Source organism: Panthera uncia (assembly GCF_023721935.1).
Source record: "Panthera uncia isolate 11264 chromosome B3 unlocalized genomic scaffold, Puncia_PCG_1.0 HiC_scaffold_1, whole genome shotgun sequence".
Lineage (NCBI taxonomy): Eukaryota > Metazoa > Chordata > Mammalia > Carnivora > Felidae > Panthera > Panthera uncia.
This window is the reverse complement of record NW_026057582.1, coordinates 56,599,629-56,671,717: the sequence shown is the minus strand read 5'-3', so window position 1 is coordinate 56,671,717 and position 72,089 is coordinate 56,599,629.

Sequence of the window (72,089 nt, the reverse complement as noted above, 5' to 3'; positions counted from 1 at the left end):
TTTGGAATCTTATTTGTACTTGATAGACTGTTGTCATTAATGCCCAACTTTTTGGCTTATTGAGTCAGATAAGACACACTTCATGGGGCACCTGGGTGGCTCAGTCGGTTGAGCGTCTGACTTTGGCTCAGGTCATGATCTCACAGTTTGTGGGTTCAAGCCCCGCATCAGGCTCTGTGCTGACCGCTTGCTCAGAGCCTGGAGCCTGCTTCAGATTCTGTGTCTCCTTCTCTCTCTGCCCCTCCCCCGCTCATGCTTTGTCTCACTCTGTTTCTCAAAAATAAATAAATGTAAAAAAAAAAACAAAACACACTTCATGATAGGCTACTGAGATCCCTTTGTCACTTGGTGTTATGTGTCAGGTATTCAGTCCCTGTCAGGGCTTAAAAACAAGACAGGGTAATGTTTCACAAAAAGAATAGTTATCTTCAGTAGATTTCATGGTGTTGCAAGATCTTAGTCCTAGAATCAAATGTGTAGTGTAGAAAGGGAGACTTGGAGCTAAGAGATAACAATTTAAATAGCACAGATTGTCTGCGAGAATGAAAGGTAGCTTGAATCAGCAGCATAGAGATCCATGTAACCCTTGAAAAATACTTTATTTTCTAGTAAACAATTAATCATTGAACTAGGTTGAGTTAGAGAGTAACACAAAGTGTTTGTTTTTTTTTTAAAAAAATAGAGAGTATCATGAAGTATTTGCAATATAATAAATAATAGATTTGAGAGTGAGGAGGACAATACTAGAGACAGGAAATCTAGTTAAGATATTTTTGCATTAGGTCAAGCCAGAGATGGTAAAGAAATGAATATGTCAATTGGCAAAAGAACTTTACACATGTTAAGGATCTTGAGATGGGAAGATTATTCTGAGTCATACAAGTGGGCCTAGTGAAGTCAGAAGGGTTCTTATAAGAAGAAGCTAGGAGTGTCAGAGTTAGAGTAAGATATGAAAATGCACTGCTGCCTTGAGGATGAAAGAAGTGGCCATGAGCCAAGGAATGCAGGCTGCCTGAGAAGATGGAAAAGGTAAGGAAACAGATTTTCTACTACGACCTTTAGATGGAATACTACCTTGCTGACACCTTGATTCTACCTCAGTGAAACTGCTGACCTCTCGAATTAAATGATAATAAATGTATGTTGTTCTAAGCTAAAAAAAATATTATAAGTTAGCACATCAGCAATGGAAAACTACTATATTCTGGAAGGACCAATAGGGACTAGAATAGCAATTCTTCCAGTCACCAAAATGAATTTTAGGAAAAGCTACAAGGCAAGCAGGTGTTTATCATGTTTCAGTGAATGTAAAAGTGTGAGGAGTTTAATGAAGAATTTAAGTATCTGGGAAGTTTGAAATGAATTTGAAGGGAATTTCATGATGGTGAGGGTGAGCAGAAAGGAGAACATTCATGTTGACGTAAGAAAAGATAGTTCAATGGTTTCACTCATGAAATGAGCAAAGATAACAATACAATGTATAGCATTGTATTACATATTCAATCATGTCTTTAATTTTAGGATTTTATTTTTTTAACTTTTGCAATGTCCTTGCACAAAGTAATTCTCCGAAGCATAGAGTTATTGTGTCTTCGTCTAACCCTCATTGTGTTTTCTTATTTTTCTTTTTTTGGAGGAAATTTTTTAAAAATTAAATGCCAGCGCAGGATAAAAACTGGCCATATATAAAAACTTGCCAAAGTACACAAGGACAACTGTTTAAATACACACACACACACACACGTACCATCCATACCAAAGAACAGACCATCATGAGTGATCCAGAAGACTTTGTCTTAGCATATTTACCATTTCTCTAAAAGATAACCAGATTAATGATTTCCGTTACTGATTTTGTTTTTGTTTTTTTTGAAATTTATATGAATGAAATTGTCAGGTACTGTCTTGTAATTGGCTTCTTTTGCTCAATAGCTTATTTTTGAGTTTTCTTTCAGTTATTGAATGTAGTAGTAGTAATTTTTTTGTTCTTTGTTTTGCTTTGTTTAGTTTTTCCCCCAAGTTTGGGACTATTATGAATAATCCAGTTGTAAATATGTTTTGTGCATATCTTTTGTGCACAAAAATAGATATGTGTTTCTCTTGATATATGTACCTAGGAATAGACCTGTTGTGTAATAGGATATTGAAGTTGTCAGATATAGTAGATATTTCCAAATAGTTTTCCATAGTTTTATCAATTGACACACCCATTAGCAGAGTATGAGTGTTAGTTTCTCTGCATCCCCATTAGAAATAGTTTTGTGGTTGTTCGTAGCATTTTTGTTGGATTTGTAGTGGTATTGCTTCAAGGCTTTACTTTCCCTAATGACTTAATTTCTCATATATTTGTTGGCTTTTGGATACTATCTTCTTTGAAATACTTTTTCAGGACTTTTGCCTACTCTTAAAAATGTGGTTGCCTTAACTTTTGAAAATTTATTTTAGGACTTTGTGTTTAAATGTGTATTTATTTATTTTGATAGAGAGAGAGTGACAGTGGGAGAGGGGCAGAGAGAGGTAGAGGGAGAGAGAATCCTAAGCAGGCCTCATGCTCAGTGCAGAACTCATACAGGGCTTGATCCCATGAAATGTGAGATCATGACTTGAGCCAAAATCAAGAGTCTGACACTTAACCAACTGAACTGCCCAGGTGCCACTAGGACCTTTTTAATTGGTTGAAAAATTCACCTAAAATTTATTTTGTTTATATTGTAAAGAGCAAGATTTATTTTATTTCCTATGTGAATATTCAATTGACTCAACATAATTTATTGAAAATACCACTACTTGGGTCATAAATTAAATTTTGCCATAAATTAAATTTTCATATGTGTGGGTTTATATCTGGACGCTTATCTGTTCCATTTGTGTATTTGCCTATCTTCTTGCTCACATTACCCTGTCTGCATTATTTTAGCCTTATAGGAACTCCTAGGGGGCACCTGGGTGGCTCATTCGTTTGAGCATCCCACTTTGGCTCAGGTCAGGATCCCAGAGTTCTGGAGTTAGAGCCCCACATTGGACTGGCTCCCTGCAGTTAACACAGAGCCTGCTTGGATCCTCTGTCCTCTTCTCTTTGCCCCTCCCCAGCTTGTGCTCTCTGTCTCTGTTTCTCTCTCTCTCTCTCCCTCCCCCCCCCCCCAAAAAAAAAAAAAAAAAAGCTAATTCCTGGATAGTTTACATCAACTAAATTTGTACATCTTTATTAACACAGTCTTGGATCATGTTGGCTCTTCTTGGTCCACTGCAGTGCCATATACATTTTAGAATCAGCTTGTCAAAGTCACACACACATGTGTAACTCCTATGGTTTTGGTTGTGATTGACATTAATATACAGGTAAATTTAGATAGATTTGCTATATTTACAACTGAAATTTTTTCAGTATAATTTCCAATCATTCCTCTATGTTTTTTTAAATGAACTATATCCACAGTACCACATAGAGAAGGAGTGAAAATGTAGCATCAAAGCATTTCTACTCATGAAATTGTTTAGAATTTAAAATTGAGGGGGTGCTTGGGTGGCTTAGTTGGTTAAACTTCTGGCTTTGGCTCAGGTCATGATCTCATGATTCTTGAGTGTGAGCCCTGCATCCATTGGGCTTGCTGACAGCTCAGAGCCTGGAGCCTGCTTCAGATTCTGTGTCTCCCTCTCTCTCTGCCCCTCCCCCACTCAAACTCTCTCAAAAATAAACATGAATAAAATAAAATAAAATAAAATAAAATAAAATAGAACCTAATAATCTGTTAGTAGCCTGTAGGAACTTGATTCATATTTTAATTAGTAGGTTAAAAAACAAGTGCAGTACTGATGCTAAAACTTTAAAAATGTAAACATTTGCATAGTAATGATATTACACTATTTAAGTTGTTTATGATTTTGCCTTTTCTGTTCCTTCCTTCCCTTGTGTATATTTTCCTCTTACAATTTCTTCACTATAGATGACCATGTAATGAAAAGAATAATTCACTTTAAATCTGATAATCTGTGTTGTGGTCCTGGCTATACCTATAAATGACATACTTGGAACAATACTCTTATTATTCTCTATAAAATGTGTTGTTAGGAGCATAGACTATGGAATTAAATTGCTTGGGTCAAATCCAGTTCTACCAGTTCTAGCCAGGGAAATGTTAACAAGATATTTAGCTTTTCTGTTCCTTGGTTCTTTCATCTGTAAAATAGAGATGATTATGTGTGGGGATTAAATGAGTTAATACATATAAACTTGTTTGAAGAATACCAGTCATGTAGTAAGCATAAATAAGTGTTTTTAATTATTATACCTATCACTTTTTGTAGTGTTGTTTTTAAAGTGGGTTATTTTGTGAAAATATGTGAAAGTAATTTGAAAAAGCAAAAAGTGTCATACAAAAGTAAAACAGCAATCATTTTGTTGTATAGAAGCTAGTCTTATCAGTAGCCCAGATTATATATCTATATATTCATCTCTATCCACTATTAGAATAATTTTGAAAACTATCAATATTTTTACTACATACACATACGTATGTAGTATGTATTATGCATGTGATATTATCAAAGATTTGGAAATGTCTTCATAGACTTCATAGCTTGTTATCAGATAACAGATATTTTTTTTTCATTATTACTAAGACTATACTCTTAGCAAACTTCAAGCTTGAAGAGCTTTGGCACTTGGGTTATAGGCCAATGTGCTTGAGAAAGAGGAGAAATTGGATCAATTACTTATATCACTAACTTTGTCGCATAGACTTATAATAAGTTCAGTGGAGGATAAGAAACAATTTCAGCCATCTGATCAAATTTGAAAGTCATAAATTTTAAGTCAAATTGAAAGATATATTTGAGTGACAAGGAATGAAATTTACATCTTAAAAGCCCAATATTGAAACTCTAGATATAAAATCCAACGTTGGGTATCTTTAACCCCATTTTTAATAAAACCTTGAAGGATAGCAATTTCTAGGATGTCTAATATAAAATGTGAAACATTATCTACATTAACAAATGCTCTATACACAAAACTCAGATACACACACACACACACACACACACACAAGAAATTGTTCAGTGTTAAAATAAAATAAGCAAAAAAAACCCCCTATACTCACCGAATTTGTGAAAATATATTAATATTAATTTATACTCATTAGTAAATAAATCTCTTAAAGAAATTTTCTTTAAGAATGAGTACTAAAAACTGTTAGAATTTTGGTATAGTGATTACTTAATGAAAAATTCGTAAGAAGTTATTCTATATATAATAGAAATATTTCACCTTTAAAGTCTGGACTAATACTATTTTAACAGAAATATAATGAAAGGCAAATACAAAATTTAGAAACCCTTGAAACTGAAATAGAAACATATCCAATTAATATACATTTAATGCTTTATTTAAGCAACTATATTTAAGCTATTATTTCAACTAGTAACAGTGTAAAGATATTGATGGACAGATATTTCACATTCTTTTTTTTTTTTTTGTGCAGGTTTTTGAAATCCAATGTGTATTTTATATTTAAAACACAGCTGAATTTGGACTGGCCACATTTCACATGCTCAGTAGCTACATGTGACTAGTGATTACTGTGTTGGAAAGAATAGATCTATATGTTATGAGAAAAATATAGGTGAGGACTATACAAAATGGTGCATATAGTGTACAGATATAGTCATCTGATTATTGACTGAGGCAAGTTTTAGCCTTTAAACATCCCTGACAGGGAGAAAAAAAGTTTTCAAGATCTTTATTATCTTAGTTTTTGTGAAACATCTATGTGCTAGATTTTATGTTCATTACTCTTTAAATTTCCAGCATATTTTATAAATTGTCAATTTATCAGCCAATCTTTAAGAAAGCCTAAGTGAAAGTAGAGGGACCATTTAATAGTAAGAATTGAGGGCTTATCTTACCATTAGAAATGCAGGATATGGAAGTCAAAACACTACCTTTAGGAAATTTGATGTATAGGTCACTCGTGAAGGTCATCACCAATGATCCCAGTTACTCACATAAACTAATGAAACTTCTAACAACTGGGGTAATGCCACTTTTCATGACACAGGGGAAAGGGCCATAGCAAATTAAGCCTTTTACCTTAAAGACTGACCTAGAAGGTGATACGTGCCACTTTTTGCAGAGGACTTTGACCAATCCTAACTTGGCAGGAATGTGACATGCAATTCTAACAGGTACAGAAAGGAAGAGAAGTATATTTGTGAAAAGCTCTCAGAATTACCATAAGACATGATAGAAGCCATGTTAAATAAGATAATGACAGCTAATCTTAATGATTTGATGAAAGTTACATATCTCCAGATTGAAAAGATATACTTAAATCCTAAACGATTAATAAGTATTAATCCCATACCTAAATACACAGTGGTAAAATATATCAATGAGAAATATTAAAAGAAACTCGACAAAAGAGAGATTGTCTACAAATTGATACAATTTTTGATACAATATTGGAAGAAAATTTCTATAAAAACAATACCAGCAACTGCTAGTATATTTTAGGGAATTAAAAGGGAAAGGTTCTAACAAGCAATTATGAACACAGGTTATGGTAAACATACTGATAAATTGTAAGTTTGGTTAATTGGCTAGTGATTAGACATGATTACTTGGGTGTGACTAAGCTGGCTTCTCTACAGTGCTCTTTTTGCAATGTGTCAGTTTGGCTAGACAGAACTATATTTCCCTGAATTAGCTTCCATGTGTGTTTCTAGTTCGTCTGAGTGAGAAGAAACATTTTTTTCATGAGATTTGACAATCACTAGTGAAGTAAAAGACATTTAGTTTTTATGCTTGGAAGTTCAAGCAAGGTGTTTGTCATCTTTGCTTATGTGCTAGGTTACCTTACTGAGGTGAGGGAGCTTTGGGTCAGCAACTGATATACCTTTTTTAGCTTCTCTGCTTCCTGGATCAGGTGTGTATTTACCACTGTAAAGACAGGTTCCAACTTCTTCAGGACACCCAGGTTCCAACTTGTCCTTTCGGACACTCAGTTAACAAAGTTAGAGTTGGTAAGAAGAACATGAATTTCCAATATTTCCTTATGGATTCCAGACTGCTTGTGGTCCTGGTTCCCAGCTTATTCTCATGAGATTAAACTTGTCTGTACTCTCCCCTTCTTTACATCTGATTTCATATTCTTTGGATTTTAGTCTCCAGCATCAGACACAAAGACAACAGCTATGAAGAGACTATTTAACCTCTGCTATAATTGCATAATGTCACCTGCAATGCTTCACTCTCTTCATATAAAGGAATAGTTTATTTCTCTTATTGAACTCTGATTAATAAAAAATTTGGCATTGATAGTGTTTCTGAGAGAACATAATATTAATTATGTGTTTCTGAATTCCTTTTAGACTATCTAATATTGATCTGGTTAGATTTAATGGCATTAATGACTCTTCAAAGATAAAGAACACAATGGTAGCTTATGACATGAAGTGGCAAATTATTACCTGTAGATAATGCAAGTGTCTATCTCCAAAAGGAGATAGCTCCAAAAGGAGCTGGTAATGACTTCAGTAGTTTGCTAGCTTAGTATACTGAATTATCAACCCAAGAATTACCTGCAATAAATTTAAATGTCAGAAGGTATTTAGTAAGGTATCCAAAGGCTTAGGGGGGTTGGGATGCTACCATGGATTTATCATTCAAGAGCTGCTCTATTTATCCCCTCACCATGTGCTCTGGGAATTATAGAAGCTGAGAAGTTCCATGATGTGCCATCTGCAAACTGGAGACCCAGGAAAGCCCTTGAGAACCTGGAACTAAAGTCCCACTTTGAGGGCAGGAGAAGACTAATGTCCCAGTTTAAGCTGTTAGGCAGGGAGAATTCTTTCTTACCTTGTCTTTTAAATTTATGCTCCCAACAGATTTGATGGGTCCCATCCACATTGAGGGGAGAAGTCTACTTTATTCAGTCTAGTGATTCACATGTTAATCTCATCCAAAAACATCCTCACAGACACATCCAGAATATTTAACCAAATATTTGGGCACCCTGTGTCCCGGTCAAGTTGACATATAAAATCAACCATTCACATATTCAGTGCTTATAGTCTAATATCAGTCTCTTGAACTTACTTCAAATTTATTGCCCTTTACAAACTGGAGAGTTCCTTGGGTGTCTGGGTGGCTCAATCGGTTAAACGTCTGACTTCAGCTCAGGTCATGATCTCTCAATCTGTGGGTTCGAGTCCTGTGTTGGACTGTGTGCTGACAGGTCAAAGCCTGGAGCTTGCTTCTGATTCTGTGTCTCCCTCTCTCTCTGCCCATCCCTTGATTGCGCGCGCTCTCTCTCTCTCTCTCTCTCAAAATAAATATTAAAAAAAACCTGGAGAGTTCCTCAAAATTAGGGAGTCATTTTAACTCACAGTCCTCTTCATATTCCCAAAGATGTGAGCAAATTAAATAGAAGAAGCACTTGATTAAATGTACCTGAAGAAAACAGGAAAAATGAAAAGAGTACATATTATGTTTCAGGGATAGAACCAGACATTCTTACTTCTACCATATCACTCATTGACATTAACATTAACATTAATTTGTAGAAAAGAGTAGAGTTACTTACGCAAGAAGAAAATAATTTCTTATATTGGTAAAAACAAACACAGCCTCATAAATATATTATGACGTCAAAATGAATAGAAATCGAACATGACCATTATTAGAGATTTGAAAAGCAGCCTATGAGGGGCACCTGGGTGACTCAGTCAGTTAGACATCAGACTCTTAATCATTTCTGCTCAGGTCATGATCTCAGGATTCTGTTGAGAATGTGGTCAGTGCAGAACCTGCTTTGGATTCTCTCTGCACCTCCCCCATTCATGCTTTTTCTCTCCCTCAAAATAAATAAACATTAAAAGAAAAAAAAAGAAAAGAAAAGCAGCATGTGAAGTCCACAAAATGCTAGTTAGGGCAACCCCTTAACTTGCTATTTAGCATAACTGGAAACATTTTTGGGGGAGGGACAGGTTATATGTGTTTGTTTTTTCCTCCTAACTGTGGCTTTGGAGGAGCTACTTTATCAGCTACTTGTGTAGCTGTAATACTTTAGTTACTATTTCTGGGAGTTTGCTGAGGATTAAATAAGTTGAGAACAGTTATTTTGTTTAGCAAAATTAAAAGTGTGTTAATTGGTGGATGAAAATAATTGCTCTTGCATCTGGAGTGGGGAAGAACACCTCACAAACCACCAAAGCAAAATAACACTAGCTAAAACAAAACAGATTTAGAAAGCAGAAAAATAAGGTCTTGCAGAAGACAGTCTTTCTACTACCTAGTTTTCTTTACTTACAATAAATATGGAAAATAGCTTATATCTCTAGGTTATTAGCAAAAGTGAATTATGTAATTATACATAATTTTGGGGAAAAAAAAGTTAAATACTTCTCAGGCTGCTATTTTTTTATTTTGCCCACACACCAATACCTCTTTATTTTATTTTTTTTCCTGTTCATTGTATATTTCTAATCCTTAACTTGAAGGGGTTGGTGATTTTCTTATTTATAAAACTTACAAGCCTCCAGTTAAAGGATCTGGCTTCCAGAATAAGATCCCCCAATTCTGTGCACCTTCTCTTGAATGGTAGGAGTAATGTCCTAGGAACATACAATACCAGTGCCAGGAGCAATCGATAGTAACCCGAGCCTGGAGCAAACTGACACAAAGATAATCGGAATGCAATCAATAGTTTGCTATTTCTCTTCCATAGGTTTCTAATTTTTTTTCACCTTGTCATAGCCATGTACCAGTCATTGTTTCAAGCCAGGTCTGGATTGAACAGAATGGATAAAGTTCCGAAACTACCTTTATAGTCCAGACATTTAAAAATTGAAGAGTTAGGACTATAGTTGTCCCATCAGTGAAAATTTTAGTTCTGCCTCCATTTTTTGCCAAATGAAAACTAGGAAGAATTTTTTTTTCATTAAAAATCTCATTGCTTTAGATTTCCAATGAATAGTACTTCTTAACCTCCTCAGCTCAACCAACACTGGGAGAGTGTTCAACAATCCTGATGGTCTAGATTAATAAAAATCGGCACATTTCCTAGTAAATATTTTATACTATAAACATTTTTTAATATACTGCATTTTTTGGTGAAAGAAATCAGGGCACATGGTAGCTGTTCAGCATAGGATCTCATTTACAACCTCAAACCCTGCAAGTTAGGTGCCATTGCCATTTTACAGAGGCATAAACCGAAGTTCAGAGAACTTAAATAACACATAGAAAGTGTTAAACCAGGAATCAAATGCATATCTTAAATATCTCTAGTGGATAAATTTGTAGCTTTTTATTATCTTACAATCTTACAGTTAGTGGTTTTTATGCCATTTTTTTTTACAACACTGGCTTGATTTTATAAATATTCAAGTTGAAATGAAATAAGTCATCTATCTTTCATCACTATCACTCTTGCATTTTCTGCAATTCAGTACTTGTCTAATTGCATTCAAAACCGTTCAGAGACTTTTCTTTTCTTTCTTTCTAAGCCATTATTACTTAGATGGTCTCCCTTCATTAGGCTGAATAAGAGTGCAGATTTTCAATTCCTTGGAGAGACTCAAAGCTATCTGTCCCTGTTACCGTTTTATTATTCCCTCAGAGTCTCATTTTTTACATCCGGCAAATTTCAAAGGCCAAAAATGTTCACTTCAGACATGATTTCAGATTCTGAGATAAAAGTCATACCTGCAAGCTTAATATAAGAGAAAAGAGATGGAATCTGGAAGGGTTAAGGAAGTTTCAATGTGCCAACTCATTCATTTCGGGATCAACACTTTGTATTTAATTTTTGGTTTTCTTCCTTAGCAGAGCATCTAGTTTACAAAAATAGTTTCTATATACACAGTTCTTATTTGTTTTCTGGATTAGTTTCTAATACTTTTTCCATCCATTTCTATGAATCAAATCTCCTCTTAAGATTTCTTTCACAGTTCTTTTCTTTATGTCTAGACCTCCTCTTTTTTAGCCTTCTCTGACTTTTTCTTTCATTGTGCCTATCATCTTCTCTTTTCACTGCAGCTGTTAAGTTAAAAAAAAATCAGAAAGCTATTGATGTCGCTATCTTTCTCTTGTCACTTTCATCAGAAAAAATGGAGTTCCAATGTGCAGCATCCAGTTGCTTAGCAACAATATTTTCAGCATCTCTGTCAGCATGAAGAGTGCAAAGCTGTGTCTGCTAATGTGCCTGCATTACAAAAAAAGAGCATAGTTTGAGTGGAAATAGGAAGAAATAAGCCCTGAAAAATTCAACAATCTCAGGATATAATGAATGCAGAAAAAGGATGAGCATTTTGCAGTGGAAACTTTCTTTTTACCACATGACATATCACTTGCAGAAAAGTTCATTCTCTAAAGCAACATTTCAGGAGTTATGCTATCAAAAATGCCTACATGACTGTTCTGCATCAAGTTGCTACGCTGCCAGATTACTTTATTTTCCTATGCATATATTTACAATTCCAGGAACAACTAACTTCACTATGAATGATTTAGGCCCAAGCAAGAGTGAAAAAAATTTTAATTAATTATAACTTTTCAAAGTTTGTTACCATTATTTGTTTTAATGAACAAGGACTGATAGCCTTACTAAGTACGTGAATGCATTCCTATTGTTTTTGTGACTTTATTTTAATCACACAGTATTTTTTCTGCTCTAATACACATGTACTTTTTCATGTTTGACATATTTATAGTTGACTCATTTTAAAATAAAATATTTGATTGCTTTATGCTTATGTTGTCAATGAAATTCATTTTCAATACAATTAAATGTAAAGTTATCTTTTCAGTTAGAAGATAAAAAACTATTTAAATATACCTTATATTTTGCTAATTTTAATACCTTAAAAATACACTTATTGCATACTATTTTACAATTCTGTTTTTATCAATTCTTGACATTTATATACAAGTTTACAGAAAAGTAACTATAAATTAAATATTATTTGAATTTAATACATTTTTATATAATGTGTGATATTCTGTTATGGCAATAAATTGCAGAAGCTTTTATCTTGTGTTCCCATTTTTACTTTGGCCTTTATCTGCTTTGTAACCAGGAACATGTTTTTTAATCTGAGATTAAGGTTCTGCATCTTTATTGACAATATACTTCCTCATTTCAGTCCTACTAGAAAAATTAAAGTGAGATAATGAATGCAAAACACTAAGCATGTCTGACATACAAGAAATATTTTATAATTTAAAGCTATTATTGCTTAGAAATTTTCGTAAAATAGATTGCCTAACCATGTGTTTTTTTTTTTTTCCAGACACTTTCTGCCTTTTTTGTTTAATACATTTTTTTAACCACTAGTATGTGCTGAACATTGCAACATTCTTGACATTAAATGTTTAAACATATAGGATCCAAAGAAAGAAATGAGATATGAATAATTAAAAATCTTAATAATAACCAGGGATATTGAGTGGGTGGACATTAATATTTATTAATATTTTTGTTGAACGTATAAATAGTAGACTGTGGACAACATGACCATAAAGTTCTTTATTTCCATAATTGTTGTTTTAATTTTATTTCATAGAAAGAAGTCTTCCTTTACAAAGTAAAAATTCACTGTCTTTTCCTAGTGGTAAAAAATTCTCTCCAAAGATTACAAATGATAATATGGAAATATTTTAAATGGTGTAAGTTTATAAGAATGTAAAGAAGGGATGTAAAACCAGCAGCAGATACTGTCATTTAAAACACTTCATAAGCTGGAAGGCTGAGGAGCCTTTAGTTGAGAATAAAAAGTGAGTACTATCCATCATGAAGGAGTCAATTGAATACGTGCCCCACTGAAGTCACTTCTAACTTTGAGAAAATGAACATGCAGTGTAGAAAGTGGAACTGACTTGTAAGATTAAGAATAAAGAATCAGTTGGAAGTCAATATATAAAACATCAGACCCTTGTATTGCAGATAATTTAGAACACTTTTCAATCAGGCAAAAAATAAAAGTCTCTTACACAAAAACCTCAGTATCTTGACATTTAAGAGTTTCCAGTGTAGTGGCCATTTGATTTTGACCAATTGCCCAAGGTGAAGATCTCTGGACGAGCCCTCCAAAAACACATTTACAACCTTATTGATTCACTCAATTCTTAAGTATATGTAGGATAATATGGTATTTGAAGAAAGCTTGAAGTATGAAACATATAGTCCAAATTAAACAAAATAGAATCTTCAGAGAAACATAAAAAACAAACACACAAAAAAACCCCCTAAGATATTCTTAGAGATGTTAATGAAAAGAGTGTATCTATAAGGAGTAAAGAATATTAAAAATAATAATAAAACATAAACATATATGATAAAATTCTGGTAAAATGTGTAGTTTTAGTTGATGAAATATCTTCAAAAGAAGAACAGATAGAAAGAGAAATAAATATATACAATAAAAATAGGAAACAACCTATTTTATACAACCTAAAAGGTCCAACTTCTGACTTGTAGGATATATAGATAGAAATAGAAATATAAAATTTGTAAAAATGGTAAAAGCAATTCCTAGAACTGATGGATGAGAATATTAACATAATGAACTTAGTAAATGCCCAGTCCAAAATTTAAATAATATCTGTGTATTGACATATTATTATAAATTTTCACAACATCAATGATAAATATGTCAAATGTTTCAGAAAGTGAAAAACATTACCTGTAAAGGAATGACTTTCAGAAACTTTGCATACCATGGAGCAATGAATTCAATAAACTGAAGGAAATTTATTTCAGGTTAAGGATAATATACCCACCCAATTCATTGATGAAGTGTAAGGAAAAATGAATAATATTTTCAGACATGCAGAATCTCAGAAATTTCACATCCTACACTCTTTATTAGGGAACTTTCTTTTGCAAAACTTTTATTAGGAAACTTTTCTTTTGCAAAAGAAATCCTTAAGAAGTGTAAAAGGAGAAAGAAGCACAGAATATGAGGAAAAATTCTATGAGATGTTTAGCATTTATAAAGAATAATTGTTTGGATAGAAACAAATATTTAGGGTACCATGATACCAAGATCAAGGAACCAGAGATTTTTATATCATCCTTGACAATATGAGATGACTTAAAAAGATGATAAAGATGTCAATTTTAATTAAAAAGGAGATAAGAGGAATTTAAAACTCCAGGAAACACAAAAGTCTGTATTAGAAAGAAATGCAATCATAGCACAATACTTGCTTGTTAAGGGACTATTTAAAAGTCACTGTAACATAAAAACGGGTATTTTGAGATGTATATTTCATGTATATTTTAAGAAATGTATATTTCTTAAATGTATATTTAAGATGTATATTTCATGTATATTTTAAGAAATGATGGAAAAGAAATATATCCTTAGTATATACAGGTAAAATACATAGGACAATTGAAAATCATGATATAATCATATCAAGATTGAAAGAGAGAATGTTTGTGATATACCCTCAGGTATTATATCAGGGAAATAATAGAAAATGCCTAAAAGTAATTAAGCCAAGAAATAGTGATTAAACATATGGTTTAGAAATATGAATTAAATAAAATACCCTTTAACACATGACATGTTTTCCTGAATTTAAAATGCGTGTGTAGTGTGAGAGCCAAGGAGGCCTTGTTTCTCATTAACCTATCTGAAATTTTATTTTTTCAAGTACACACAGTATTTTAGTAAGTTTATTTGTGTATTTTAAAATAACTGAATATACATAGAGAAAAATTTTAGTTACTAATTGTAATTCTCTGTTTCTGTTTTTTTTATAGTCAATGATAAGATTACAGGCCCTTCTTAAAAAAAGCAAACAAAACAAAACAAAAAACTTGAGTTTCTTCTTAGAGTTGGTGAATAACTTTTAGGGTATGATTCTTGTCTGTAAGATTTAAGATTGTTGAAGTTAAAAATTTCAAAAGAAATACACCAAAAAACTGATAGAGTATATTAAAAAGAATAAGTACAGGACACATCATACTTCATAGTAAGACTAAACCGTTTATCCCTATGATCACAAACAAATCAAGAGTGTCTGTTTTCAACATCTGTATTTAATATTTTACTGTAAATCTTAGTGCAATAAGGTAATAAAACTATAACGACATAAAATTTAAAAGAAAGGTATTAGAATTAGACCACAACTTCGTACATATTCTAAAAGCCTTTGAATTGTACACCTTAAATGGTGAACTTCATGGTATTAAATTCTTCTCATTGAAGCTATTAAAAAGAGAGAAGTGAAGCTTCCTTCATTTATAGTCAATATGACACTGTAAGGAGAAAATACTATTGATGCCACACAACACTACTAGAACTTGCATTAACACTATAGCAAGATGGCAAGGTACACAGTTTTGAAATAAAAAAAATCATTTTATTTCTAGATAGACTCAATTAACAGATTGGAAATATTTTTTAATATGCTATGTACAGTATCACCAGGACTATAGCTAGTGCCTAGAATAAATCTAAGCCAAATTGTGTCATATCACTCTAACAAATGACAAAACATTACTGAGAAAACCTGAAACTAAATAAATATACCATGTTCTCTGTTCATGGATTAAAATAAATGATAGCATCATCAATTCACTCTAAACTGAACTATGTATTCAACACAATGCAATTTTAATCCAAGCTTTTTTTAAATAGGAACTGACAGGCAGGTGAATGCTGTAACTGTTGTAGAAACTATACAGAATTCCTAAAGTTTTGATATGTTCTCGTGTAATATCATTGCTCATAATTCTAATTACTGAAGTGTTGTGTGTCACAGAAATAACCAGATTTCATCGTCAGGTGTGTTATCATAAACTCTCATCAAATCATTAACAAAAAGAAAAAACAGATATTGACAAACAGATAACAAACATTTCTATGGAAAGACAAAGCCTCTGAAATAATCAAAAATTTTAGAAGAAAAGAAGAGGAAAATTGAAATATTTATACTACTCAATTTCAATTGTATTCTCTTAATCAAGACAGCTGTATTAGAATAATAATAATATATATAAATAATGTAAAGGAACAAAAGTGATATTCCAAGAATGCACACATATACACACCCTCTTGTTCAATTAATTTTTATTAAAGATGCCAGTTAAAAAGTAAAGGAATGCCATTTCAACAATTAATGTTGGAGTAACTGGATAAAAGTATAAAAGATGAAAAAAACCCCTGTCTACCTCACTCCATACTAAAAATTAATTATTAATTGATCATAAACTCAAAATTAATTGTTAATTAATCATAAACCTAAATTAAAAGCCTACAAGTTTCTCCAAGAAAACAAAAGAGAATTTCTTTGTGCAGTTAGGGTTAAAAATATTTTAAGGACACTTAAGACAATATAACCTTAAAATAAAATAAACATGTAAATTGGCCTTATAAAAATCAAAAATCTCTGCTCATCAAAAGACATTGTTTAAAAGAATAAATGGATAAGACTTAGGCTAGAAGAAATTTTTCACAATATGCTTCTATAGTAGATGATTTGCATTTGGAATATATAAAGAACTCCAACAACAAAAGATAAGCAACTCAATAAGTGAATAAAATTTTTTATTCCTACTTTATTAGGAAGATATGCAATATCCAAATATTACAAGAAAGTTTCCCAACATCATTACCCATCAAAGAATTCCATGTAAAAGCACATTGGAATTTTCTTTTAATGTTTATTTATTTTTGAGAGAGAGACAGAGTGTGAGTGGGATAGGGGCAGAGAGCGAGCGAGACACAGAATCCAAACCAGACTCCAGGACGTGAGCTGTCAGCACAGAGCCCGACGCGAGGCCCGAACCCACAAACCATCATGACCTGAGTTGAAGTCAGTCACTTAACCGACTGAGCTACTCAGGCACCCCAAAAGCACATTTAGATAACACTACAGACCCAGTAGAGTAAGTAGGCAAACAAACAAAAACACTGACCAAACCAAATATTGATTAGAATATGGATACTGAGATTTGGACACTCAGTATCACTGATGGGAGCGTAAAGGCACACATACTTTGTAGAATGACTTCATAATTCCTAATAAAGTTCAACAAACATCTACCTGTTTACTCAACAATCTTACTCTTAGTTATTTACTCAAAAGAAATAAAACATATGTCCACACAAAAAGACTTGCAGTATAAGCAGCCTGATTTAGAGTTAAGAACGGAAAAAAAATGCAGAAGCTCATGAAAGGAAGAATGTATAAACACATGTTACTACATTCATTACATATATATATATATATATATATATATATATATATATATTATTTTACAGTAAATATACACATAATACCCTGATTAATGTGATTTAATCTCAAAAAGTTTATGTTAAGTAGAAGAAATGAGTCAGAGGATGCCTGAGTGGCTCAGTTGGTTGAGAGTGACTCTTGATTTCAACTCAAGTCATGATCTCACAGTTTGTGACATCTGCATTGACAGCTCAGAGCCAGCTTGGGACTCTCTCTCCCTCTCTCTCTGCTCCCTTCCCTGCATTAAAAAAAGCAATATGTATATAAAAAAAGAAGTGAGTCTGTAAAGAAGAGTATAGTGTGTGATTCCATTTATATGAATTCTAATAAGAAAACTAATCTATAGGGATGGAAATGAGTTAGTGGTTGCCCCTGTGAGGGGGGCAAGGATTACTGGAAAGTGACATAAAGGTCTTTCTGAGATGATAGACATCTTTCTCGTGTTTGGGTGATGAATACAAGGGTGTATACAGTTGTGAGAATTAATCAACTAAACAAGCTCTGTGTTATGTATATGCATCAATTAAAATATATATATAGATTTTAAATGAATATATATTCTTCAGATTTTTAGTAGTAGGTATTTTTACTAACTTTTAAAAATATATAGTCCCAAAAAGAATAAGTATTCTGCTGTTACTATATTCCATATTTTGCTTTTGTTCTGTATATATCTTTTAAATTGGTTCATAAACATTCTTCAGATGATTACATAAGCCATAACACATTTCTTAGTGTGAAGAATAATAGCGATTTTAAATACTGATTGTCAATGTTTCATATAGAAACTTAACTAAATTTTGTTCAAGTATGTTCTATTCACATACTACACAGGCTAAATTTTCCTTGATGATATTAAGATGCATAATTTTCCTCCTCTGTTACAGTACAGTTTTTTTTAAATATGATTCCTGATAGTTTATTAGGTATAAGTTCAAACACAATGTAGCACACTTTGTGTTTTGTGAGCATTTATTTTCTCATATAAGAAGAGATCAGTCTTTTCAGCTTTTTATTATATAGGAATAAATCTACTTTTCATGGATGACTAGAAGCCAAGTTCAGTTGCTTCAGAATGACAAGTAGATTTAAGATAGAAGTAGCATCAGTGTATAAATACCATGAAATATGACTTAGCCATATAAAAGAATGATATCTTGCTCTCGGTGACAGTATCGATGGACCTACAGAGTATTATGCTAGGTGAAGTAAGTCAGACAAAGACAAATAATATATGATTTCACTTACATATGGAATCTGGAAAAAATGTAACAAATGAGCAAACAGAAGCAGAATTATAAATATGGAAAACAAACTGGTAGTGGCCAGAGGGGAGGGATTGGGCAGAATGGGTGAAATAGGAGAAGGGGATTAAGAGGTACAAACTTCCAGTTATAAAATAAATAAGTTACAAAGATGAAAAGCACAACATAGGGAATATAGCCAGCAATACTTTATAATGTTGTATGGTTGCAGATAGTAACTACACTTAACCATGATGAAAATAGCTTAAGGTAGAGAACTGTGGAAGCACTATGTTGTATATTTGAAACAAATATAACATGGTACGCCAACTATGCCTAAAAAAGAGAATAGAAGTAGCACGCAACTTCTTGCAAGTTTATCCTTTTTTTAGTAAATATTCTGATTGATTAATATTTATTATTAGGTCATGCACTTTCTATGCACAGGGCTATTTTCCTGACTGATATGCTAGTGCACAATAGTATATACAAGAGTAGTTCTAAGCAGTAATGACAGTAACATGGTTCAGATTTTCATTTCATAATTGTTTTCTATATCTTTTTAAACTTTTGGCCTAGAAAAATTATCTGATAATATGAGAAAAAAATAGGACCTTTATCATATATGAATGCACAGTGCCAAAATTTTGTATATGGCAAGCAAAAAATAACAAGTAATTCCCTCCTTTGGCAATATGCAATTATTTGCTATTGCAAATATAGCAAATATTATTTCCCTATAACAGCATGTGAAAATATTTAAAAATAACATACCAATTGCTAGATTGTCACATATAGATAATTACTTACAAAGGCTTTCTTTAAGAAAGAAAATCTAAAAATGGTTAAAATAAAAACAGTGTGCTTCCTTCTTGAAACAGTTTCTTCCCTTGGATGGTGAAAATAATGATTCTCTTAGTCTTAATGAAATTCCACAAATCTGTTTGTTTCTAATAAACTCTGACATATTGATTAATAAGGTGACTGCACTTGATCCACCACTTTATTAATTTTTCTTAATTAAGAAAGCTCATTCAAAATATATAATTTAGAGTATTTTGGTTAACTTTACCTTCTATTCTTAGCATGTCTTACCACATCACTTAACATGTAATAGACATTCATAAATGTGTGTTGTATATTAAATATATAATTATAAAATTAAGCAGTCTTCAGTTATCTAAAATGATCCACTGTTACTCACTTAAGTGATAAACCAAATCTATAGAAGAACTAGGAATTATCATTCAGTGATTCTAAGTATACTATTTAAAGGGTACTATAATGTCTCAGTCTCATAATAAAGCATGGCAGAGAAAGAAAGGAGATGATTTCATTGAGAAATCATTCTATACAGAAAAGACATATTATTGGAATTCTTGATCAGAAGCTTAGAAATTTAGGAACTTAATGCTTAAAAAATTAATTAGGAAAAAATACATAAAATAACTGAAGAGCATAACTAATAAATAATTGAGCATGATAGTTTGGCACAAACTTCATAAAAATTAAGAATTTTATAATATGATTGTCCTACATCTTTCCTTGACCAGGTGTGGCCTCAAGGAATCTGATCTGGACCAGACAGTATATACTCCATTCCATCTTTCTCCGTATATAAGCAATAGATTTTTGTTTTCTGATGGCCCAAGGACTTTTACTATTTTTCCATGGTCCACAAATTATTCTGTGTGTATGTGAGAGGTGAACCACAGTTCCAAGTTGCATTTTTCTCTCATACTGCTTACCTCCTATTTGTCTTTTTTTAGAGGTCTCTTATAAACCTCGTACTAAATATTTATTGGCCTCATTACAGATATTTGAGTGAATAAATTAGATTTCTTTGTCAGTTATAGCAGGAAAATGATAACGTATATATCAAAGGATAGAGGAAAGTCAAATGTTATTAGCGATGTGTTGACAATCTTAGGCACCAAATATAAAACAGAAAAAATATCTTTCTTCCTTCAGGATAAATGTGGTATGAGGTAAGGGTATGTGAGGAATTAAGTATGGTTTATAAGTTAAAATAATCCCTCTGATATTTGCTGTTTTTAAGTGATTAAGAGTAACTCTCAGTTACTTTTTTTTGATTTAAAAGCTTATTTTATAGTATGGTTGAGTGTTCATAATGTAGAGTAGAACAAAAATACCAAAGAAACATAATTGCCATTCCATGGAGGATTCTTTAATATGGTCTGTGACAGTTGCTTTACAAAAGTTCTATCATGGGGCACCTGGGAGGCTCAGTCTCTTGAGTGTCTTGACTCTTGATTTTGGCTCAGGTGATGATCCCAGGGTTGTGGGATTGAGATCTGCATTGGGCTCTGCACTGAAGGTGAAGTCTGCTTAAGATTCTCTCTTTCTCCCTCTACCCCTCTCCCCTGCTCATATTCTCTCTCTCTCTTTCTCTAAAATTAAAAACAAAACAAAACAAAACAAAACAAAAGTTATGTCATGGGAAGTTGATCATTCCTACTGACATTTTGACAGGGAAAGAATTAAGTTCCCATCTGCCCTGTTCTGTGATGTTAGTAGAATATTCTGTTTGCCCTGACTCCTGTGAATGTAATCCATTTCTCTGAGTAGAATATTTTGTATTTAAACTGGAATCCTAGAAGTGCAAAGGACCTTCCTGAACATGGGAGGTATTTTGTGTTGACACTGGAGAGCCATCTGCCAGAAACTTCAACCATGATTCAAAGGAAGCCATTGCTTGTTGTATGAATGTTCAAAAGAAAACGGATCTGGAAAAGATAAGGGTAAGCAACCTCATCTTTGAAGCATAATGACCATGACCCTGAGGCCAAACAACCTAGGTTCATATCTGAACTTACATATTCATCACTTACAAGATGTGCAGCTCTGGTGAATTTACTTAATTCTTTGGTAATTCAATTTTATTATTGATTAAATTATGATATTTGCCTCATAGGGTTATAGTGAATACTAATTTAATGAAAAATGCTTTGAGTCATGGATGTCGTTAGGTAAATTCAACAAGTAAAAGCAATGTTATATATTATTACTATGATAAAAAAATTGGCATCCGATTTGTAAAGATTTGTAAGGACACTACATTTGTAAGGATACCACATTTCTAAGACATAAATGTAAGAGCCCTTTAAGTTTTCTCGTTGGTGAGAGACAATTCTCCATGTAATTTCTGCCTGTCTTTAATTAATTTTTGTTCTAGACTATCCTTTCAAGGACATTTATACAGCAAAGTTTCTTGAAAGATATAGTATGTCCCTTGGACACAGAAAGTAGATCTGTTTTTTGACTATGATGATAAAGATTATGTCTCCCTCTCAGATAAAACTTTAGCAGTTTGGCTAGTAGTTCCCTTAAAAGATTGGGGGTTTCTGGGATGCCTAGGTGGGTCAGTCAGTTAAGCATCCAACTCTTGATTTCGACTCAGGTCATGATCTCCCGGTTTGTAAGTTTGAACCGCTCATTGGGCTCTGGGCCGACAATGCAGAGCCTGCTTGGGATTCTCTCTCTCTCTCTGCCCCTCCCCCCCCCCAATAAATAAATAATTAAATGAAAATTAAAAAAAATAAGATTGGAGGCTTACTAAACTCGGAGTTCATTTGCTATGACATAAAGCTGCTGTGTGAGTATCCATCTGGGCTCTGCTGCTCATCTCACCAGTGTGACTTTAACTTTGGGGGCGGACGGTAGTGGAAGATGCAAGAAAAGTGAAGCTCATTCACTCTGCTGCACTGTGAATAATAATGACCTTTGCCGCTACCAGGAGTCTTGGGTACTTTGCCAGCTTCTATGAAACTGTGGCAGGCTTAGGGTAAATATGTCAGATCCTTGACTGTCTTGACACTCATTTCCTAAGCTTTGGCAGAAGTGAGGGTGAGTCTTAAGTCTTTAAAAGGTGCGACAATCAGTAAATATAGTAGAATGTAATAATGCTCAGCAAATATTCACTTTTTCCTCTGCCTTCCATGCAGGAGTATAGTTTCTTACTGAAATGATTCTGTATTTATCCATGAGACTTACTTTTTGTGACTACTGTGTGAGAAAAAAAAAAGCCTTTAGGTGTGCTTGGGTGGGTAAATTTGCCCTCTTGCACTCCTGTCTTCCTCCATGGGAAAACTATGCCAAGCTAGCTACTAGTTCCAAGAAATAAAGCTACCTTGAACCCAGTATTTGGCCTGGAATAAGTCTAGCTGCTTTCAGACAATATTAGCAAAACCCATTTAAGCCCACTTGAACAACAACTGGCAACAGAACTACAAGAGAAAAATATTGTTCGTAGTTGATGCCACTAATTTAAAGAGTCATCCTGAAAAATATATATAATAAGTCCTAAGCAGTAGATATTGATTCTAGGAATCACTGGATAGCTGATTTTTCAAAAATGTCACCTCTAACTCCAATTATTTCTACTTGCAAGATCAAAATTTCCTCTAAGGGGAGAATATATAATTGGAATATAATATTTGTTTGCTTGTGATAATCATAATAAGAACCTTAGCACTGTTATAGGCCTTTCAGATATACAAATTACTACTTATTTTTATCGTGTGAACAAGAAAATGAGAGGATTTGGGGGATGACTTTAATACATTTAAAAAAATTTTTTTTTTTAACGTTTATTTTTGAGACAGAGAGAGACAGAGCATGAATAGGGGGAGGGTCAGAGAGAGAGGGAGACACAGAATCTGAAACAGGCTCCAGGCTCTGAGCTGTCAGCACAGAGCCCGACGTGGGGCTCGAACTCACGGACCGCGAGATCATGACCTGGGCTGAAGTCGGACGCTTAACCGACTGAGCCACCCAGGCGCCCCAATACATTTTTTTCAGACCTAAAACTTAGACTTCTTATATGCCTATTCAGACCTCAAAGGTAAGCTATCATAATTATTTGCTACCTATATTTATTGCAATGCACACATTTGAATCTGAATAATTAACACATTTCCTAAGAGATTACTTTTACAAAAAATACTTTAATATTTTCTTTAAGTACAATTTTATCAACTTCATAAAATACTAGTATTTGTATAAATTTATGGTATTTATTATACATATGAATTATCTATATATTACATAGAACTATACTCATGTACACACACACACACACTCACACATGCACATGACAAAACTTGGATATTCCTAACTGATACTTGTTGGAGATAATGACTAACGTTAGCCAAGTTTTGGCCAGGGGACATAAGAATATCCGAATCTGACTCATGATGAGCAGTATCTCCTCTTGAGGCCCATGAAGAAATGATATTCTGCAAGGAAATGGTGAGTGGAGCAACAACTTGGTCTTGCCCCCAAACAAAAGAGCATAGCATGTCACCTCTTCAAACTCCACTTGAAAACCTCCATTTATCTAATACATTCCCTGGGCTTTGGTTATAAAGGCAGAAAAACAAAATCCCATTCTGCTACTTTTTTCCTCATTATAGAAACACTCGTTTATGTTTGTCAGTTCCTAAGCCTGGAGAAGAGAAGAAACTAGGGAAACTTGACCTAGTATACCAAAATCTATGACTCCTACCAGTGCACAGTCTAAGTGCAAACATGGAGCACTTCCTGTCTGCCTGCTGCCAGGGAATATTGTCCTAGATATGACTGACATTTTTTTTTCGGGATTTATGGCAACCAGAGGTGATATTATAGATACTTTTAGTTCTTTTTCCAAAAGTAGCTCTGATGCCCAGAGACAATGATATTCCTGCCATCAGAAATCAGTGAGGAAAATGATCCTTAATCCAAACAAAGGAATCTTTTATGGACCCAAACCAGGTTCTGACCTTCATCTTGCAACTCAAAGTACTGCCTATGGATAAACAGCATTGGCAACAAGCTGGAGCTTTTCTTTTTCCATACAAGAAATGTAGATTCTTAGGCTGTATCCCAGACCTAGTGAATTAGAATCTGAATTTTTTTTAACATTTTTTTTAATATTTATTTATTTTGAGGGGACAGAGAGACAAAGTGCAAGCAGGGGAGGGTCAGAGAGAGAGGGAGACACAGAATTCAAAGCAGGCCCCAGGCTCCGAACTGTCCGCACAGAGCCCGACACAGGTTTCGAACCCACGAAGCATGGGATCATGACCTGGGCCAAAGTCAGACGCTTAATCGACTGAGCCACCCAGGCACCCCAAGAATATGAATTTAAATATGATTTCCAGTAATTTAAATACACATTAAAGTTTGAAAAGCCCTGATCTAGCTGATTTCCTCCCAACGCAAAAACAATGCCTGTGTTTTGGGACTTTTCTACAACAAATACTGATAAAAGTTGTGAGGTATTCAGCACTATACAATAGAATTTTCTGTAATGATAGAAAAATTCTTGATCTGTGCTTTCTGATACAGTAACCATTGGAGACATGTAGCTTATCAAACAGTTGAAATGTGGCTGGTATCATGGAGGAAGGAATTTTTATTTTTATGTTATTTTAATTAATATACATTTAAATGTAGATAGCCATATGTTGTTAATTGCTACATGTCATTCTGTGAAGGTCTAGACAATGTTGTTTGTCCCACTGTTAATGATAGACCTTTCTTTGTGCATTCAAAACATTGAAAACAAAGTTTTGTGGTTAAGAGCGTGGACACAGGGATTTAGATTGTTTGAGTTCAAATACATCTCAACCACTTACTAGTTGTGTGACCTAGGGTAAATTTCTTAACGTATTAAGCCAGTTTCCTCACCTGAAAAATTAGAAAATAGTACTTATGATTATTATAAGATTAAAGGAATTAATAATCTAAAACCATTAGAGCAGTATTAGGGAAATAGTGCTAAATATGTTTATTAAATTAATCAATATCCCACCAGCTCTACTTCAGTTAGAGCCTAAAACACTAAAAGAATGAGTTCTAACCATTTTTCTAAATTCAAGCACCATATTTCCTTTAGAGAATTCTGTTAATCAGTTAAGGCAAACATTAATAGAGAAGGAAGTACTGTTGTGAAGGAATGCGTGTGAAAATCTTCACATCTGAAAATAGTTTAAAAAGTTTCTCCCAAAGATAATCTGTCATCTGGATTGAAAATCAGTGCCCTAGAACTCTCTTTAAACTCTTAACCTCAATGGTTATATTAGTTGTTTTGCTTCAGCTATGTCAAATGTAAGAGATGGAACCTGTAATTATGGCATTGAGGAACACCTGGATCCTTCCAGTCAAACAGCTTTTTCTATCTCAAGGTTGCATGCCCAGGGAAAGATTTAAAAATTCATAAATATTAGCTGGGTCTTAGGCCCAGAACTTCAAAGAAAGCTCTTAACTTGTGTGTACTTGCTTAGATAGGCTTCAGTGGCCTTCTTTATCATGGGTCTTATACTGGTTTCTTCTTGGTATGATACAGTGCATGGTGTCTGAGTGGTCCTATCACTCCAGCTGCTAAGCAGAAAGCAAGCCTAAGATGAGAATATATCCAAGTACACTTGACTTTTAACTGGAAAACTGGTCTTTAAAATGTCCTTGATTTGACCAGTAAAGGCCTTACTCCTCCTTAGGAATATAGTTAAAGGAAAGTGGTAAGTAAGTTTGAGCTTCTTGTAGGATGACAAAATATAACATTTTAGACCTTCCCTATATCTGCTAAGATGGAAAGGCAGAGTAGCCAAACAACATTGAAGGGCACTCATCATGACTGCAGTAGGGGGCCAGGTAGCAGGATGTTTCGTCCATCATGCTGGGCAGCAGACCACCTGAAGGGAAATGATTGGGCAGAAGCTGGGTCGAAGAAAGTTGCACCTTCTGTTGGTGTACATTTTCTTCTCTGTGGCTTCTTTTTGGTATGTAAAATATTTCCTCAGCTTAATGATGTTCTAGACTTGGTGCCTCATTCTGCTATTCTGTTTAGTTCAGAGACAAGTTATGTACAAATACTTAGCAGAGAAAGTGTGAAATGATCACAGCACATTCAGCATCAGAGAGAACATCTCATGGATTATATTATGTTTTTGAGAATAACATTGTATCTGACTAATTGGTTTATTATATCTCTTGTGATTACATCTCTTGTGCCACTGAAAGTTTGGTTTTGGTGTGTGTGTGTGTGTGTGTGTGTGTGTGTGTGTGTGTGTGTGTTTTAAATTACTTTTCTAGGGAAGCCATCTGATTCAGAATGTGTGAGAGCTCTTACATATCTGTCAGCTGGGCTGCATTGGGTATTCCTTGCAGACATGTCCCAGCACACATAATTTTAGGGCACAGTGCATAACCTGCATCAAATAGAGGCTTAGAAATGTTTTTCAGATTGTGTTGATTTGAATATTTTTGTTTTACCTCTTTAAAGAAGAGTACTTTATGCCAGATATTGTTTTGGTTGGACAGGACTAACTAAGGTTTATTTTTATCTCCAGGCTCTCCTACTGGAGAGAAAAAAAAAATCAAGGTGTCTTTTTAAAAGTAATTTTCTCACATTGAATTTTAATTTTAAATAGAGAATTGGTTGATTTTTAATTATATTGAAATCAACATTCATTGTGAAGAAGTAAGAATCAGCAAAGGTTTTTGCTTTTAAGGAGCTTACAGTTAATTTTGAAATTTATCAGTGGACATAAAGGTTCATTTATATATATATAAATATGTATAATATATATATAAATTTATATGTATATAATTTATATATAAGTTCTTTAATAATAGTGTTTTGCTTTTCTTTCTGATTTAAGTTGTCTAGATGCCAACAAAATGAGCAGATTGCTCATGTATTGAGTGTTTGGCTAGTTAAGCTTTAGATAATACTTAGGAAAACAGATTTTATTCCTAGATTAAAAATTATTGACAAACAAAAATTATATCAGTATGGACAATTTTGGAGTTTGCAAAATGTGTTCATGGAATCAGAAGAAAGATGTTTTTGTCCTTATCTCCTCATTTTAGAATAAAAATCTGGGTTTAATTTTCTTATTATCATAACCACCACTGCTGCCACGACCACCTTCACCACGACCGTTATCCGGGGATTAGCAGGGTCGTTGATTTATGTTTTAAATCCCTTCTTTAGTAATTAAAATGAGGAACTTGGAAAATAAAATGTCCTATCAGCTATTTATTTGGATAGGGGGGAAAAGTAAAAAAAGAAGTTGATATACTCTGAACAGTGCTTTCAGTAATAATGGTAGACATCTTCTCAATCACTGTACTATAGATATCTGTTTCTTCATTCCCTCCTAGGATCCCCAGATCTCTTAAATGATTTTTTTTATTAACTTATATACGTTAAGCTTTACTTTTTGTGCTGTAAGGTTCTACTGGTGTTGACAAATGCATAGTGTTATGTATCCACCATTACGTATCATTCAGAATATATTAAAAATTAAAAATCTACCTTAAAAATTCCCCTTTGCTCTATATTTTATTATACATCTATTTATATATGATTTATTTTATCTATTTATAGATAGATATATAGATTTATATATCTATTTATATGATTTATATATATTTCTCTCTATAATATATTATATATATATTAATTATATTTATATACCATAATACTATCTGCTGTCTGTAGATTTCTAAAAAACATACCACTGGAGGACAAGGACCAAACCAAGTCCAAGTGGAAAAAAGTCTTTCAACAGTGATAGTCTGGTAACTAGTTTGATAGCTAGCCCCAACTATCCTTGCCTTCCAGTATTCATGCTTATATGTGATATTTATGTAAACCATTTTAATCTGCTGTACAATAAATCAAAGCCTGCCAAATACTAATGATGCTTAGAAGCAATATCTTTCCAGCTAACGAAGGCTGCATTGCCAGCTTATTACATAGAATATCGATGGTGCTTGACAAGTCTGTAGCTGATGAGAAGGGAGATAGAGACGGAAGTAAGTTCTAGTAAGACAACTGTAGTAGAGATTACAGTTCTTTTAAGCAAGTAAATGTATCATTTTTGAGAAACAGTTTTAACTACTTATGGCTCTGAGAGAATAAATAATATACCAGGGACAACAAATAACCATCTAACATGAGCCAAACCACTGTACTGCTAATGTCCAATTTAACTAACAGCAACTTTCAATTTTGCACTCCAGTATGGTTTCACATTCCAAGAGAACTAGCTAACCCATTGGCTGAATATTGGTTACACTGGACACTTTTCACTATAGGAAGATCAGATATTTGTCCCCATTGGAATAGGAACTTAGAGTAGATCTACATTTTCTTTCCCTGACAACATATTTATATCATCAACACTACCATTCTTGGATTTTCTGAATACTTCTATTCACCATTATTAGTTATCATATAATATTATGTCTGTCCAAGGATATTACTTTCCAATTAAACATGAAGATAACAATTAAATCCCATAGCTTTTCTGTTCTCTGAGTTTCCAAAACCATTGGATATATAGAAGACTATAATGATATATTGAAGCTCATTACAGCAGCAGCACAGATAAAACATCTTAAATATTTAGAATGCTCTTTTAGTGATTGCAAACATTCTCTGAACAAATAACCAAGCTGTATTATTTTTGTATACCATAGCCAGTATGCCCTAAATTCCAAGGAACAAGGAGAAAAAATAAACTTTGCCCACTCTCACATTTCTGACAATCATTTTTGTCACTCTAGGCACTGTTCCTTTGAGCTCTTAGAATACAAAACTGAAATATTTCTATCAGGCACAATCCAAGTGGATTAGAAGTTGTGACCCCCACCCAATCAGTTCTCTTACTTTCAGTACATCCAAAAATAGGGAGAAATAATGATGGATTGAATGATAGAATTGAGCTATCAAGATTAAAGAGAATTACCAGCTTAAAAATCAGGTAAAATGAAAGCATACAGATGGAACTCTAGGAAAATTTTGGGAAGATTTTAGAACTTTCATGATTCTCCAGTCTTTCTGGTGATTCTAGAAAATGTTCTTTTTGTAATATTTTAAAAGACATTGGTTTTACCCTTAATTTTGGAATAGAACATATCTCTACTACATCAGTACAGTGAAAGATTTGTTAAAGAAGATACTAATTGCAAAAAGCACAAAGGAAAATGTAGATCAACTTAACTAGATTACAATTTAAAATGACAGACAAGAAATATTCATAAACAATGAGAAGGCAACTACTTGCTTTTTATAAAGCATACATTGTTTTATATTTATATCTTCAGTAAACTATAAACATTTTGATGATAGAAATTATCTTATAATTGATAGTGCTAAATAAATATTATTAATTAGGTTCTTTTTAACTTAAATTGAAAATTATTACCAGGAAAAGATTTGTAGAGAACTGTATTTTTTAGATAATCTATATGAAAGATTATCTTACATATATATTTCAAAACATAAATCTAAATCACTCAACAGTTGAAACAAATTACACCATGGCCCATTGTTATAGTTAATGGAATGACATTCTCTAGTGAATATGGGTCTCTCATGTTGACAGTACATTTAAATATCACAGGAGGGACACTACGTGTTGTTTAAGTTTACATATCAGTTTGGAAATAATACTTCAAATATTTCATAATGGTTAAATTTGATTAATTTCCCTGTTCATTTTTTATTAAAGCCAAATATGTATTGCCAAGAGCATGATAAGCAAAATATGAAAGATACATAACAAGCACAATTAGAAAGTAAAGAAACAAATAAGGAAGCCCTAATCATGTAAAAAATAATAAAAAGTCATTCAAGATGCATCTTGGTTAAATAGTCTCCAGATGGCAGTCAAGTACTACCTCAGCCAAAACTTGGGCTAGAGAGGCTGGGTATCTTCTATGTTCTTAATTTCTGGTAAAGGAACCACTTAATATTTACCATTCTCCTGTGGAAGCAAGGAGTGAATACTCAGTTTATTCTGTTAGCTATTTAGAGCTTTCATAAAACATACAAGAAATAGTTCTGTATTATTTTCAGAATCAAATATACATAAATTGATTCTAAGATTGATATTTTTAAAAAGAAAAATGTATATATTATAAGACCTAATTTTTATAATAGTATTATACTTCAATTAATATGACTTCCAATCAAAGTCTGAGGAATAGCTGTTCTTTCCACTCTCAGAATGATGATACTTCCATTGGACCCACATTCAGATAAGATCAATTATAAACAACTCTCAAATAATTCCTTTCATTTAAAATTTTGATAAAACCTAGCCTTTAGTTCATTGTTAACAATGTATAAGAGAAAAAAGAAATAGTATCCCAATGTAACATTTCAGTATTTAAAATTATGGGCCTTCACAAACACTCCATGTTGTCTATTCTTCTTTAAAAAATACATTTAAACATACAGCATCTTTTGTATATTCTTTGCTTATTTACTGTGTTAGTCAGTTTAGGCTGCCATAACAAATACAGTGTGATTGGTGGCTTATACAATAAAAGTAAGTTTTCTCACAGTTCTGGAGGCTGGGAAGTTCAAGATCAAAGTGCAGACCTATTTGGTTCCAGGTGAAAGCTCCTTCCCTGGTTTGCAAATACCACCTTCTCACTTTGTCCTCACATGGCAGAGATCTCTCTTCCTATTCTTACAAGGTTTCTAATCCTGTTGGTTTTGGAGTCTACCCTTACAACCTCATTTAACCTTAATTATCTCCTAAAAGTTTAATCTCCAAATACAGTCACATTGGGTGTTAAGGCTGCACATATGAGTTTGTGTTGTTGGGAGGTGGGGAGCACAGTCTATAACATCTGTTAAAACCAAGTGTTACAGTATGGCTTCAGTGTTATAGTAGAGACATTTTCCTTTCTGGCCAAATTTTCATAAATGAGAATCTAGTAATATATCTGCTATGGTTTGTTTTGTGAATTCTCTGTTAAATTCTCTACTGATTTCCACTATAAAAATGGGCAAATCATTTATCTTAGTATAAACCAGACTCAAAGTGAAAAGTTAAATAGAATAAGAATTATATACTGTATTAGAAAAAGAACAATTAGTAGAACTCACAGAAGAAAACTAGTGAAAATATAAAGAAAAGAAGAAATCAGTGGATAATAGGCATAATGTAGGCATCTTTGAAGATGTTTGTTGTTTTTTTTTTATGTTTTTCTAAACAAAAAGAGAATGATTATAGTAGTTGAATGGAAAAAGGAATAGATAAATAAAGACTACTTGGGGAAAAGTATTTTAAAAACAAGGCTGTGAAAAGGAATTTACTTTTAGGACCAGATAAGATTAAAATGGAGGTAAAAGAGAATCAATATATTAACCTGATATGTCAACTAAATGCAATGTGTGAAATTAGAAATTAACTTTAATCCAAATACATTATAAATATTATAATGTGATAAATTACATAATTACATACATTGTTTCCAGAAGCATTATCTACTATTTTTAAACTGTGTCATTCACTACAAAAAAGGAAGGTATGTAACATGAGCCATAATTGTTATTTTTAAAATTCAGTTTTTTATTATGAGGATTATATATTTTTCCTTAAAGGAATTAGTGAAATACAAATAAGAAGACTGTATCATCAGAAAACAAAATTGACTAAAAGCTTAAAATGGTCACCGTCTACCGGGGTGAAAAAATAATCATTTAAATCTAAGCAGTTAATTGGAAGCCATAAATAGCAAGCCAATATTAGAAAAACTTCAGTAATTTTGTAAGCTAGAGAATTTATATAAATACAGAACAGAAAGTAAAATTCAATAGGAAGAATAGTAAAATAGATGTGCATTAATTATGAACTTTTATACTGTTTTAAAAATTTGCATGACATATGCATGTATTTATATTTTTAACATTTAAAGAGTAGTTGAAAGCTGAAACTATTGAATATTAACATGCATTTAATCATTTTAGTACCACTATCTCATTCATTATTCCTTGGGAAACATAATTTAATTATTCATTAAATTTGCTTCTCATTTATAATAAGTAAATCAGCCTGATGGAGTCTTAGGATTTCTTGATAGTTTTTTTTTTTCCTTTTCTGAAAGCAAGATTGAATTATGTAAGAGTCTTTTGGAATTTGATATCATTATACTTTGAACTAGAACATAATCTTGTACAATCTAGGATAAAAGCTATTTTCTTAACTTGTTGTTGGAGGCAGACTCATGTAAAATATGGAGAAACCTGTTTTCTATATCACTTAAAAAGGGTTGATTTTTAAATGGCCCCATCATCATTAATAAAGTAGTATAGACAAAACAATGAGAGCAATTGTGAAGGGAATTTCTGTGACCATTTGTATCATTCAGGGTCCCAGCAGGAATCATAGGCACTCAACAAAGGAAAATTAGAGGAAAATTTTAATGAAAAAACTGTTTTACCAAAATGTACATATAGTACAAAGAAACAAAAGGGGGTAGTTCAGTACCACTGTACTTATAATAGTGAAATTGTATTCATCCTAAGGCTGGAAAGATTGAGGAGGAGGAGAGGCTCCTGGAAACCAAAAAGAGTCATATACAGATGATCCCTGAAGGCCGGAGTTAGGCACGCTGACCTCCACACAGTTGAAAATCCATGTAAAGCTTTTGTTTCTCCAAAACTTAACTACTTAACTACCAATAGCCTACTGTTGACTAGAGCCTTACCAATTAACATAAAGTCGATTAACACATATTTTGTATGTCATATGTGTTATATACTATATTCTTACAATAAAGTAAGTTAGAGAAAAGAAAATGTTAAAATCATAAGGAAGAGAAAATACACTTACAGTACTATACTGTAACAAATGTGTGCAAATGGACCTGTGCATTTCAAACCTATGTGGATCAAGGATAACTGTACAGAGGGACAGTTTGTCCCTGAAAAGAAGCAGTGACCTTTAGTCAAGGGACAAAGTTACACAATGGCAGGTCAGCAGGAAGAGAGCCAAAGAGATGCATTATTCAACCTCACTATTTTTCCCTTCAATCTCCTACCAAGTCCACTACTTAGTTGAGCTCTATCAGAACCCAGAACTCAGGGAGCTCTTTGATACAGTGTGCAGGTCAGTCTTCTGGGATAGAGAATAGGGTGGAGAAGGGCAGAGAATGTGTATTACTCCTGCTTCTCCAGAGAAATGGAACCAATAGGATATATATTTAATAGGGGATTGGAAGAATCTGCTTATGTAATTATGAAGGCCAAGACGTTCCACAATCTGTAGTCTCTAAGCTAGAGAACCAGGAAAGCCACTTGTGTAAGTTAAGTTCAAGTCTAAAGACTTGAGAATCAGTGGTCAATGATATAAGTCCCAGTCCAAGTCCAAAGGCCCAAGAGCCAAGAATGCTAATGCCCAACGTCAGGATGAAATGAATGTATCTGCTTAGGCAGACAGAGCAATTTGCCCTTCCTTTTTTGTTCTGTTCAATCCCTTAACAGATTGGATGATACCAGCCCACATTGGCGAGCAGATCTTCTTTACTCAGTCTACTGATTCAAAGGCTAATCTCTTCCTAAAACACTCACACAGACCCAGAAATAATGTTTTACAAGCTGTTTGGGCATCCCTTAGTGCAGTCAAGCTGACACATAAAATTAACTATCACAGAATGGATCTAGTAGGGCAAATAGTAGCTATCTGGAAGATAGTGTCTTTCCAACAATCTTTGGGAAATATTTATGAAATGAGTATAGTACAAATAGTGAGCTTCTTTTTGCCTGATGCATAACCTACTTCAATTCCCATTGATAGATGCTTAAGATCAAACACTTTTTAAGCTGTAATTAACAATTCAGGAAGCAACAGATGTTGGCAAAGATGTGGAGTAAGGGGAACCCTTCTGTACTGTTGGTGGGGATCCAAACTGGTGCAGCCACTATGGAAAACAGTATGGAGGTTCCTCAAAAAATTAAAAATAGGACTACCTTATGACCCAGCAATTATACTACTAGGTATTTATTGAAAGGATACAAAAATGCTGACTCGAAGGGGCAGATGGACCCCAATGTTTATAGCAGCATTATCAACAATAGCTAAATTATGGAAAGACCCCAAATATCCATCAATCTATGAATGGTAAAGAAGACATGGTGTGTACATATACATACGTGTGTGTGTGTGTGTGTGTGTGTGTGTGTGTATAAAATACTAGAATGAATACTAGTAGAATACTACTAGAATGAAATGTTGCCATTTGCAAAAATGTTGATGGAACTAGAATGTTTTATGCTAAGGGAAATCAGTCAGAGAAAGACAAATATCATATGATTTCTTTCATATGTGGAATTTAAGAAACACAACATGAAGATAGGGGAAGAGAAGGAAAAACAAGATAAAATCAGAGAGGGAGGCAAACATAAGAGACTCTTAGAGAACAAACTTAATTGCTAGAGAGGAGATAGGTAGGGGGATGGGCTAAATGGGCGTTGGGCATTAGGAGGGCACTTGTTGGGATGAGTACTGGGTGTTCTCTGTTAAGTTGTAAATCACTAAATTCTACTCCTGAAACCAATAATACACTGTATGTTAACAAACTTGAATTTAAATAAATAAATTTTTAAAAAGCTGTTTGTGAAAATGGAATTCTTTTCATTTTCTAGAGCCCTACATCTACGAAAGTTCTATATTAGGTCAGAGTTGTGCAGGTCCACTTATACTAGTTTTTTATATTCCCATATTTTTTATATACTGTATTCTCTGTGTACTTCCATGGGTCCACAGAGTATACAGATTAAATTGCAACCTCCTTGTTCTACAATTTGAGTCTCCTCAGTCTAAAATCAACCTGTCATTTTCTACTTAATATCTTACGGGTATTTAAATTTTTTTAACGTTTATTTATTGTTGAGAGACAGAGACAGACAGATCATGAGCAGGGGAGGGGCAGAGAGAGAGGGAGACACAGAATCTGAAGCAGGCTCCAGGCTCTGAGCTGTCAGCACAGAGCCTGACGTGGGGCTCGAATCTATGAACTGCGAGATCACAACCCGAGCCAAAGTCGGACGCTCAACTGACTGAGCTACCCAGGCACCCCTTATGGGTAAGTATTTAAAACAACACTTTCTATTCTTCCTGAGTATGTTAGCTCTTGTCTAGAAACTTAAAAATGAGATGTCAACTATGTTATTAGGCCATATAGTTATTGCAACAATGACCCACATTTAGTGGTCTATATCTGAACGAGGAGACATAAACTAGGTTGAACATGTCTTTGGGCTTCCCTGAATCTATTGAATTTTGTAACTGGTATGTCCCACGGAGAGACCTGGAAGCTGTCTATGGAATTGTAACAAGAAACATCTTAAGGACCATATAGCTTCATGTTATTTCTATACCTTCCTGATAAATTTTATTTCATTGCTTCTGAAACCATCATTTGGGGAGGTATAGAGAATCCCTCCTGGATAGCTCTGTGGACTGCTCTAAGACCTATTCCAATTGAAGATAAATATATGATTCTGCCTTTCTGCCATACTCTGTTTTCTTTCCTATAGTCTTCCAAAGAATCTGATGCCACGGTTGACCTTAGCTGAGATATCTAACAATTATCAATATAGATAGAGAGTTATAAATGGCAGGGGTAAATTCTAATGCAGCATACTTTCTTCTATTACCTAAATTCCAGTGACTGTACTTTATGAATCAATTATGAATTGCATTTTACTGATAATCCTAGTAAAAGAAATACAGATGTTGCAATATTTTAGAGGTTTCTTCTTCCTCCAAGTCAAATAAAAATAGAGTTGGATGTTCCCAGTCTGGTGGTATAGCTCCTCCACAGTATTATCAGTGAGACATATCCTCCTCTTCTCTTTCTGCTCTGCCATTCTCAGTATATAGCTTCCCCCTTAAAGTTGCCTCATGATTACTTAGAGGTTCAGGAATCTCCTGTGTTCCATGCAGGTGAAAGCAAAAGGTGACTGGAAAGAGATATAAGCCAGATGAACCGCCAACCTCCCCCCTTGCTTTCAAAGAGAATTCCTGGATACTGTGCTCAACAAATTGTATTAAATTTTTACTGGGTTGGCAAAGAGAAGTAGGAAGACAAGAAGGAAGAGGAGGAGGAGAAGGAAGAGACAGAAGAGGGAAATGTAGTTTTTTAGGTGGAAAGTTGTTCCCACTAACAAAATAAGAATGTCTTCTTAAAAAAAAAAAAAAAGAGGTGAGGAGAATATCAACCTCTGTAGGTTACTCTTTTTCTTTACTTGGTTAAGCTTTTCTACATTTTTCTAAGACTAATTAGAAAGGAAAAATACCATTTCACAGAAATTGACTGATATCTACCTCAATCCCTCTGCTACATCTTTGTATTTTTAGTAGTATTGTAGCATTGCTATGTTGTTAGCATGCCCTTTTGCTCCAAAAATTTTACAAAATGAATCAGCAAGAATTTTAAAATCACATTCTATATCCTCAATTGTGTATTCCACTCAAAACTACCAAATTGAGCAAACTTAAGAGTATGTGCAGGCATAGAGAGAAGTGATAGTAGAAGGTATCAGAGATTGTCCATTGAGCAACTTATCCTTGACCTGAACATTAAAGTCTGTGTAGGAATGTGTATCCTAAGTAAAGGCTATGTAAAGTATAAAGAATGTTTAAAATAAAAGCTCTGAGTGGCTCTGAGGATTAGTTTTCAAAGGATCATAGTTTTCCTGAGATGTTCCCTATTGAATGAAGCTAAATGATTGTGGAGACTAGTCTAATGCCATTCCTAGGTACCTTAATTGTTTCATTGATGGCAAAATAACTCCCTTCATGCCTTTGTGATTGTTCATTTTGGGGTATTATCTTTATAAGTGATTATACTGTATCACACTATAGTATATATTATAGTATATTATACTCCAGAATGTTCCCAGTCAAATCTAATATGGACTTTAACTATTTTACATTTAATTTGGCCTAAGTGTTGCTGCAAGCTCACATGATTTCTAAAGCAAAACAGTTTGTTTAGAATAATGATTATTTTCTAATCTGTATTTTTAAATTGCTTATTTATATTTTAAATTTTATTTTGTTGTGGTAAAAACACTGTACAGGAGACCTCTGTGAACAGATTTGTAAGTGTACATAGAATATTGCTAACTATAGGTACAACATTGTACTGCAGATCTCTAGAACTTACTTATCTTCCTTAATTGAGGAGACTTCACGCCTATTCATTAGCAACTCCCTATTTTACCCTACTCCAGCTTCTGGCAACCACCATATCATACATGATGGATTTAATGTTTGGCTATATTAGATACTTTATATAATGTGGAATCATGTAGTGTTTGGCCTTGAAAAACTGGCTTATGTCACTTAGCATAATGTCCTTAAGGTTCATCCATTTTGTTTCATATTGCATGATTCCCTCTTTTTTAAGGCTGAATACTATTCATGGTGTATATATATCGTATCTTCTTTATTAATCAAAAGGTGGACATTTAGGTTGTTTCTACATGTAGGATATTGTGCACAGTGCTGCAATGAACATGAGTATTTCAAAGAGAGATTAACACTCTAATCTTCTATTTAAGATAACAAAGTTCAATAACTAAATTTGAAATTTGGAAATTTGTACAAATTTTACGTTCAAAATTATTGAATAAATTTACTTTATTAGAAAAGAAACTTACATTTGTGTTCTAATTATACTTGATCTGGACATGTATTATCCATGGACATAATATATTAAGTGTTATGTTAGTTGTGAGCCTAAAGTGGAAATCTAACAGGTTCCCCTACCTCCCGATACTTATGGCACAACATGAAACGTATTATAAACCAGCTGTGAAAGTGCTCCAGTCTAGTGGGAAGACACATGACCCTGCCTTGCAATTTCTGCAAAGATTTAGGAAGATGATTACATTTGAGGTTTGGGGGGGGGGGTTGTTTTTGTTTTTGTTTTTCATTTTGTTTTGTTTTGTTTTTTTGTCCTAAGGGATACAACCAAAATAAATAGAGAAGAATATTCTAAATAGGAAAACCACATTTATAAAAGAATAAGAATTTAAGAGGATAATCTGAGGAAGGCTTTATATGTTCTTTCACTTTTTAAAACATTCATATACATCTTGTAAAAGTAAAACAGTACAGAAAAATAAGACAATTTTTTTTAAGTTGGACTTCAATTTGACCTAGACCAGTGACAATTCTTGGTATGTAATACCCTCCTATCTCTACATGTAATGAATACTACAGCCCTCTTCCAGAGCATCAACAATACACTCAGCTTGTTTTCCTTTCTCCTTTGGTCCTTAGCCATTTCTCTCATTATTTTTAAGCCCATCTTCTGGAGTGAATAGACTGGTTAGCTAACTATCATCATTCCTATTGGGTAGAGCCCTCTGATCAAGTCTCATCTACATAAAGGCATAACCCACTTCTTTACAATGTACAGTCTAACTCTGCTTTTCCTGAATAGAGATCAATTTCAGAAGTTTGAAAGAAATTATGACTGAGAAGCACAGAATAGGAGTTTACCCATTTATTTGCACATATAAAACACCTTTGTGATGATACAGTATTTAGAGAATTTGTATGAGCTTCAGAACTTCACATTGCTTTTTTACCATTCCGTGATGGCATGTGGGTATTTAATAGATTATTTTTGATATACTGAAGATGTAATTTAATATCATTCAATAAGAAATTAGAAAGGAAGAGAACAAATATAAATATGGATTTCTTCTAATTTTATGTGAAAATTTGTTATCCTATATATTCAAACTATTCTTAACTGGCTACCCTAGTGCTATTTAAATTTATGTAAATGTGTATGTATTTAAATCCTATTGAGAACTATAGCCCAGATGGAGAGAATTCCCAGAATATTCCTAATGCATATCAATTAGGAAAGATTGGACTTTATGGGTTCCTAGTAGTGTTTCAGAACACTTTTATTTTTTTGTATTTAAAAAATGAATAAAGATATGTTAAATGGTTATTAACTATTTTGTGAGGAGGGGACATTCATGAATTTTAATAAAAATATTCTATTTATTTCAACATGGTTATTATTAGGCAGTGTTGTATTTTATCTTCTTTTTTAGAGGAGTATTTGTGTTCTGTTTGCTTCTTTTGGTTTTATTTTTTGCTATAGTCATTTAGTTAGTAACCATTTACCCCTTGAAGCCATTTTGAATGTGAATAAGATATTATTGACAGTTTATCACTGATAAATGCTGAATCCTAAAGGAGTTATTATAGAAATAAAGTCACATCTCTTAAAAAATTTTCATCAGTCTTTTTGTACAAGTGTATATAAATTAGGTAAATAGTTTAGGGGAATATATATTTATCAATTTGTCTTTGGTTTGTAGTTTCCTTAGACTTGAAGCTTAATTTTCTAGACATTGTTTTTTAGAAGATGATGTACTGCTGTGGCCCCATGTTCCGTCACTGCTGTTAATTTACTTACAAATAGCACAAGTGAACTGGTGAATATTACTTATTGGTACCAGAAATAATCACATTTTAATGAACTAACAAGAGACTATGTTGTACTAATTCATCCCTGTTGACCAATTTAGGGAAAGAAAATATATGAATGCTTTTAAGTGGGCATATGTTTCATGAGATTGCTTACAACATGGTTTAGGAATATGTTAAGGGCACACTAACATGGGCATAGAACTGCTTAATCTAGAAGTATTCACATAGCTAAAGTGTGTAGAGACAATATAATACAGCTTGGAAGATTATTCTAATGCTAATTCATATGCAAGGGTCTCTTACAAACAAATAAAAAAGACAAATATGAGGAAACAGCCTAAAATGGGTAGAAGAAGAGACCAGGATTCATGCATTACTTTTCGCAGGCTGGTACATTACTGCACTTTGTAACTGGCAGGTTAAAAGGTGTTTAATTCTAAGCTTCAGATTCCTCTTGAATAAAAAAAAAAAAATGATGAAGTGTAATTTACTTTCTAACTGGTTATGAAACAGTTCTTTAAATAATGAGAAATCTAGGTTTTATCAGATGAGATTTTAAGATTAAAGATATTTTCCAGCCTGCCACATTGAGTGGAAAGGAGGTACATATTGAAAGAGAAATAAGTTAATTGTTTTTGTGGCTAAATATAAACAAATAGCCACATATTTATTTATTTATATAACAAAATTAAAGGGGCAAAGTAAGTCAGTGAAAGGGTTTATTATTACACAAGAGATATTTGTAATAAAAATTTAAGTTTGCTGTTACACATTTTTACCTGATAGTGAAATAGATTTGCCACAGCAGAAGCTTTTTATTACCCTTAAGTTTTAGTTACCAAACCTTGATTTAAAATGGAATGTGCAAAGAGTGTTAAAAATGTGGTTTAAATATGAATAAATTTGACATCAAATAATGCTACAAAGACAAGTATGTATCTACATACAGCCTTACAGAGAAGGTAAGGCTACCAGTAAAATCCAGACACCAAAATGAAACATGCTCTTAATCAGCATCCTCTAGAAAACTGTGTGAGCCCTGAACCTAGAAGAGCTGCCTGATAGTACTTAAGAAGCAATGAGAGGAAGAAACCCATATGCTGCAGAGCATCCCTCAGGCTCAAATGGTCTTTTGGATTTAGTTTAGTGCTCGTGGCTGCCTCACAAACCCCAGGGTGGCCTTCCTCTTAATCTTGCCTAAAGATTTCCAAATAGCTTCCTTGCTATGAATAAAAGAAAAAATAAATGTTTTAAAAAAGTTGAAACTTCTACTGCTGCCATAGGAACAGCACAAACTTATTCAGCTGTGCTTGCACACAGTGGTGGGAGGCATCACCATTAGAGCAGGGGGACATTGACGCAGTACTTGTAACAATGGGCTGTGGTTCCTCAGTCTCCCCACAGGATCACAGTGCATGCCAGCTGCCACCAGCACGGGCTCCATCTCCGCAGGCACCTGTATCTTCTTGGAGGAAATTGTCACAGTTAGTTACTTGCTTCCAGATGGCATTAAGTGCGTGACATGGAATATACTGATATACAATGAGCATGTGTATCCTCAGGGATATTCAAATTTCCCTCCTAAACATGCCCATGGCTTGCCCATCCATTTTCTAAAAACAATGAATAAAAGACAAGTGGAGAAAATTACATCAGAATCACTTTATAACATTATCAGCCTTTGAAGTTTTGTGGCAACTCAATCTTATATTCTCATGTCTAAGATCTAAATATAACCAGTAAAATGGGTAAAGGGGATTTAGGGAGGTCATTCAAGCACTTTTTATCTGTTATAAAGTCTTAACATATTTTTATGGGTTCTAAAATATCAAATTCTTTGAGATTATTTTATTACATTATCACTATTATAAATTAGCCCAGGGACCAATTTTCCCCAGATAGTGTTTTGTTTGTTTTTTATCTTTGCTTTTTTTAGTTTTGTATGGGAATTTTAGCATTACATTTGTGTTCAGGATTTTCTAAAAGCCAAAAGGTTTCAACAGCCAAATTATTCCTGCTCTGAAGGATAATACTTGAAAATAGATGTCTATGTCCTAACTGAAAGGAAAAAGCAGTGTAGAGTTTGAATTTAATGAATCTGAACATCAGATCATAAACTGAGCTTTTATCAAGACTACAGAGAACAGTTACCTGACAAGGAGATGATCTATGTGTGTGTGTGTGTGTGTAGAAAAGGAGGGATTATACTTGATCACATAGAGAGATCTAATTCAACATATTTCTGAATGACTCTTAAATAAAAGTTATTCAACAATGATAAAAGTGTAACAATTTTTGATACTGTCTTCATTGCCACATTATTTTGTCATTTTCTGATTGATTTAAGTGGAAATATTTGTAAAACATACCAGGTTATAATTTGACTAATCATTATAGAGATCTAAGGCTTTGATTTTTATAATGTACTTTTCAATGTTTCCTATACAAGAAAGTAGGGTGTGTGTGTATGTGTGTGTGTGTGTGTGTGTGTGTGTGTGTGTGTGTGTGTGTGTTCGCGTTCCGACTTAGGTTGGATATTTATAATGTATAACTTCATGACATGTAAAACAAAACTTTGCCCAAATCACGTTGGTCATTTTTTGCAAGTCCTTCTTTTTCCAAATTTTCTTCATCAAAACCCATGTACCATTTTTACTCCTTTATTTATCATATCCTACATCTACTTTATTAGCATATTTTATTTCATTCATTCCAAAAGGTTTTTTTTTTCCCAAAAGGTTTTAAACATCATTGAGAAGTAAAACAAACGTGCAGAATTTCAAATTACTATGTCATTAATCGTGCATCCATAAGAGATTAATTCCTCTAAATCCATAGAATTATGAACTGTGCCCCTATTTATATTAAATTAACTTCCTAAATACTGACAGTAACTCATTCATTTTCCACTCCCCCTCTCCTTAAAGATTATAAATATGACTAATACACCTAAAATCATCTTAATTCCCTACTTCACTGTATTTTGCAATTTGTTTTTCTCTTACTATTTTTTAATCTCCTAGATTCTATGTTATTCACCTGTCTGCTTAATGTCACTACTGCTTTTTTGTGTGTTTTTACTCATTTCTGGTCTATAATTAACACTAGTGTTTTGTTTTTAATATTTATCACTTTCATTCTGAGATTTCATTGAACATTCCTTGAACCAGCAAGTTCTCTCCACAATGTGAGAAGTTGGCAACTTGACTCTCTACCTCCAGGCAGGCAAAATTTACAATTTTAGCACAAATACACAGAAAACCTTTCTGACGAATATTAAGGGGAACAGCATATGACTCAGCATTTTATGGCAGGTATACGATCAAGTTAAATATTACCTCATGCTCCTCAAGTTGCACTTCAGTTGCAAATCAAAGCTTAACAATTTATCATTTTAAAATGGAAAGGTTTAAATTATATTTAGATCTACTTGATGCAGTCTGAAAGGTAGTCACATCAGAATTATCCTCCGTGAGTAATTTGGGCACTGTCATTTCCTCACTGGTTTATAGGAAGTGTGCCAAATCCTTAGTCATTAACTCTATTTCCTGTGGAGATGCGGTGGCAGACTTCAGGAGAAATGCAAATACAAGCTACAGCCATCTCCTCAGATTTGACAAGAAGAAAATCCACAGCTATATGACTCTGGACTTCTGCCATAAGCAATCTTGAATAAATAACTCTGAACTTAGGCTGTATGAGCACATTGAAATTCAAATGAGGGCTTGAGAGTTCCAAGGTTCATTTAAACACCCCAGGATGAAACATGTTTTGCGGAGCTCCCAATTCTCTTACATAGATTTTTTGAGGCCACTTCCTGTCTATATCCAATTTAAGCTTAAAGTAACTCTGCTTATTCTGTGTATGAGGATTATGTGGATTAAAAAGGTATTTAAAGGAAAACAATAATAAACATGTTGATAATAGAAAATATTTTTTTCTCATTCATGAAGCAAAAATTCTACAATATAAAGATATATGAATTGATTTTCTTTTAACTTAATGACAAAATAACATTTCCTTGATTCATATTTGTTATATCTGGCAGAAGTTTCTGATGTTCCTTAAAAACATAAAAGAAAAGCAACTGTGTTACTACCTCCATTGAGAATTATAATTTGAGTGGCCATATCATTGTCCAAACCAGAACTTTAAAAAATGATGAGAATTGCTTTAGAATATCTCATAAACTAGAACTGTCTTGAGCACATCAAGACATATGATCCCTTGAGTTTTGGAGGGTGTATATGTACTGACTTCTCTTTTTGAAAGTAACAAATGTTATTCTCACTGGTTATTAATCTATACAACCAATCCTCCTACTGTCACAAACAGATCAGAATGTTTTAAATAAAGCACATAGATCCATGTTATTTTCATTGATTCAGTCTTATGAAGTTGTTTTAAATTCTTCTCATATTCTGGATTTTGAAGACTATTTGGCAATTATTTCTTGGTTTCTAAAGTTAATCGTATATTTAGATTTCATTCCAGTAATAAGAACAAAGATCATATTTTATGGAAGTTTAATTTGGATGCATGTAAAATTTATGTATATGGAATTAGAAGGGGAATTAGGATGCAAATTAATTTATATGGGATTAGGAAAGATATAATTTTATTCCTAAATAACATTTTATAGCTCATTCTCTCAAATATTTCTAATCCTCTATGAATTCTATCACTGTAGTGATTTTTAATATAGAAGATATTCCACAGTGTTTCATTGAAGGTATTTATTTAATATCATGTATGTATTTATTTTTTGTTCCTTACAATTACTGGGAAGATAGTCTCAGGGCTAATATTTCATGGGAAAAATCAAGCAGTCTGCAACACATGTGAGTAAGTCACATTATCTCTTTGATACAGTGGTGCAGAGCAGACATTTAACATTTAGGGTAGCTTCCTATAGTCCTTACCCATACAGCCTTTGTGACTTTCCAGAGTGAAGCCAAATTAAGATCCTTTCCAAGAGCTCCTTTATCCAAGCCAATGTTCATCACAACACTCAAAATTACTTAAGATGATTAGCTATTATTACATTTGAATTTGTTAAAATTCGATTTTAAATTCTAAATAGGAAAATTATTATTTTTGCCTGAAGGCCAGAAGATCATTGCATATAATAAGTATATGATATGCCTGAAATTTCGTAATTCACCATTCCATTCTTTAGCAGGGTTTGAATTGCATAACAACTGGTTTTCTAGCCCCTGTTATGATTCCATTGTCCTACTGGAAAGTAGAGGTGTCCTGGGTCTAGATATATAATTGTTTGACTATTCTCATTCATTTTCAACATTGGTTCTGGGGACATAATTCATAAGAAAAGAACTTTATTTCCTATTTTAGGAATGGATGTGGAAAGTTTCACTTCATTTAACAATGCCTACATTTTGAGGAAACATTTTGGTTCTTTTCAAATGTATATACCTTTATGTGATTCATGTGGATTTTTGCCCACAAGATGTCTTTTATGCCTCACCCTATGCCTAAAACTTTTTTCAAATCCTGAAATTTTTTTCAACCTTATCCTCTCATCCAAGATCAATGTAATTGTAAGAGAAATAATTTACTTCTCAAATAATTCTAATTAGAAGACTTCTACAATGTGAAAAATTTACTATTTCTTGTTCTAAATATAAATTATATGTTGGCTCCCTTTTTGCTTTTGAAATCCTGTGATTTATATCAAGATCTGTCTTGAAATGAAAAATTCTGAAATGAAATATTTTTGGTTTATGAAAATAGTGTGTCCTAAGGACAGTTGTCTCCCCAAGTAGATTGACAACACTATCATAAGTATTTTTTTAAGTTCCTTGATATAGTTATGATGGTTGCTTACTGGATAGATAAAATCTGAAATATGTCTAATTATCACTTTTATTTTTATCTTTTATTGAACAGGTTGGCTTACAAATTGTCTGTGTCATGTTTTCCTTCAGTTGTAAAATTAAGTTTACTCTTTGAAAAAATGCTCAACAGTTTAATAGACAGGCAAGATAACTTTACTACATAAAGCCAGAATACAACTCTGTGTCATGGACGTGTGGTTGAAAGCAGAGAATGGCTAATACTTCTGAGGCTATTTCTATTTCAGCATAAAAAAATGTAGCTAATTGGTGACTTCAGTGACTTAAAAGGCTGGAATGAGTGCAGTGCCTATCTAATGCAGCTGTTGAATTATGTCTAAAATATTTTATTTCTCAGTAGAAGAGAGGTTTCAGTTGCACACATCATTTATGCATGTACTATATTCCCACTGAAAATTAAAGGTAGTTATGCTGCACTTCAGCATAAGGTAGTTCATGTACTTGCCAGAATGGATGATACACAGCTACCTCTTCTGATGTCTGTGTCTGTAGAGAGTTTTCTGCCTATGTGTGATTTTTCACATCTTCGCTCACATTTCTAAATGCAAATCCAACACTAAGGGACATTGTGAATATATGACACATGGGAGATCTGTTAATTTTGTGGACAAGGATTATACTTCTTTATGTATTCATCTTTTTAACGAGGAAAAATGATACAACACAAAAAAATGAGGGTGTGATTTAGTTAGAGTAATTTGTATGGGGTTTAATTCAATTTTTAAAATGAGATTCTAATATATTTTATTGCAGTTTCATCTCTCTCCACATTTAAAATGGTATCTAGAAATAAATTCTATTTAATGAATGGAAACAGATGAATTCCTTCATTTGCGGGCTGGCTGGTAATAACTGAGGAATGGACTAAGTGACGTACTAATGATGCTAAGGCCAGTTATCAAATTACTTTCTTAAAAATACATTAAAATACATACTTTCTTTGTTCACTTTGACCTACATTTTTGGAAATATGGAAATCTTAGTTTGGCAATTAAGTAGAATTCCAGTAGTCAGAGAAGTGGGGGGGTTAATTTCTGTATTTGAGCACAGTAGACATACAATGTTACATGAGTTTCAGGTGTACAAAAGTGATGCAACATCCCTATATGTTATTCTGTGCTGTCCACACAAGGGGGGAGTTTAAATGTAAGTGGATTGTTCTGATTTAAGTAACTATAATGGTAAAGTTTAGTCCACAGCCATGGGATTTCCTTAAAGAAAATATTGCCATCCAGTATGTGACAAAATAAAATCTTCTGGTAGATGTTGGATTTATGCTATTTTCTTGAATTTAATGAGAAGGTTGTTCAGAGCAAAACTCTACTATTCTGTTGTTGTCAAGACATGCAACATCACTCATCCAATGAAGGAAAGATCTAATATTCAAAAGCTCTATTACCTAACCTTCTACGCGAGAGATATTTTAATTTCCCTGGAAAATTAATGTAATAGTGAAGCTATGGAATAATTTAGTAAGGCTTCTTATGGCTATTTTTGATGAAAATAATGAGCATTTTTTTATGCTTTTATTTTTTTAATGTTTACTTTTGGGAGGGGGGGTGGAGAGCAGGAGCATGAGTTGGGGCGGGGAGCAGAGAGACAGGGAGACACAGAATCCAAAGCTGACTCCAGGCTCTGAGCTATTAGTATGGAGCTTGATGCGGGGTTCGAACCCACAAACAGTGAGATCATGACCTGAGCCAGAGTAGGACACTTCACTGACTGAGCCACCCAGGCGCCCTGAGCATGTTTTTAAAAATAATAGTTTGTATGTGAATGGATTAACGATTTGGCATTCGTTACATTTCAAATTAGATTGTAATCCTTGATTTTACTATTTTTATATTTCTCACATATTGATGAATGATTGGTAACTATATAGAAATATGACAAAGTTGTGTTGGAACACATAAACTAATAAGCTTGCCTAACTTTCAGATACCTTTGGAAAAAATTAGAAATCTTAAACTGCTATTGTAATTCAGTTTAACAAACATGGTTTTGTGAGGGACTAGGTGATTTTGGTGATAGAAAAATGCAACTTCCCACGTTGTTATTGCTTCTGTATTTGTTCCTGTTGCCTGTGAATTGTTCCCCAAGTTGTTATAGGCTTCCATATTTGTTCCTCCACCTTGGAATGAAATTGGCCTCTTAGAAACCTTGAAAGTATTCAACGATGCCAAGTGCTGGCAACTATAAATACATCATTAAAATGCCATCATTAAAAAAACAGTCAAAACTCAATCATCATACATGATAGATGCCTGCAGAAATGTGAATCTTAAGATAAGCAAACAGACAAAAAAAGAAACAATACCTTAAATCTGCAAATAAGAAATTTAGTCATATTTTTTTATATTCTCTCCTATCCCTCACACTTCGGATGATTCATCTTCTGACCTTCTTCCCTAAATACCCTAATACCCTTTCATTCACTCATTTTGTTATACTTGCATGCATTTAGCTACACAGCTAATGGTTTGCAAGCATAATCCACTCCAGAAACATGCTTGTAATCCAAAGCACTTGTATATCAAAGTGAATTTCCCTGTAGGAAATAATGAAACTCAGATGATTCATTCCATTACCCAAAGATATTTATTTAAAATGATTATAATACTGTAATATAATACAAAATAAAGAAAATACAAAACATAAAGAAAAATAAACAAATTAACCAGGACTTACCTTTGAAAACCTCCGTGGCTGGTGTGAGGCAGACAAGAGAGAGGAGGGTAATTGCATAGGATGACTTTCACTATCACTAATGGAATCACTGCTCTTTGTTGGTTCACTGGAATATTTGTCTGTATGGGGGCCATTGTGTATGCTTGCATGGATGTTGATTACAGTACAGTATTTTTTTTTAATATTCATTTTTGAGAGAGAGACAGAGTGTGAGCAGGGTAGGGTCAGAGAGAGAGAGTGGGGGGGGGGGGAGAGAGAGACAGAATCCGAAGCAGGCCCCAGGCCCTGAGCAGTCAGTACAGAGCCCGACGTGGGGCTTGAACTCACAAACTGTGAGATCATGACCTGAGCTGAAGTCAGATGCTCAACTGACTGAGCCACCCAGCCATCCCGACTATAGTACAGTATTTAGAAACTCTTGTATACACTGTATTCAGTGTAATTGGCAATAAGGCAGCAGAGGAAAGGGTCTATATCTGCAGGCAGCCTGACCTAGAATGAAACAAAGCATTCCTATCCTTACTCTTGCATGGAAAGGCAAAGGACTGTCCATAGGTGCTTTGAAGTAACAAAAAATACACTAGTACCACTTATGGGCACCTTCCAATATTCTGAAAAATCACTTATTTCTGCCAAACACCACAGCCTGAGACTGAGCATCCAAGCATGGGAGACGATCACCCACAATCACGCAGCAAGAGAGAAAACCATTGCCTCAGTTATGAACACATGATGCTTGGTGTGTCATACTACTCATATTGAAGACATTGCTTGTTTATCAAGCTAACAATTATTAGAAATGTTTGCTCATCTTGCAGAACACTCACAGAACAAGTTACTTGCAATCTAAGGTTTTACTAATATATATATTAATATATAATATATTATATATTTGATTATATATAATATATTATATATTAATATATAATATATTATAATTATAACAATTACAATTAATATTATAATATAATTATATATAATATATATTTGATTAAGTATTATACTAGATTAATCATATATATAATAAATTTGAGTCTAGATTATAAACACCGTGATCTTTAATGCAAAACAGAGTAATTTAGATTTTATTTAGTAGAGTGATCTCATGGTAGTGCTGTGTTGCCATTGGCAAACGGCTAAAGGTATATAAAACAAGAAGCCAATTAAGAAGGTATTGCAAATGAGGCACCTGGGTGGCTCAGTCAGTTAAGCATCCAATTCTCGGTTTTCACTCAGGTCTTGATTTCACAGTTTATGAGATGGGCTCCGCACTGATGAGAGCCTGCTTGGGATTCTCTCTCTCCATCTCTGTCTCCCCTCACCCACATGGGCACGCCCCCCCCCCTCGCTGTCTAAATAAATAAATAAATAAATAAATAAATAAATATTTTTTTGAAAAGAAGATATTGCGACCGCAAATTGAGGCAATACCATATAAGGCAGTAAAATGGCCACTTGACTAAAAGAGAAATGGATTTGGGAAAATGCATAAACACAATTAGTAGGACTTTATTGCTGGCTCTTAAGAGTGTGTTTGGTATTCATAGTTTAAGATTGACAAGATAGAGTTTAAAGTGTTCTGTTGCATTTTCAGCTCTCAAACTACATCAAAGTGTTTCACTAATCTTCCTTTAGTATTTTGTTAAATATAAGCAGTTTATTAAAATATAAAAACAGTTTATTAAAAATATAAAAACTCTTGTTATCAGGAATTCATTAAAGATTAAAGATAAAATAAAATGAGCCCTAATCCAACACAGACATATGCAACATGTTTAACTACAACCCCAGTCATATGTTTAATTTTTTAACTTTAATTTGATTTTTTTATAATTAATATGTAAATATCAAGTTTTCTAGTCTGCTTTTTAAAAACTTATGTCAGAATGTTGTCCTGTGAAATTAGTGTTTTTAAAATTTCATTATTAAAAAATGTGGCATGCAATTTACTGAAGTATCACCTCTGGCTGTTGCATTTAGATCGCTTCTTAATTGTTAGACTTCTCTATCACATTCTTTTGAGATCTTTATTACTAAAATCTTTGTGTACATTTCTAGGTTTCCTCTCGATATGAAAATTTAAGTGCAACATTAAATTAGAAAATACAGCTTCAGTTACATTCTCATCAGATATATGTTGGAAGGCATCTGATTAATAAATTTCATTTATTCATAATTGAATGCTGCTATCATTTTTCAAGACCTTTGCTAATTTGACAGATTAAAAATGGTATTATAGTAATTTATTTTTCATTTCTTTAATTTTTGGGTTGATATTTCTAGATATTAGTAATTAATATCACCAATTTGGAATTTCTGTACAATGACCTATTCTCAGTTTCTTTCTTTCTTTTTTTTTTTTTATATTTATTTTTGAGAATGAGAGAGAGAGAGAGAAATACAGCACGAGCAGAGGAGTGGCAGAGAGGGAGATGCAGAATCCGAAGCAGGCTCCAGGCTCTGAGCTGTCAGCACAGAGCCCGATGTAGGGCTCGAACTCAGGAAACCTGAGATCATGACCTGAGCCGAAGTTGGATGCTCAACCGACTGAGCCACCCAGGCACCCCTGACCTATTCTCAGTTTCTAATTTAGTTATGAGTTATTTGTATAAATAATGTGGATTAATTTTCAGGGATATTTTGCATAATATTTTCAATTACTTTGTCTCTAAGTAATTTCTTACACAAATATCTTGTCTTCTACGTGATACCCCTTCTTCTGTGGTGTAATAATTTTTGTTATGTTCTTGTCTTCATTTTTTATAGTTGCTTTAACATTTAACAGGACATTATTAGAGTTTATTTTGTTTTAGTGAAAATGCAAGGGAGTTCTTTTGGTATAAAGTAACTCCAAAGTTATTATTCATTGCAACTTAGGAAACTGATCAAATCTGTATCAAATCTAACACTAATACTTAATGTTCTCTCTCCAATTAAAATATAACTCCTTGAAAAGTATACTTCCAAAATGTATGCAAAACTCAAATATCATTCATTCATACATACATACATACATACTCTAGCTTTAGGTATAACCCTCTTTTCTTGTATTGCTTGTACCAAGTTACACTTTAGCTGTCAGTGTTTGAGAGTTCTCCTTTGTCCACATGTTCCCCAATGTACTATAACTGGTCAGACTTCTAATTTTGAATCAAATTGATGAATGTGAAATTACTAATACTAGTATATTAGCTTACATGAATGGTAGCCATTTTGTATACAGCCATAAGTTCTGTATACTTATGGACCATTCTGGATTTTCTAATTTATAAATTGCTTACAGATGTTTACATTAAACTAGTTGTGTTTGTCTAACATTGACTTATAGAAGATCTATATACATTTGAGACTAGCTCTATAACAGTTGCTTTAAATATATCATTTCTCACTCATAGCTTATATTTTATGATCCCTTTTATACAGAATTTCAATGTATTCAAATGTCAGTATTATCAATATGTCAGTACATCTTGCCAAACAGTGGATGAAGTTTAGCCTGTGTAGTTCTGATCCAAGTGGCATTGGTTGGTGACATGACTCAACTGAACAGCACTATTAGCTGCATTAGGCTGGAAGATTATTGAAGGCTTTGTTACCCATTGGCACCTTGGTACACATCCACGTTTCTTTTTCTCCATGTGGCTCTCTTGGTGTTCCACACATTGTGCTGATCTCAGGAAAGTCAGACAACTTACCTGGCATGTAGCTTCTAAGAAGGAATGTTTTAAGTGTTAAAAAGGAAGCTGTAGACTCTTGAGGCCCAATGTCAGGTATTAACAAAGAATCATTTCTAGCATATTTCCAGCATATTTACTTGATCAAAGCAAGTGATGGGCAAGTGTTATTAACAGGATGGGAATGTAGACTCTACTTCTCAATGATAAGAGTTTGTGGCCATCTTTAATCTGCCTTGGACTTGTTTCAGAAAAGATGCAATTGTATATATTTTTTCCAGTGGATTTGAATCTAGAAATACATTTTTAAAAGCTGTATGTGTGTATATGTGTATGTGTATGCCCAGCAGATTAATAAATTCAAAATCTCTAGGATAGGCCAATTAGGGTGGAAAGTCAAAAAAGGTGTGTCAGTCTTGAGTTCAAAATACATAGGACAGGCCAGAAGTCTGGAACTTAGGCAGGATTTTTATGCTGAAGTCTTGAGGCAGAATTCTTTTTTTGGGATATCTTAGTTTTTGCTCTTAAGACCTTCAACTGATGGGATTAAGACCTTCACCAGCATTATCAAGGGTAATCTACTTAAAGTTAGTGGATTGTAAATGTGAATCATATCTACAAAATACTATCATAGCAACATATATATATTAGCATTTGATCAAACAACTGGGCATCATAGCCCAACCTAGTTGACACATAAAACTAATCATGACAGGCTTGAGGGAGATGGCTGCATAGCTCTGAAAGAAGAGTAGAGGGCTAGAGTCTTGAGTGTTGCAAGCTGAAGTATACATAAAGTCCAGACAATGTGAGTCCTTGTATTTCCTTAATAAGAGTACAATCATTTAGTCAATTATTCTAGTCTGCTGGACCTAACAGGCATCTGAATCCCAAATACCTCAAGGCAATCACTGATTGGCCTTACCCAAGCCTAACAAATATTTCCTAAAAGTGACTGTATCTTTTGTTAAAACCCTGGTCCAAGCTACCATCATTTGTTGCCTGGACAATTGCAACAGACTTTTAATTTCAACCTTTCTATTGTCCTGTACCCACAGAACAGCCTAATAATAATTCAAAAGTGGGTTTGAGGGTGAGCCATTTCATGGCTAAAATCTTCCATTGATGTTTCATTTCAATTAGATTAAGTCTGAATCATAAATATGGTATCTACAGCCGTTTATACTGTGACTAACTACTCTTAGTTACCTGACTACAACTTCCTGTTTTCTTTTTTCATGACTAGCAAAAAATTAACTCTTTAACTTTTTTTTTTCCTTTACTGAGATAAAATGCACATAACTCTTAAAATATCACCACTTTAACCAGTTGAAGTATACAATTGAGGATTTTTAATATATTCACAATGTTGTGCAGTGGTTGTCACTATCTACTGCCAGAGCATTTTTATATTTCCCAAAAGAATCCCTGGACCAGGGGCACCTGGGTTGCTCAGTCGGTTAAGCGTCCTACTTCAGCTCAGGTCACGATCTCACAGTCCGTGAGTTCGAGCCCCGCGTCGGGCTCTGGGCTGATGGCCCAGAGCCTGGAGCCTGCTTCTGATTCTGTGTCTCCCTCTCTCTCTGCTCCTCCCCCGTTCATGCTCTGTCTCTCTCTGTCTCAAAAATAAATAAACGTTAAAAAAAAAAAATTAAAAAAAAAAAAAAAAGAAAAAAAAAAGAATCCCTGGACCCATTAAGCAGTCACTTTCCATTTCTTCTTCTCCCCCACCCCTCCACCCAAAACAAACAAAACAAATCTAAATTGAAACTTACTATTGGGAAACAACAAAAGAATACATTGTGTTTTCCATAAAATAAGGGTAGTCATGATTTACTTGTGTTTGAGTAGAGAAATGACATGCTTTGTCACTGGAATATACAACACAGTGAATGTGGTATAGTTAAGAATACCCCAAGTTACCAAAATCAAGAAAGTAGTTAATAGTGTTAAGGAGATATTATAATAGAGTCTGTTCCTGCCCTTGGAGAAACTCATTTTAAATCTGGAACCTGAACTGGGATTTATAATTATCATTAAGTAGAATAGAAAATCCTCCTATCACTATGGAATACTCAACACACAAAAATAGTGATGCTCTTTCTAGAAATGTTGCATAGATATTAAACACGTTTTAATAGAAAGCTGCCCTGCAGAACTGAGTGAAGGCATTTGAAACATTGCAGTCAGCCTTTCTTAGAACACTTCTCTTTGTATATTACTGATAGAATTTAATTATTAAAAGTTGTGTCTAAGCAAGGACGAATATAATTAGAGTACATGCAAGGAAAAATGCAACATAGGAAAGCACATCAGCTTGTTTATGGAATAGCATGGGTTCCACAGAGAATCAACAGAACTTATAGAACAGTGAAAAAATGTAATGAATTTAGAGCATAGGCAACATTCTAGTGGTACAAGTTTGAAAATGCCCAGTAAAGTGCAAAATTTCAATTCTATGCCTCCTTAATCCCACCAGTATATACTGTTGACACTTGAACAATATCAGGATTAGGGGTGCTGACCCCTGGCTCAGTTGAAAATCTGCGTATAACTTTTAACTCCTCCCAAACTATTTATTGTCTGTTGTTGACCAGAAGCCTTACCGATAACATATTAACACATATTGTGTATGTTATATATATTATATACTGTATTTGTACAATAAAGTAACAGAGAAAATAAAATGTTATTTAGAAAATCATAAGAAAGGGAAAATACACTTAGGGAACTGTACAGTATCTGTCAAAAAAAAAAAAAACTGTATAGGAAGACCTATGCAATTCAAATCTGTGTTAAGGATCAATAATATGTTCTTTAGAGTCTGTTATAAATGTTCACAAAGAAATGTACAGGGTTATTCAAAGCAGATTGTCTCAGTGGAGTCCACTGATAGGGAAATAAGTAAGTTAACATATACATGTAGTCTAATAATAGTATGAAAACAAGTAGTTGAAATAAATGTTCCCGGGGCGCCTGGGTGGCGCAGTCGGTCAAGCGTCCGACTTCAGCCAGGTCACGATCTCGCGGTCCGTGAGTTCGAGCCCCACATCAGGCTCTGAGCTGATGGCTCAGAGCCTGGAGCCTGTTTCCGATTCTGTGTCTCCCTCTTTCTCTGCCCCTCCCCCGTTCATGCTCTGTCTCTCTCTGTCCCAAAAATAAATAAATAAACGTTGAAAAAAAAATTAAAAAAAAAAAAAGAAATAAATGTTCCCAATAATCTATATCAATATGAATGATTTTGAGAACATTAAGTGAAAACATTATATTGCATAATTTTCATTTAGCATGACACCATTGTTGATGTAAACTTGAAAACACAAAAATGCTACTGTCATAAAAATGGAAGAGTCTACATAAAATGTAAAGATATGGACAAGAAAGATCTACACCAGTTCATGAGAATTATTGCATCTCAGGTGGATGAGGGAAGAAATGGTACTGAATGACACAAAATGGGCTTTAATAGCATATCATATCCACAAGATATGAAATAAATGTTACAACTTGTTAACTTGTGTTAAATTGGAGCAGTGGGTAGATGTGCATATGCTGTATTAGTCTGTGGGAATATCATTAGAGTCAATACAGAAAAAAAGTTTAAATGTAAGACCAATTCCTATATAGAAGCATTCAGGGGAAATTATTTAATCATTTACGATGGCACATATTATACTAACATGAACAAGAGTGATTCCTGATACTTGTGAATAAAAGTCAAAGAAAACAATTTAGGAATAACTCACAAAGCAAATTTCATGCTTGAAAAGTTCATGAGTTAAAACTCATGAGTTGAAAAAATATTCTCTTTGCCTTTCCTAATTTCTGGACTTAGAGATGACATTGATTTGTAAAGAAATGTTAAACTCATACATGTTCAACAACCTCTTCAATTAATTAGGTTAAATTATAAACAATATTTACTTAATTTTAAAATTATTATATAAACCCTATTAAGTCACTAATCTAAGAGGTAAACTTTCAAATATTATACCATTTTGTAACTGACAAATGGCTTTTTTTCTGTGTCCTGTATGCTGAGTTTCTCAGTTATCAAAATATTCGATAACTATAAAATTATGGAGGTAGAAATAATTCATTGTAATAAAATGCACTTAAATTTTATACTCTTTATGTGTGATGTAAAGTTTGGAATCCAAATAAGCAGCACATCTATCCAAATAAAAATGTGAAACCTTTTCCTTCCTTTAATCTATCATGTAAAATTTGAAGACATATTACAAGAAAAAAGGATTTAGTCATTGAGCACAAAAGGTTTTAGGTAGTCTATTTGTATAGACACTAAAACACCCATGGCCATACATAGGATATATTTACCAACATACTAATTTGAAGTGATACTGCTGACCAAAATTAAATTTAATTACATTATGATGATGATTTTTGAATTATTGTAGAATAGCAATTAGCGGAGATATAAGGGGCAAAATACTGCAGTTTCAGCTTCTGAATGTGTCACCATGTGCATGTGCACACACACACATGCACGTACTCACATATGCCTTGTTCACCTAAATTCATCCCAAAAAAAGAGTTTCAAGCAAGTGACCATCTCACTAACCTAATTTATACATGCAAATAATATAATTTCTCCTCAAGAAAACTAAGATGAGGAGGAATTTCTTCTATTAGGGTTTTTGGATGTTTGAGATATTCTAATATATTCATTGGTAAGTGAGGGAGGCCTTGGACTGTATATTTCAAACATAACATAATCTCAGAAGCTGAATATGGCTAGCACACAAAGACTTCAGAGTTTGTGAATTGTGAATCTGAGACCTTGCCCTTTATATTTGTTCAGCAAATGTCTGTTATTTGCAGTATTACTAAGACTGCATCTCTTCTCTGAGAGAAGGGGTTAAGGATTTTCTTCATTGCTCAAGAACTGCAACCCCCGCTTAGAGATTGCTACAGTGATAGCTGAAGGACAAGTGTCAGATCTCTGATAGGACCAAGCCATGCACCACAGCAATCATTTATAAAAATTATTAAACAATCCTTTGGCCATCTTGTTTCTACCTGTTCAATATTTTTTATGTTCAGCATTGAATTGTTGACTATTTGTGGGATTTATTATTAGTTTAAATTCATATTAATGATATATAAATTTAGGATTTTGTCCAAAGCTAAAATGGAATTGGTTTGTAGTTATTAAAGAATATTCTTATTAAAGTCTACTCTTTTTTTCAAGTTATCATTTAAGTTCTAGTTAGTTAACATATAATGTAACATTGGTTTCAGGAGTAGAATTTAGTGATTCATGACTTACACATAACACCCACTGCTGAACACAAGTGCCCTCCTGAATACCCATTACACATTTAGCCCATCTCCTGCCCACCTCCCCTCCATCAACCCTCAATTTGTTCTCTATAGTTAAGAGTCTTCCTCTTTTTCTCCTTCCCCTATGTTCATCTGTTTTGTTTCTTAAATTCACATATTAGTGATATCATATAGTATTTGTCTTTCTCTGACTGACTTATTTCAATTAGCATAATATGTTCTGGCTCCATCCAAGTCTTGCAAATGGCAAGACTTCATTCTTTTCAATGGCTGAGTAAATACACACACACACACACACACACACGCACACGCACACGCACACACACACACACACACACACCCCACATCTTCTTCATCCATTCATCAGTTGATTAAATTTGGGCTGTTTCCGTAATTTGGCTATTGTTGTCTACTTCTCTTTGCTGTATGTATCCTCCTTTGAGTTAGCTGACTTCTCAGTCAGCCAAGATAATTAGCTTTGGCTACTCCTCAAGATGCCAGTTACACTTCAGATTTTCATCACTACCTCAAACAAATATTCTCCCAAATGGAGCTAGGAAAGCATGAAAATATGAAATGCTTAAAGTTAGTGGTTTATGTCTTCAGCATATTACCTCTTTTTTTCTAACAAGCATATTTTTTCATTAGCCATCTAATGACCACATTAGTGTTGCAACTGAAGTAAATTAGATAAATACACAGAGAAAATCAACATAAAAGCAAGTAATTTTTATCTCAGAATTTAAATCACTGACAGGAAGTACAGTTTCAAAAAATGAAAAATGCATAATTACAGTGTCAACATATCACATGAGAAAAATATTTTAAAATTGTTTATTATCAAATTTAGCAAGTTAGTTAATGGAAACAAAATGTAACAAGAACTATATAATCCCTCAACTCAGGAATAACATTTCCATTTTATCATAGTATCTGTGTTCAAATTGCCAATAAAATTAGAACGTTAAGTGTAAAGTGTATTAGTATCTAAGTTTATATCTTATGGTGATTAGTATTAAATATAACAAAAGTATATTATATATCTAAAATAGATAAAGTAAGTGGAAAAGGTAGAAATGGGCTGCCTAGAGAAAGGGGAGTTGTTCAGTGCTCCAAATTTGTTTTTTACATTAACTTAAACCTGTTGTTTTTATTTTTTTACTGAGTGTTTTTTAAAATTATGGATTTTATGTATTTAAGGTGTACAACTTGATTATTTTGTATACATATACTATGTGAAAAAATCACCATGTTCAAGCTAATTGATATATCTATTACCTCAGATTGTTTACCACTTTTTTTTTTTTTGTAATGAGTAGTCTTCAGATTTACCTCCTTAGCAAATTTCTTTTTTTTTAATTTTTATTTATTTATTTTTTGAGAGAGAGAGAGAGAGAGAGAGCGAGAGCTTGTGCACAGGCACTTTCCCAAGCAGGGAGGGGCAGTGGAGAAGGAAGGGAGAGAATCTTAAGCAGGCTCCATGTTCCTTGTGGGAGTTGGAAGTAACCCAACTTGGGGCTTGGTCTCCTACCATGAGATCATGACCTGAGCCAAAATCAGGAGTTGGATGCTTAACTGACTGATCCACCCAGGCACCCAACAAATTTCAATTATATAATAAAGTGTTGTAAGTATAGTTCACATTGTTGTACATTAGATCTCAAGAACTTATTCTTCTTGCATACATAACATTTCACCAGTTTCTCCCTTTTCCAGCCCCTGGTAACCATGATTCTACTATCTGCTTCTGTGAGTGTTGATTATTTCAGATTCCACATGTCAGTGAGATCTGTGGTTTTTAAATGTGTTTGCAAAAATTCAGAAATGCCTAAGTATATTTTTAACATAGATACAGATAATTTGAAAAATCATTGTTCATTAGGTTATGAAACATGAGCTAGTAAAAATCATAGGAAAAATGTTTTTTGAAAACTTAAATTTCAAGAATGATAAAATATAAAATAACTTTCTGGTATAATTATTCAATATACACATATTTGAAATAATATAACAAAAAGTTATTAAGAAAACATGAACGGATGAACTTGGAGAAGAAACTGGAAAAGTAAAGTGAAGGAAATTAGGTAAACATAATTTATTAACCTTGAGGACAAAAATCTGAATTATTAATTCTTTCCACAAGACTCCCAACTTGTTTAATTTTTTTTATCATTATTATTGCATCATAGCAAGGGTGTGTGCTATCAATGTGCATATAGCTTTTTAAAAATTGTGGTAAGATACACATAGCAAATTTACCATTTTGATCATTTTAAGTGTATATAGTCCTGTGACATTAAGTACATTCACATTGTTGTGCAACCATGACCAACATCCATCTCCAGATCTTTTCAGTTTCCCCAGCTGGAACTCTGTATCCATTAAACACTAACTCCTTATTTCCCTCTCCAACTATCTTTTAAAATGTGTTTTTCTGAAACTCAATCTTGTATATTTACCTTAGAAGTAAATAGATGGACCTATTTAATACAGCCACATTAACTTAGAATATTGGCATAGCTTGGGTGCAATTAAAGAAATAATGTTAGTTTATGCAGTTCATATGATTCCATTGTAGTAATAGTAAGGCATTGTACATGCATGTGTATATCACAAACACACACACATATATACATATTCACACATATACGCTAGAAATAACTTACCAAACTAGTGCTTTGTAATTACTTAAAATATGAAGTACTCAGTAAAGTGATGGTGTACCAAGCTCTACAGTGGCCAGTGAATATGTCTTGAAGTGAATTCTGTCCACAAGCAGGCAACTCAGAGCTTTCATGGAACTTGTGAGAACAGAAGTAACAATTAAGTAGAATCTTCTCTTAGTAGCATAGTAACAACTAACAAAACGCTGACCACCAGCTGGACCTCCTCCCCCAACACAAAGGGAAATATATTCAATGTTCAATTCTCATTTTCTCTGAGATGTAAATAATTAATTTCCCTCCCAAGTGGACATGTTTAAAAACAAGGAAATTATTTACTGTAACTGGATAATTTGTTTTTATACTGTTGAATTTGGACACTTCTCCATATATTCTTTATTAGACATGTAATTTGCAAATATTTTCTCCCAATTTGTAGCTTGCTTTTCATCTTCTGTGAGATTCTTTCGCAGTCCAAAAGGTTTTAATTTGGGTTATGTCCTCATTTATCATCCCCTCCTCCCCCGACCATGATCATTCTTTTGGTGTCAAATCCAAAAACTCAATGCTTAGTCAATGATCTTGATGTTTTTTTCTTTTTCTTTCTTTTTTTTTTTGTGAAAAATTCAGTTTTGTTTTATATTTAACTCATGAACCATTTTGATTTTATTTTGGCATAAGATGTGAGCTTTAAGTTAATGCTGACTTTTGTTTGTGGATGTCCAGTTGCTCTAGACCCATTTGTTGCAAAGGCTATATGTTCTTTCTGCATTGAATTTCTTTTACACCTTTGCAAAAATCAGTTGGATATATTAGTGTGGGTCTGTTTTGGGTTTTTAATTTTGTTTTATATTAATCTATGTGTCTTTTCCTCAGGCAATAATTGTCTGTCTTGACTATTGTACTGAATAATAGGCTTTAATAGAGTATTATTTCCTCTTTATTATTTTTTTTGGTATACTTTTAGCTATCCTAGGACCTATTGCTTTCCATGTAAATTTTTGAATTAGTTTGTCTATATCTACAGAAAATTTACTGGAATTTTTAAAAAAATTACATTAACTCAATCAATTTGGAGAGAATTGACATTTTTACTATGTTGAATCTATGAACACAGTGTGTCTATTTATTTAAGTCTTGAATTTCTTTTGAAAGAATCTTGTAATTTTTAACAAACAGATCCATAAGTGTTCTGTTAAGTTTATACCTAGCCATTTCATTTTTTTTGGAGTAATTGTAAATGTGTTTGTGTTTTAAATTTGCTATTCCATCTGTTCAGTGTTAGTACACAGAATTGAAAGTGAATTTTGTATGTTGATATTGTGCCTTGTGACCTTGCTGAACTTACTAGTTCTAGGAGTATTTTTGGTAGACTTGTGGGGATATTCTGTGTACACAATCACATAATCTGCAAGTAAAAACAGTTTTCTTTCCAATCTATATAATTTTATTTCATTTTTATGCCTGGTTGTAATGGCTACAATCTTAGGTACTCTGTTGAATAAGAGTGATGAAAGCAGACGTTCTTACTTTGTTCCCGGTATTACAGGGAAAGCATTCAGTTTTTTATCACTAAGTATGGTGTTAGTTGTTGGTTTTTTTGTACATGTTCTTCATCAAGTTGAGATGGTTCTCCTCTATTACTAATTCGCTGAGAGTTTTTATCATGAATGGCAGTTGGATTTTTGTCATATGCTTTTTCTGCATCAATTGATCTTATCAATTTTTCTTCTTCAGCCTGTTGCCATGGTGGACTACATTAATTGATCTTCAAATGTTGAACAAATTTATTTCTCCACCTCTCAATCTGGGCTGACTCACTAACCAGTGATAGAAGTACCCTCTGCCACTGATGTCACATGACCACATATGGACTAGCTAGTGGGATGACAGAGACTATGTATACTAGAGGCATAACAAGCCACCAGTGGCTTTCCTGAATGCCAGATCCCAAAAAATCTAGGAGCTGCTTAAATGAACTTATTCAGCAAAACAACTGCCCACAAACCTGCAGAGTCTTGAGCTATTAAATCCTTACTGTTTTCAGCAACTGAATCAGGAGTAGATTATTATATGTCTTGTGAAAACTTAGTGTCAGAGAATTTATTCTCCAAAATAAATTGAATTAAGAAAAAAATAGATATTCAAAGAAAAAAATAGACAAAGATTATCTACTTACCCAAGATGATTTGATGTTAATAACTGTAACATGGATAAAAACATGTTCTCTTCTTTTGTAGAACCAATATAGAGAATCATTTTAATTTGTTAAATATTAAACCCACCTTATAAAAAGCAAATTAAATTCCTTAACCAAGTGAAAACATACATACATACATGATTTGAATGAAATAATATCCAAGTAATATTCAAGTTCAGTTGTGTTACATTCTTAGCTACTGAAGACAAATTAATTTTCATCATGAAACCATTATGCTGAATGTAAAAAAGCCAGGAAGACAAGCAAGGAGATTAAGGGAAATAAAGGAATTAATATTGTAAAACTCATAGAAATGAGACTGAGAAAACTGTAGACTTCTTACTTGACATTAAAAAGAAAAGAGAAAGGGACACCTGGGTGAGTCAGTCGGTTGTGTCCCACCCTTGGTTTCGGTTCAGGTCATGATCTCACAGTTCGGTTCGTGAGAAGAGCAACATGTTGGGCTCTGTGCTGACGGTGTGGAGTCTGCTTGGGATTCTTTCTCTCCCGATCTCCCTATACCCTGGCCCCACATGCTCTGTCTCTCTTTCTCTCTCTCTCTCTCAGAATAAATAAATAAACTTAAAAAAAGAAAGAAATCGACACAATGTTTAGGACAAGCTTATTGATTTTTTAAAACAACCATTATTTACATACTAATCTCTATTTACTGAAGCATATCCTCAAAATCTCATTGAAACATCACAACTACTCATTAAAATATTATTTTATCCCATTCATAAATTAAGATGCTGATAATTTAGAAGATTTTTAATTGCCTAAAATGGTATCATATTCAAGGAACAGCACTGGAACTGGATAGAATTCAGGTGTTTCAATACCATACCCAGTATAATTTGTGCTGTGTCAAATTTCCTGCCTCTGTGTTCAGAATGGTTTTTGAAACATTTTGTGAAATGGTTCCAAACCAACCATAGGACACATAATATGAATAATATATATCCATTGGAAATTTATCAACATATATTTGTGTGATTAAAATTATAGGAAATAAATACATAGACAAGTTTTTCAGGAAATCAGCCAATGTACATTCTATTATTTAATTTTATTAAATGAGTGTTTTTTAATATTAAAACATCTTCAACTAATTGCATAGAAGAGACCACATTTAATTAATTTTATCGATGTCATATGAAAATAATATAAACTCACAGTATGACACTGTTTAAAAATGTGCATATGTGGGGAATAATATACCAAAATTAGAAAATAGAAAGTTTAGGATTCAATCAAGGGAGTTGTAGTTTATTTTAAAAACTTTTAAAAATAGTCTTTAAATAAATAAATATTAAGTACCTAATGTATATTAGCGAATGTGTCATCATGTGGGTGTACAAAGCAAAACAAGACAATGTCCTTGTTCTTAAGATTCCCATGGTCTAGTTGTGATGTTGGGTAAAAATACACATCTTTATTTATAAAGTGATATAGAAAGCATATAAAATAATATTTCCTATGAATTTTAATGAGGGTTTAGCCCTTGATTAAGCTGAGGGAATGAATCTGAGTACATGTAAATAATTATTGGATAATATGAAAACAGTTAATATAAATTGTGAAGACTGGCAATTGCCTTACAATTTAAAATATTTTTACATGGAAGGAAACTTATACTATGTAACTCTAGCAATTGGAAATTTATGGGTTTTGTTTGTTTTTGTTTTGTTTTGTTTGTTTTATTTTTTTTCTAATTACGTACAAAGATGTTGTGGGAGATCCCTAGGTCTCAACATAATAGAAGATATTTCTAACAATCAGAATATCTGAAGTGATTAGATTACTATTAAAGAGAGTGAACTCTGACAAGGAATGTGTTCAAAGAGAAAATGAATTCTCTTCTGATAAAGAAATTACAAATTGGGTTAGTGCTTAGGCTAGATTCTATCGAAAGACTATTCTAATTCATAAATTCCATGAATTTGGTAGACTCTTGCAGGGAATCCATTATGTCATTTCTTACAGCCCAGAACTGAATTATGAGATGTCATTAAATCTGTTATATCCTATTAAGAATGACAAAATCAAAATGCACTTTAGGAAAAATATATGAATCTTGAATAATATTTCAATTTAATGAGTTTAATATGGAAATGTTGGGGTTCAGAGCTAATGGCCAAAAAGAATTACTGAGACATCTTCTGTGCAAAGGTTTTATTAAAGGACCCAGGGGTAGAAAGACCTGCATTGGGGTTTGTGAGGGGTGACTGAATATACTTTCAAGCTGGGAGAGGTTAGGGACAGCATAAGCCTCCCAGGAATTTTGGAAACACAGTTGCCAGGACCCTGAGGGGGCTAGCTATTGTTAGGAAAATGTCATTTATTATTGATTAGTAAGCCCTTAGTCATGAGACCCTTCAGATTTCTATAAGTGGGCCATATGCTTGGAGGATGATTGCTAATATATATTAGGGGGTTAGAGGTAAAGGAAGTTTCCAAAGTAATTTGTATGTTTAAAGTAGACTCGCAGGATTTGTATGTTTAAAGTAGACTCGTGTGTGTGTGTGTGGGGGGGGGTGGTGCGTTGTAGATAATGCCATTGCTTTTTACCCTTAGCAAGGTGTCAACATGGAGGCAGCTGAGCTGTAAGCAGTAAGGAAATTTATTTTTTTCTTTTGCCTTTGTTTCCCACATCAAGTTGATAAGGGGCTGTAAGTAGTGTTAATTCTGTCCTTTGTTTCTTCTTTCAACTCATTCAGAAAAAGTAAACACATATTTGACACTAAATTAGAGTTTTGAATGAATTTAGTCAGTTAAGATAATTAAACTGACCTTAAAACACACACACACACACACACACACACACACACACACACACACAACAGCACAGATTTGAACTGTGTGAGTCCACTTATATGTGGATTTTTTTTTATAGTACAGTACTCTGTAAATGTATTTTCTCTTCCTAATGATTTTCTTATTAACATCTTTCTTTTCTCTAGCGTATTTATTATAAGAATACAGTAAGCCATGCCTCCTTTTGCCTTATATCTTATATATGTCTTTATTTTTATTAGTTAAAAAATAATGTTTGGTGTAAGAAAGACAAAAAAAATACACAGAAAAAATATCAATCGTCTGCTCTTTCTCTGTTCCTCCAATCCAATCTCTTTCTAATTAGCAAAAAAAAATGTCATTCTGGTATATTTACTTTGGTATTTTTCTCATGCTTTTATGTATGTATGCATTAAATGCATGCACATATAGATTTTTGTTTGTTACAATTTTATTTCATTGTAATATGCTTTAATTTTAACATAATTTAACAAACACCATGAACAAAATTTCAGTTGGGTATAAAGTGATAATTTAATCTATTTAGCTATATAATATTTTAAAAATTTATTTATTTTGAGAGAGAGAGAGAGAAAGAGTAAGTGAGAGAAGTGCAGAGAGAAAAGGGGAGAGAGGATCCAAAGTGGGCTCTGTGCTTACAGCAGAAAGCCCCATGCAGGGCTTGAACTCATGAACTGTGAGATCATAACCTGAGCCCAAGTCAGATGCTCAACCAACGGAGCCACGCAGGCACCCCTATATAATTTTTTAAAAAGGCAAATATGATATTATTCAGATACAGTTCCTCAACAATCACTTGTTCCTTTTTTTTCCCACTGAAAAAAGTTCCATACTGTGATATTTCTCTTAGTATGAATTCCAAAATTGGGATTACTTGGCTATAGAGTACATGAATTTTTAAATTCTTATTATTTCCATTTGATTTACAAGTGTTTTAACTTTTTCATTAATCCACAAACACATCTGCATAAGTCCATTTACCCTTTTTTCTTCAACAGGACATACAGTAATCTTGAAGCCAGCACAGAATTTGATAATTGAGCATCATGGTATATTTGGGCACACTATTTTTAATGCAGCTGGTTGACAAGCCTTGAGTTTAGATGTAGACTTCTGGAACTGTTACCAACTGGTGCTATTTTCTCTTTAATTACTTTCTGTTATTCAAAAGCCTTGATAATGTCTTGCATGCAGCAGTTGCTCAATAAGCTCTATCGAATTACTGAAAATTGACCACTTGCCCTTATTGCCCTTAAATTACAAACAGCCACAGATGATTATGGCCTACTGATTAGGCTGTTTTGACTAAACCTATCTTGGTAATAAGTTTTAGGCTCTAAGTGCCTTTTTCCAATGTGAAGGGCTACCCTGACCGATGAACCTTCTAGTTCATCTTGCTTGAGTCCTTTATATAAAATTAAGAATGTAACATTTTAAGAATATCATTTTATTTTTGTTTACTACCATGTTTTCTTGAATGAGAAAAACACTCTTGAAATTGTAATTTGAGAAACTTTATTTACCAGATCATCTCTGTTTCACTTTACTTTTGTATGTTTGTTTTTGTCATTGACAATATTTAGTCACTGGCAAATTTTCTAAGTCCATTGATGGGAGGAAATGGGATGATTATGTTAATAAGTTCTTCATTGAATTTTTGAACCAGCAGAGCATTATCACTCTATAGCCTATCTCTCTCTGGAAGAAATATCAAGCACCACAGATTATGGGTGTCAAAAGTCAGCAAGGTTTGATATTTGTTGGTTGGTTGAGGGGGATGGGAGGAGGGCATGAGTAGGGATGAACCAGTTCACTACCCAGGTGTGACTTCCCACTGAGAATGAAACCTCCTGGAATCACGAATTTTCAGGCAAAGATAAATGAACTCCTAAAATAGAGATGCTGTATCAGAACAAAAATGGCTCTGGACAGAATCTCCCTCCAGTAAATGTCTGACCTAAGGCAAATTATCGTGATAATTTTCCTCATTGTGATTCTGAGAGCCCTGTAGACCATTATAATTCTAAGTTACCTAAAATCAGTTATTATATTTTAAAAGTCATTTTCTAAAATAGACCTAGAGTAATTAAGCCTCTTTTAAGAGCAGGCATAGTTATGATTTATACAGAAACATTATGAACTAAAACTTTTTCAGGAGGTAAAATGTTATATTCTGTGAACCTGTTGGAACCCAAAAGCTGCAGGTGCTTCTTTGAAAAATGACATTTCCATCATTTACCTGACAAGCAGAGCTGAAATATCAAAGTTATAAACATTCTGCTTGTGTGCCAGCTGCTGTTTCTGTGGAAACAGCCTGAATTGCAAAAGGAAGGTAAATGTCCTTAACATAAAATTGTGAGGTTTTCAATATTTTACTAAATATGTATTTGGGTATATCTGGCATTTTTGAGATAATTAAAAAGTCCATTTTGATTATTCATATATGTGTATATCTACATGCATTAGGTCAAATATTATTAAACTTAAATAATATTTGCTTTTATTTTAACTTTAATCTTGTATGATATAATGTTCTAACTTCTAAAATGAATTATACTTATCACAAATATCATTATTATTGATTATTTAAACATAAATGAATATTGATCAAATCTTAGAAAACATAGGGAAAACAAGGACGTGAAATATTTTATTTTTTCATATTATCTAGCAACAAGTAAAACAAAAGTGAAAGTTATTTATTAGTCTAAAACTAAACTAACTTTATTTTGTAGATAAACCTAGATTTTTTTAATGAAGAAATTATCAAATACATTGTTGGCTTCATATTAATGTATTCTAATACCTTTTACCTTTTGTCTTGTATTTCTCTGCCAATGCACACACAGTTTGATATAGGCAAAAAAGTTATGGCATGATGTCTGATGCAAAATAGCAGCTAAGCATGCATGGAGTAATCTTATATTTCTTGACCTATGTAACATTTACATCTGTGATAATTTGTGATATGTGATAAGTCAGTTAAAAACATTTGTCCTCTTCAAAGTATCTTCTTATACATGGGATTTATAAAGCAATAACTTTTATAACTTCAGGAAACATTGGAGTATAACTTTATGATGCTCTTTAATTGTGTAAGAGCCAATGAGATTTAAAATAAACGTATGTTGTAAGCCTTAAGGTCACAGCACTAAGACATATTAGAAGATATGCTTTGCTCCTTATCAATAAAGCAGTGTTAAATGTTGCTTCAACTATTGCAGTTACTTGGAAGATATATATATATATATTTTTTACTAGCAATGACAATTATTTCAAGAGTTTCCTAAAGCCCAGTGGATTAACTTGAATTTCAGAGATCTGTAATCATGCACTGGCTGAGCCACTGGCAGAGTCTGCACCATCAATTTTTAGTTAACTTTTGTTATAATCTAAATATTCTGATTTGATAAGACACTACATGTGTTCATCTCATAATATTTGAAAGGGAATTGGTTCTATTGCCTCTTGGTAGGTAAACTAAATGGAATGTATAAGATCTTGGATTAAACCATTTTAAGTTTCTTAACACTGTTCATTCATATTTTCAAAATATTGGAATGAAAAAATATATACTGTAAGAATGATTAAAAACATACACACATAAACATTTTCACTACATTGGGTGATTTTAGTGGTTATGTTAAAGATATAGTTTAAAATAAGATATTTAGGAGCATCTGGGTGGCTCATTTAGTTAGTTGAGTCTGATTCTTGATTTTGGTTCAGGTCATGATCTCATGGTTTGTGAGTTTGAGTCTGTGCTGACAGCACAGGGTCTTGGGATTCTCTCTTTCTGTCTTGCTATCTCTCTGCCCCTCTCCTGCTCTCTCTCTCTCTCTCTCTCTCTCTCTCTCAAAATAAATAAATAAACTTAAAAAAGTAAAATAAGATGTTTGGAATAAGCAAAGGTTATGAACTTTATACCAATGAGTTTTCTTATTCTTCAGGTTATCTTACCATTCCACCTAATTTTGAAAGTGTTAGAAGTTAATGTTTCTGTATTAACTTTGATTCTTTTCTTTAGTACATTAACAAATGATAGCCTGGACCATTGGCTGAAAAATGTGAATTTGTTGTGGCCATAGCATATACTTCAGTAGTAGGATTAGAAACACAGTCAGATTCTACATGTACTATTGTTTTTTTTTAAACCAACTTGGGTCTTCTTAGGAATAAGTATTATAAGACTTCTACCTTTTTTACCTTTTCCATGCTTTAAAATTAGCTAAGATCTATTTCTTCTTCTCTTCCCCTTCACTTTTCTTTTTTTGTACTTTCCCCTGTATAATAACCTGGCATAATGCTTTGACCCTAATGTGAAAAAATAAAATAATATTACCCACTCTTAGTCTGTTGTATTTCGTATTACTGATAAAAATAATTTATAAATCATAGAGCTGGTAGAATATATTGAAAGTTTTCATTATCATCCAATGTTATTATATATTAAATATGTCATGTGGCTCAATCAGTCACAAACCATTTTTTTTCTTCTATCCCCCTCCTTTTTTAATACTACTCTGTATAATAACACAGTAAAAGTGTGGCTAAAGTGTAGATCCTGAGAGACCCCTGACCATGATTACCTAGCTACTTAGAGATAGAACTAAAACTCAAACTTAGTTTTATCATTACCTATATTAATGGCATATGATTTTGTACTGAAATTATTTCAGACTCCATATTTGTTCTTTGTAGTTAAGAGTCTGTTTCTTGGTTTGTCTTTCTCATGCTCCTTTTTTTTTTTTCCTTTTCCTTTTGTTTTCTTTCTTAAATTCCACATATGAGTTAAATCATATGGTATTTGTCTTTCTCTGACTTACCTATTTTGTTTAGGTTTACACTCCCTAGCTCAATCCATGTCCTTGCAAATGGCAGAATTTCATTCTTTTTCATGGCTGAAAAATATGTGTGTGTGTGTGTGTGTGTGTGTGTGTGTGTGTATACATACATACCACATCTTTATCCATTATCTATTGAAAGACACTTGGGCTGTTTCCATAATTTGACTATGGTAAAAAATGTTGAAATAAACACAGGGGTGCATGTATCCCTTTGAATTAGTGTTTTTATATTTTTTAGGTAAATACCCTGTAGTACAATTATTGGATTGTAAGGTAGTTCTATTCTTAACTTTTTGAAGAAACTCCATGTAACTTACATATGTGTACTTTCTTTTCAACTTTAGTAAGTGAAACAACAAATTATTGAATTAGAAGGGAAAATCTAGGAAATCAAATTATAAAACTGAGATTTAAATAGCCAGGGGAATATTGATAGGGGGCAGTCTATTTTTGAGCCAATATAAGTCTCTTAAAGTAATTCTGTCATGTGATTGAAACTGTTTCTTCATTTTTGCTTGCCTCTAGTTAGTGGTAATGATAACAGCATATAGTTGATGAATGACTATTCTGTAGCATGCATGGAAATTTCTATTATACAGCATCTTTTAATTGTTAGCATATATTAAAACAGTAATTAATTAATCAAAAAACCCATAGGCTGGAATGTCATTTCCACATATTATATCATATGCCTAGATCCTTATAAATAGCTATTTAAATAGTGTGAGAGTCTAATCTGTGACAATGTGAGTTTCTATTTGATATATTGAGTACCATAGATACCAATGGAGATTACCAATAAACTCAGAAATTAAAAATAAAAAATATAGAGAGAGTGACTTCAGGTATGATAGTGTGAGGAGGAACACCATAAACCCTCTCCCCAGTGAAACTAGTGAAAATAATTAAAAAGATAAAAACATTGAAAGCCTAAATACTCTTAAGGGTAAACAGCAAATGAAGAAAATCTATGAAAATTCAGTAAGAAAGTTGAATATCTGGTATATGAACCAAGACCACTTACTCTGTCCTTCAGCTCAGCAAGGCAGAGACTTCAGTCCAGACTGGTGGATAAAAAAACACAGGATTTTCTTTCTCCTCAGATCTCAATTGGAAGTCTTTCTTTTCAGGAAGGGGACAATTTTAGTGTTTCTTTTCATGCCTCCAGTTGTGTGTTGCTGAGGCTAAATCTTAGGTAAGTTCAGTTAAGAGGTAGGGATTCTTTTATTTCACCTAACCATAACTCAGCAAATGGAGGCTCCTCCTTGGGTATGGTAAACTGGGAATGCTGGGGCTCTGATCTCTCTTGATCTTGCTTGTGAGGCTGTGGTTCCATGCCAGGCAAGGTGAACCAAGAGGACCTCAGACTGACCGTTGCTCACCCTCCATTAAGCACTCAGCCCCTGGAGCAGAAGTGGCACTCAAGGAGAAGCTTGTCATTGTTGCCAGCCCTAGTTCCAGAGCCCTAGCTTAGTGATTTTACTGGAAGAGAAGAATGACTTAAAAGAGAGAGTGCCTAATCTTTTACAAAAGGAACTGATTTCATTTTTATCAAAGTATGGGGAAGTGTAAGTTCAAAGGTGCACTGAAGCATAGTAGAGATTATGGTGAAAGGCAGTTGGGAGGGGTTTAAGAGACATGTAAACTGTAAGTTCAGTAGTTTTCAGAAGAGAACTGGGGGATATGACAACTGAGAGGAGCCCTCCTGGGTCAAAGCAAATATCAAACACTGACTTCAGAAACTGTCTCTTCAAAAGAATCAGAATTTTATTGGATTACTTTTTAATTTATACCGGAAGGCATTGTTGAAATAATAGAGCAACCAGCTGGCTATTAGTGAAGCTTAACAGCTGGTCATGTTCAGAGAAAGAGGAGAGGAACTCTACCAAAATTACTGTCAACCAGGGTGAACTAGGTTCACCAAAAGGTCATCTCCCAAAGGAAGGATATCAGAGGCTTAACACTGTGTGTGTGTGTGTGTGGGGGGGGGGGGGGGGGGGGGGGGGGGGGATTGGGTAATATTTCACCAAAATAATTCATCCAGTCACTAAACACATAAAAAAGCAAATAATAGTAAAAATTCCTGAGAGAATGAGAGACCAATACCCAGAGTTACTACAGTGTCTTATCTAAAGTGTTCTGTTTCTGGGGCACCTGGGTGGCTCAACTGGTTAAGTGTCCAACTTCAGCTCAGGTCATGATCTTGCCATTCATGGGTTTGAGCCCCATGTTGGACCCTGGGCTGAC